Raw genomic sequence first — 51,370 nt, 5'->3', positions numbered from 1 at the left:
AGATGTATGGGAATGTATGCAATTATATGATATATGCATGCTAAATGGATAATGTGCAAAGTGAGACCTTAATAGTAAATAGAATGACCATAAAATCTTCCAAACAAATGATTAAGTTGGAAATGCTATAATTAAAGTAATTATAACATAGGCCCTCCATTGGGGCAATTATTTTAAGAAATTTTAAATAGTTGCATAAGATGCAATTTATTTAAGAGATTTTCTTAAGAATAATTGTTAAGCATGAGATGTTGTAAATATGTAAATGGTTTAGTGGCCAATATTGGATGTACCTGAGGACATTAAAATTATTTGCATAATTCTCGGCTCAATGGGATCAACTTAACTAATGCAAGATAAGTCAATAATGGATGAACATGAGATTTTGAGCATTAGGGGCTAGGTAAAGGATTGAACCTCATATGAGATGTGATGGGCAAGGAGTTGCTCACTTATAGTTTATTGTAATTCCAATAATGGATGTACCTGAGGATGATCAATAGAATTATAAGAATTCAATCACCCACTAGAAATCCATCCAACTAGGATTTCCGTTTTCTACTTTGGAAGTGTAGGATTCGCTAAGTTAGTGGGAGGACCAATTTGATTAAAAGACCATAATCATTTTGGTTAATTACATGATACATTTACTAATTAATCTGGTTATTTTCTGCAGTTAATTTTCTGATAAAAATGAGCACAAAACAACCACCACCATCCAATATCCTTGCAAGCATACTTGATCACAACAGGTTGACAGGACCTAATCTGTCTGATTGGCTAAGAAATTTGAAACTTGTCTTGAACCTTGAACATATAGGATATGTTCTAGATTCAAATGTTCCTGGTCCCTTACCTCCAGAGGCCACTTAAGAGGAACATGAAACTTTGGACAAGTGGAAGGAGCATGATATGAGAGCTAAGTGTTAAATGTTTGCTTCCATGAGTAATGAGTTACAGAAGCAACATGAAAACTTGCAGAGTGCAAGTGAGATCCTCCTTCACCTACAAGAGTTGTATGGTGAGCACAGCAGGAATGCTAGGTATGAGATATCTAGACAGCTATTCCGTATGAGGATGTCTGAGGGACAGAATGTTGGGGATCATGTCCACAAGATGATTCGGCTGATTGAGCAGTTGGAACATCTTGACTTCAACATGGGTTTCCAACTACAAACGGATTTAATCCTTCAGTCCCTTCCTTAGTCTTTTGGGAATTTTGTAACAAATTTCCATATGACTAAACAGGAATGCACTTTAGCTGAATTACTCAACATGCTGGTTATTGCCCAAAAGAATATGCCAGGCAATAAAGGGAAAGAGGTAGCTTTGGTTGCATCTTCTTCTGCTGGAAAGTCCAACAAGAAGAAGGGTAATAAGAAAAAGAAACCTCATATTCCTGGTCCTTCCAAGAAAATAGCTAAACAGAAAAGGAAGATTAAAGCTGATAAAGGCAAAGGAAAGTGTCTCCACTGCCAACAGGAAAGTGTTTCCATTGCCAACAGGAAAGTGTTTCCATTGTCAGTAAGAAAGTGTTTCCACTGGCCAGAGTATAGTAATCTAAATGAATGCAATGCCATGATGAAAACCAACTCAAGTTCAAAATATATTTGGCACTTAAGGTTATGTCATGTTGCAGAAGATAGGATTGCAAAATTGGAGAAAATGGGGATTCTATCCTCATTGGGCTCTGAGCCTACTCCAACTTGTGAATCTTGCCTTCAAGGCAAAATGACTAGATCACCCTTTGTTGGACAAGGGCTAAGAGCTGAAAATATTTTAGAACTAATACATAGTGATGTATGTGGTCCATTTAAAGAAATGGCTAGAGGGGGCTTTCATTATTTTATTACCTTTACTGATGATAAATCAAGGTTTGGGTATTTGTATTTGATAAAATACAAACATGAATCCTTTGAAAAGTTCAAAGAATTTAAATCTGAAGTAGAAAATCAAACAGGAAAGAGTATTAAAGCTCTTCGATCAGATCGTGGAGGTGAATATTTGAGTACTGAATTTGATGAATACTTGAGAGAGCATGGCATTGTTTCTCAGCTGACTCCTCCAGGAACGCCACAGCTGAATGGTATATCTGAAAGGAGAAATCGTACCCTATTGGATATGGTACGTAGTATGATGAGCTATACTGATATGCCAATCTCCTTTTGGGGATTTGCATTAGAATTAGCTTTGTATATTCTGAATAGGATTCCATCAAAATCAGTTTCTTCCACACCGTATGAGATATGGCATGGAAGAAAACCAAGTCTTAACCATGTTAAGATTTGGGGTTGTCCAGCTTATATCAAAAAGTCAACACCGATAAATTGGAGACGGATCGTAAAAGGTCGATTTGTTGGATATCCAAAAGATAGTTTTGGATATTATTTTTATTTGCCTACTTCACAAAAGGTTGTGATAAGTAGAGATGCCACATTTCTTGAACAACAGTTTGTTCAAGAAGGAGGCAAAGGAAGGCAAATAGAGTTAGAATTGGAGAATTCGACCAACCAATGCATCGATGGATATAGATCCATCTAGTCAACCTATACCCGTTGATGAAACATCTACGATTGTTCCTCGTAGAACAACCGGGTATCTCACCCACCGATGAGATATGGTTTTCTTCATGAAGAAGAACAAGAGTTGTCTACTCATGAAGAAGTAGATCATGGGGATGATCCACTTACCTATGAAGAAGCTATATCGATATAGACTCTTCAAAATGGATTGATGCTATGAAATCCGAGATTGATTCCATGTATAAGAATCAAGTTTGGGATCTTGTTGACCCACCTGAAGGTATTGTACCTATAGGAAACAAATGGGTTTTCAAGAAGAAAATTGGTTCTGATGGAAAGGTAGAGACCTATAAGGCAAGGCTAGTAGCGAAAGGGTTTCGCCAAAGGCAAGGACTAGATTATGAGGAGACTTTCTACTTTGTTGCCATGCTTAAATCAATTAGGATTTTATTAGCAATAGTGCATACTATGATTATGAGATTTGGCAGATGGATGTCAAAACAGCTTTTCTCAATGGATACATTGAAGAAAACATTTTCATGGAACAACCTAAGGGATTTGAATCCCAAGATGGTTCCAAGGTATGCAAGCTAAAGCGATCCATTTATGGGTTGAAACAAGCTTCGAGGAGTTGGAACATTCGTTTTGATGAAGCCATTAAATCTTTTGGTTTTATAAAAAATGAGGATGAGCCATGTGTATATAAGAAGGTTAGTGACAGTGCTATCACTTTCCTTGTCTTATATGTGGATGACATACTGTTGATGGGTAATGATAGAGGTATGTTGACGACTATATAAAGGTATGGTTGTCAAATACATTCTCCATGAAAGACTTAGGGGAGGCAACCTATATTCTTGGGATTCGCATCTATAGAGATAGAGCGAAAAGAATAATTGGTTTATTCCAAAGTCTATACTTGGAAAAGGTGTTAAAGAGGTTTAACATGCTTGATTCCAAGAGAGGATTGTTACCAGTGAGACATGGGTATCCACCTTTCTAAAGAGATGTCTCCAAAGACACTGAAGAAAGAGATAAGATGGCCAGGATTCCATATGCTTCGGCTATTGGAAGTTTAATGTATGCAATGTTGTGTACTAGGCCGGATATCGCATATCTCGTTAGTTTGACTAGCGGTATCAATCCAATCCAGTTTGGAACATCGATAGTCACAAGAATATTCTTAAGTACTTGAGAAGAACTAAGGATTTATTCTTGATTTATGGAGGTGGAGACTTACAATTGGATGGTTATACTGATTCTGATTTCCAATCAGATATCGATGATAGAAAGTCTACCTCTGGATATGTGTTCATTTGTAATGGAGGTGCAGTCAGTTGGAAGAGTTCCAAACAGAGCACGACTGCAGATTCCACTATCGAGGTCGAGTATATTGCTTGCATCGATGCCGCAAAAGAAGTCGCTTTGGATGAAGAAGTTCGTGATGTAACTTACAGAGTTCCTTCCATTGAGTCGCCAGTTCCATTACACTGTGACAACAATGGAGCAGTCATATAGGCTAAGGAACTAAGGTCTCACCAAAATCCAAACACATAGAAAGGCACTACCATATTATCAGAGATATAGTTGGGCAAGGCAATATAGCCATGCAGTAAATAACATCAGCTGAAAAATTCAGCTGATCCATTCACTAAGCCTTTGTCATAAGCTCAGTTAGACTGACATCTTGAGAAGATGGGTCTAAGATATTATAATGAATGGCTCTAGTGCTAGTGGGAGATTGTTAGTAGTATGCCCTAGAGCATATCATTTAGTATGTATCTTGTATATATTTTATTAATAAAAGGTATTTCCACTTTTCCGTTTACATAATATATTTATGTGTAATAGAAAAGGTCCATTGATATTTTGTTAGAAATATTATTCTTAAGTTGTTAAGAATATGAATGACAATATTTCTAGCACAAAGTATCATAAATAGGTTCACAATCGAGGATACTTCATAATAAGGACATGACTTATCCAGAAAGATTGTATTCATGTTTGTTCCCAAATTATTTATATGAGATATAAATAAGATGGAATGGTGAGTCTCATGCCATATAACAAACATGATAGGCACTTATAAATGATAAGTAGGCCAAACCAGTGACACTTATGACAAGCACATGGAGTTTACTCTTGTCAATGTTTTGTCATAAATCATATCAGTGCATATAATCTTTAGACACGAGATAGCACAGCTTATCTTGTATATAGGTAGTTTGAGTTTGATCTCGCTTTCATACTTGTACTATGTATGGGTATATGGGCATGTGTTGGCTCTGCTAGTTATATATGGAGGTAGGTGTTGATCAAGAAGGAATCTGTTCTCTAAGTAAATAGAGATAAAATCCTATGTTCATTTAATTGTTCTTGATGTTTCAAGTTCTGGCCAGACAGATAGATTTATTGAGAAAAGAGTTTCGATGAGAAAAATCTTTTAATCAAGAACTGGAATTAAAAGAGAACATAATATTCATAGCAAATGGAGTTTGACATAAACCATGACTCAGCTTGAGTTGGGATTTTGTAACAGAGAGATTCTAGTGCATGGTAACATATGATTATAGGTTCATTTAAGGTAAATCTTATTACTAATTGGGTGGCCATGGCATGCTATGCTAGGTGTTAACCATGGTCTATGAGGTTCATAAAATGATTTAGAGAAATCATTTATGGTAAGAAAGAGTTCGATGATATTAAGAGTTGATATCATGTCTCATTGCCAATTAGTGATGAGCCTAGTAAGTCACACACATACACAAGTTATCACCTATTTAAATATGATTTAATTAATTAATTAAAGAGTTTAATTGATTAATTAAATAGATTTGGTTTGCAATTAAATTGCAAAGTCCCTAGCATGACTTGAAACCAAATCTAGATTATTGGATGTGTAGTATAAATTAAATTTATATTTAAAGTGTTTAAATATGAATTTAATTGATGAGAAATTAATTAATAGAGATTAATTAATTAATTTATATTTGATATAAATTAATTAGAAGAAGAAAATAATTATTTTGGGTTAAGAACTCAAAATTAAGACACGAGGCATTTTGGTCATTTCACGATGGTGACACGTGGCACCATGAGATGGTGACACATGGCTTAACACATAAGCTTGCCAAATATTTTTAATCATGTAAGATGATTAAAATCAAGATTAAATATAGGTTTGACACTTGGCACAATGTGATTGGGTCACTTAAACCTAGAGCTAATCAAAAGGTGACATGTGGCTAGGGTTTAATGTGTTAACCTAGCTATTTAAGTGTGGTTATGAAAAGAAAACATAACCAGCAGCCTCTCCTCTCAATTGTCACGCCACTTTGAGCCTCCAGCTATTTCTCTTCATCTCTCATCAATTCAAAGAGATTAGCCATCAATCTCTTGAATTAAGAACACTAGAAATTGTTTCTAGTGTCTGTTTGCATCTCTAATCTCTTAAAAGGCGTAACTTGAATTTCTAATTAATAGAAAAGGCTTTAGAAGCTGTTCAAGGGCTGCCATAGGTGTTCTTGGTGTGGACAAGCTAGAGGGACAACATCCGGTGTCCTCAAGACGAATCTCAAAGGCGCGACACGCTGCAAAGACATCAAGAGGTTAGTGTAATCGTTCTTGATTTAATCTAGGGTTCTAAAATTAATCTGATTAATTTTAAAATCTTAAATGGCAAATACAGATCCAAAAACATATTAAAAGAGTTTTAATATGTTGTTTATCATTGAAATTAAATAGATAAAAATAAATCTTGCATGGTGCATGTGACCCTAGGTGAAAATTTTTGAATTCAATGGTATAATCTTGTGTTTTTCACGCTTCCGTTCCTTCAAAGAGTATGTCTGCCTTAAGGTGGGCAAAGGATCCTTACTAAGCACTTAGACTCGAATCTAATCATACTCCACATTTAGCCCAGCAAGAAAATCATATATGCGCTCATTTTCAATCAATTTCTGGAACTTAACTGCATCAACCGAACATTAAGCCTGAAAGTCCTGATAGAAATCCAACTCTTGCCATAGACCACTCAGTTTCGCATAATACTGAGCAACAGTCAACTCACCTTGTTTCATTCCATGAACCTTATTCCTAAGCTCATAAACTTTATTCTAAGCTCATAAACTTGTGCATAATTCCCAACTTGAGAATAAGTCTGAGAAACAGCACTCCAAATGGTAGCGGCACTGTCCAACAGTAAATACCCACGAGTTATATGAGGTTACATAGAATTGATGAGCCATGACATAACAAGAGAGTTCTCTGACTCCCATTGGCTGTAGGTAGAATTAGCACTTTCTGGCTTTTTTCTATCTCCAGTGATATACCCCTGCAGTCCTCTAGCCTGAATGAACAGTAGACAAGATCTAGACCATGCTAAATATTTAGTTCCATCCAACTTTACAGGACTAATTTGTAAAAAGGGATTATCACCAATAAATCCAGCCTTTGTTTCAGAGGCTTTCTTCTTTTCATCAGTCATTTTTCCATTAAAGAAATAGGTACTGAGACAGAAAGCAAGAAACTGGGCAATGGAAGGTACCCAAAAAAATAAATGTGCAAACCAGGTTTGGAAACACGTTGGTCAGGGGCACGCTGGACAGGGAAGGTCATCGATAACAGGCACGATCGAAGAAATCACCGAAAAAAAGGGTGCACGTGTCGGCGCATGAAGAATGACGCGAGACTTCTGGAGGCACGTGAGCTCACACGCTTCACCGGACGGCGGCGGGACTCTGGGCGTAGGCTGATCGACTGGTGTCCTTCCTCCTCAAGTGGGTGGTGACAATCACCTCCCTTCCTAGAACGACGTAGAAGTTTGACCCAAATAAAAAATTACCCAGAACTATACTGTTCATGCTAATAAATTTTTACACTGCTCTGATACCAGGTAGAAAACAGAGAATTTAAAAAATATTCTTTTATATTTCTTCATACTAAAATGATTTACAAGCATTCTAATTTATATACAAAGGTTAGGACTAACTAGAAAACTAATAATGACCAATAAATACAAGGAATTTACACTAATTGAGGGATTTTAACAGATAGTTTCCTCAAGTATTTTAATTCTGGTTAGGGTTGAACCAGAGGAAAGAGCGAAGAGTGATGCTTTAGGAGTTCTTGCATTAATTCTTACTCTAATAGTCATCTTCCGGCCAGCGTTCCGGTGGGTGATTAGACAGACGCCTGAAAGGATGCCTGTCAATAACTTCTACACTAGCACCATTTTGGTACTAGCCTTGGCCGCTGGACATCTTTTGGACAGGATGGATCTGGGTCTATTTCTGGGTCAATTCATCTTTGGTTTAGCTATACCAGCTGGGCCACCATTAGCATCTGCATTGATTGACAAGTTCTAATCTCTTACATTAGGAGTTCTTTTGCCCATTCAAGTTGCAACATCAATGATAAGGGTAGATTTGCTCGTCATCGTATCTCGATTTAGCTACCTAAAATACTACATTGGCTTAACATGTGTGCTTTTTGTAGTCAAATTGTCAGCTTGTTTGGTTCCTTCATTGTACAGTAAGATGCCATTAATTGATTCTGTAGTTCTCGCTTTCATTTTGAGCTCCAAAGGCATCATCGAGTTGGCAACATACTCTGTTAGGAAAGACAATGGGGTAAGATCTTCGGAACCTTTTATTTATTATTCTTTTTTTCCCTGCATTGATCAAGAGGGACGCTAGCTAATACATTTTGTTTTCCTCTCAATTGAATTGCAGCTCATCAGCGAAAAGAATTTCACCCTTTTCTCTGTAATGGTTTTGCCGAGTTCAATCATTGTTCCAATCTTCGTTAAATACCTTTACGACCCTTCAAGGAAATATGCAGGCTATCAAGCAAGGAACATCGTGAGTTTAAAGCCTGAATCTGAGCTCCGAATTCTTGCATGTATTCACAGAACTGATAATATAGCTTCTGTAATAAAGCTGCTTGATGCCTCACATCCAACAGTTGAAAGCCCCATCAATGTTTATGTCCTTCACCTCATCAAGTTAATTGCCCAAGCCACCCCAATCTTCATATCCCACCAAAAGACTGGACCAATATCAACCTCCTGCTCTCAAAATGTCATCCTTTCTTTCAAAAAATATGAACAGGATAATCCAAACGCTGTATCAATCCATGCCTTTACATCAATATCTTCAACAAAGTTTATGTATGAGGACATAGGCACACTTGCTCTTGACAAAGTCACATCCCTAATTCTATTGCCCCTCCATCGAAAGTGGCCTATCCATGGACTTATCAAATGTGAAAACCATAGTTTAAGGACTCTAAACTGCAGGGTTCTTGAAAAAGCCCCTTGCTCTGTGGGGATCTTTTTTGAGCGTTTCAAACTCAACAAAGAAAATTTTAAGAAACATGGACCAAAGCGTTCACATCTTTCCTTGTGCATGATCTTCTTGGGTGGTAGGGATGATCGCGAGGCCTTGATTTTAGCCAAACGCATGGCCAATAACTCAAATGCAAATCTAACAGTTATCAATTTTATTGCTGATCATGATGATGATGATACTGAGTTCGTATCGGATGAGAAAGTGCCCGACTTTACAGCCATTGAGAAAGTCCAGCAAATCTCTGTTATAGATGAATCTATACCATACAAGGAGCAGCCGGTGAAAGATGGACCACAGACTGCATTACATGTTCATTCCATAGCGGATGATTATGATCTTTTTATAATGGGAAGAAGCTATGGTGTGAAGTCTCCTCAAACGAGTGGTTTATCAGAATGGAGTGAACTTCCTGAGCTTGGGATCATCGGAGACCTGCTTGGCTCCAAAGATCTTGATACTGAAGTTTCTGTTTTGGTAGTGCAACAACAAAGGCAGATGATATATCTAGACTAGAGAAACATTGATTATCATTAGATGGCAAATTGTTCTTTTTTGGTTGTTTTTAGTGGCAATCTTTATTCCGACAAATTATATTGAAGATAATGAATTTAATATCGAATTCCATAACTGAAAAAATAATTTCAATATTTTCTATAAGATATATTAGTAAAGCATAGCCATCTTGTTATGTACTAAGCTCATTAGGCATTAACTGGAAGTGAGAAATGGAAGGAAAATAAAGAAATGAGAGGACATTCAGTTATATTTTCTCAAAGCGTATAGCTAAAATAATTTAATGGCCAGTAGCTAGCTAATATCACTTCTGCGACAAAATTATAAAGAAACAAAAATCAGTTAATGAATCTTTTATATAGTTAATTCTGCTACAACTATAACTATGACAAAGATCATATCCATTAGATGAAAATTTAGTTAACTTGTGTAGTTCCCTTGGACTCAAGTGCATGCTTAACAGTCATTAATTTCATTCCAGAGGACGATGAAATGATCAACTCTGAAGGCAGAAGCTCAACTCTCAGGCATTGGAGGATATCAAGCAAAACATTGCAAGCAATGGATCTGTATCGAATGCAACATACAAAGAATATGTGGTGATAAATGGAGCCCATACAGCATTGATTATACATTCCATAACACATAAATATGATATTTTTGTAGTCGGAAGACGTTATTGCATAGAGTCCCCTCAAACAGAAGGTTTATCAGAGTGGACTGAGCTTCCAGAGCTGGGGATCATTGGTGGTGCAACAGCAAAAAAAGATGAAGACAGATGAAAGATGTGTCTGCTTCGGTAGCTAACCTAGCAATCTGATATAGTTTACTTGGAACAACAATTCAAGAATAAATGCTTGTATATTGAGGATCAAATGTTTGCTAATACAGACTCCCTTCTCTTAATCACTTTAATTGACTAATTACAAATAAGAACAGTAATGGAGCAGATAATGCTTTTGGAGATTGAATGAAGGCACTAACAAAAAGCTCGCAGTTGAATGCCATCATAAAGAAACACTGTATCTTCAGTGCCCAAGATTAATTTCACCAAGCTCGATAGGATGGGGACTTATTTCACTAGGCTCTTTTAAGAACATGAAGTCACCATTTCAAAGATCAAATTGCTTACATATTCATTTCCACTTCTACAGGTGCCATCAATTCTACTTCATCATCACAGACAGGCCTCTCATTCATTCCTGAGCATCCTGGACTAGTCATTATCATTTCATAGATTGTCCTAAAAACACATTTGCCCGATGTTTGGTGTGTCACATGAAGTTCTCATGATCTGCGCTGATTAACTGGTCCAACCATGCTTGGTAGCCAGCCGTATGCTGTTTGCATTTACTGGTTTCCCATATAGAGTTTAATGTTAATTTTCCAAGCCAATGGTGTAAAATGTACAATTTTCAAGACAGTAACAGCAAAGTAATAAGTCACTGTTTGCAGATGTGTATCATGTTTCTTGGTTTGTCTGCTAAATAAAGTTGATTCTTGTCTATGAATGTGATGATCTACCAAATATGCCGTTGGGGTATTGGTCTCCGTAACCACTCAATTAGGCATACAAACATGGAAGGCCTGTGCTGGTCTGGAGACCAATTTGGGTTTGGTGATGATGATAGTGGTCTAGGCCAACCATATTGGACTTTCAAGGGCTCTAAACTTGGCATCTCTTTGAATTAAGTTAAACATCACTTTGGCATTAATTAGACAGTATTTAAATTGTTGATGAGAAAAATATCAATGTCCCTTTAAATTATAAAAATTTCATAACAATAAGGGAATGGGTTCTTGATAAGTAATGACAAGAGGTTAACTCAAAACAGTTTCACTGGTATGGTGGTGGAGAGTTCCTTGATGAACAAATAGTTAAAGAGATAATAAGAATTCTAATACTACACTGAATTATTATGACCATGATGAGTTTGGCAGATGGGCTGCTCAAGCAAATTGCTTGAGGTAATAGTTTATACACATGTTTAACTTTCAACTGCATTACAATAACTTTGTCCAAGTCTCAAGTTGACTTGTACAACAAACATGAAGAACTTGAAATTAGTTTGTGTTGGCTTATATTGACCGAAATTCCTCTAAAAGATCATAACGAGGAAAATGTGAAATTAATGAATATAAAATTAATCGTTTTAATAACTTTAAAAATTTTCATTTAAAATAAATGAAAATTATGTTAAAAATAATATAATTATATAAAAATTAAATTAAATTTTTTTATAAATATTTTCTCTTTTCAAATGAAGCGTATAAGATATATATTCAATCACGTAATGAGATATTAGTCTAATGATAAAAATATCAATATTTTTAAAAATAAAAAAAATTTAAATAAGTCCTTTTACTTTTAGTAAATGATTAAATAAGTTTAAAATTAAGTTTTAAACCAGATAAATCATTATACTTTTTAATAAGATAAAATAGGTTCATACTAAATAAAATATTTTTTTAATTATAAAATATTATTTTTTCCATTTTTTAATTAATAAAATATTTAAAATAATAATTCAATATTAAACAATTTTTTTCACCATGTTTTTCAATTTCTTTTTTTAAAATTTTATGTTAATTAAAATTAATAAATAATTTTTAATATTTAAAATTAAGAAAAAATATCTTATTATTAAAAAAATAATATTTTATTAAATGTGAATTTATTTAACCTTAGTCCAACCATTAATGAAATATTTTTAAAAATATTTTTAATGAAATCGTGGGCAGTGCCAACCATTAGCCATACCATCGTTCTAATTAACTAGAAAGCAACCAAACCGTACTTAATTCAACATATCTAATTAGGTATTATATTTAGGATAAATACTTGACAAATTATTGTAAATACATAATTAAAAATAATTAAATTAATGAATTTTAATTTAATAGTACTAAATATATCTTTAAAATTACAAAATCTCAAATTTAAATTAAAAAAAAAATCAATTCATAAAATTTTGACACAAATCTCAATTATATATGAATATATAATTGAGCTGGGCACCCCAATAGAGGATTGGAGTTGGCATGAAAGTCACTTTCATTGAAAGATGAGGGTTCGATGGCCACCTTTGTCTTCAATTTTCTTGTGCATTAGTTACTACTTCTAAAGTGGTTCTCCAACACATCACTGCACTACTAAACATTTCCCCTGGTACCACTACTGCCAGTAATACATCTCCAACCACCTGCACCACTAGTGTATAGAACAATTCATCTTCTACGTGAGGCAGGAACTCCCTTTCATGTTCCAGTAACTCCAACTATTATCTACTTTGAATTAGGAATAGAAGCGACCACGTGGTTCGACTTAAAATTAAAGCGATCCAATTTTGATTTGAAATTGATTAAATTTAAACATAAGATTACAACAAATTTAGACTTCAATAGAGTGCATTAAATGTTGTTGAAATTTTAAAATATAGTATTAATAAAAATATATAGTAAGTTTAGAGTAACGTACGTTAACCCCATAATCTAAATTTTTAATATTTTCACTCTAATTTATAGTACTATTATATTATGCGTGATGATGAATATATTATTTACTAATTTTTATGCTATCTCGATATTTGAATATATTATTTTAATGTTATTTAGTACTTTAACATTATGTATAAAATGATATTAAAAAAATGTTTTTGAAGTCTATATTTATTGTAGTGGGATCAGAATCCTTCAATCTAATTTCTAGTCAAGACTGATTTTTTTTTCCTTTAAAAAAATTTAAAAATTTTGACAGTTTAATTTGATCAAAATCAAATTGAATCAAAATTAAAATTGAAATCGAAATCGAATAAAATCAAACTATGACCTAATCTAATTAGGCAAGAATTCTATTAACACTGCAACATATCTAGGCTTTATTAACAATATTTTTTTAATACCATTTTATACATAATATTAAAATAATAAATATCATTAAGGTAACATATTAAATAATAAATAATATATATAATATTATGCGTAATAAAAAATAATATTTTTCTTTAAAAAAAAAGTAAAAATATAGGAGATTATATCACAAGAATAGCTTATAACTAGAGTCCTTTCAATATTTTAGAATAGCAATTCTATTTTCTCAACTTGGGAGAGAATTAAAGACAATATCCAAAATCGCTTTCAAAACTGACAACCAAGAAAAAGAAAAATAAGCTATATTACATATAAAACAATAATAATAATAATAATAATAATAATAATAATAATAATAATAACTAGTTGATGAATCAAGAAAATATAGAAAAGAAAAGGAGTTGTTTGTTTGATAGTTAAATCGTAAAATGAGGTGAGCTTAGTTGCAACTAAGAAAGCAATGGCTTGTAAAACTGAGCAGAATTTGATTCAAATAAAAAAATTGAATCGAATTGAGTTAATTCAGTTTAATCGGTTTGATTTTAAAATTCAATCAGTTAGGTTTGATTTTACATTATAAAAATTTCAGTTATTTTGATTTGGTTCGATTTTAAAGGAGAAAAAATCAATTAAACCGAACCGAATCGAATAGTAATTTATATATTCAAATCAAACTAAATCGAATCGAATCTATTTTTGAATTGATTTATTTTTATGAAAAATTTATGAATTATATTTAATTATATATATATTAATTGTTTAATTTCATTGATTAATAATTATTAGGTTCAAACCAAAGTCAAAATTAGACCAAAAATTGAAAATTAAGTCTAAATTAAAAAATCAATTAAAAATTAAAACCGATCAGTTTAAACCGAATCAAGCCAAATATAACGATTTAGTTCGATTCAATTTTTCATCCATTTCGATTCGATTCGATTCTAAAATTTAAAATTTAATTTTTATAATTTAATTCGATTCGATTCGATTCAAACCGAATGCTCACCCCTGATGGCTTGTAGCGAAGCCAAGAATTCTGTGGCTAAATCTCAAAGTAGTGACGTGTGCGTGTGAAGAGTGGATTGAGTTTTAAGTTCACTAGTGGCTCAGTTCAGTGTAGTGTAGTGCAAAAATCAAATGAGGTGAGCAAAGAGAGAAAGAGACCCCACTTGGATTGGCCCTTTCCTTTTTTTTTCTTCCAGGAAAATTTTTGTATGCAGTCGATTATCTGTACACCTAATCAATAAAAATTCAATAAATCATAATTTTGATTATGTCTTATCATAATAAAATTCATCATAATTTCGAATAGAGTTAAGATTTAGAGGGTGTTTATCTTGAATCAGCTTATAAGCTCTAAAAATAAATTAATATGTTTATTTATAATATTTTTGAGTTTATAGGTTAAAAAAAATTAACTGGGATGACTCAATTTTTTATTTTAATACGTATAAATTAATTTAATCAAGTATTTTACTATATTATTTTTATTTAATTTTTAAAATTTTATAATAAATCTTATTTAATATTTTTTTTAATTATTTAATAATAAATATATTTATAAATTATTTTTTATCGATACATTAACTGTTTATAAATATTTTAATCAAATATATAACTACTTAAAATTTTAAATACATATAAACTCAAATTAATAAGCCAAACACTCCCCGACTCCTTTCTTCGTTTCACCCAATTGCTAATGGATTGGCGTGGGGATTAAATAAACATGGCTGACTTTGAGGGGTGGTTAAGTGGGTTTTGGTAAGCAAAACCACCTTTGATGGGTTTGGTCATTGGTATGCCTCCGACGCATAGGGGTGCCCACTGGCTTGGAATCCATAGTATACCTTTAATTGCGATAGTACCTAACCTAACTAGAAACAAAGTTCGCGGCAAATTAATAGAGGCATCACAAATTGATTTTTTCCCTCTTTTTTTTCCTTAATTACTTCTTAATTAATTATATTTTAGATTAATTAATTCTAGCCAGAAATCCAAATAAAATTATACCACTTGTTTTCAGTCAAATTGATATAACTTCTGGCCTTGCATTTAGGAATTAGGCATTGTTTGGTAAAAGCAAATTAATTAACCAATTTCTCAAAATATAAATTAAGTTTCTAAACAAATTTTTTCCCAGTACCTACCAGATAATTGAGAGAGTAGAAACTCAAATCAGGTATTTATTAAGTAATTAACGATATATCTTTAATCACTTGACCAAATTAGGCTATTAATCACCTATTTAAATTAAATAAAATAAGTTTTTTGAAATTAATATTTTCGGTACATTTACTAATAATTGTTGGTATTTTTTTTTATTATTAAACAGATTAAACTAATTATTGTGGATCAAATAATTATGGATTAATGTTCAAGAATTAAATCAAATGTCTTTAATGAAATTTTCTTGTAGATATAATTAGAAGTGAAGATCTTGTATAAATAATACGATGCATATTGTATGCTTTAAGTAATCAAGGCTAGCTTGGCTTTTCTTCTATTTTGTATTATTAGCAAGAGTCGGATCTGGAATGGGTTAATCAAATCATTTGGCTGATTCACTTTATGTAGAGGACCATTAATTGGTTTGAATCAGATTATCGAATTAACTGTTATAATTTCAAAAATCAATAAAGAAATTTGATTTGATTTAATTTTATAATTACAAAACTATATTAATTGAACCGAAACACAATAGAATAATCAATCAATTTAGTAGTTATTTTGTTTCACTGAGAGAACTCAAAATCAAATGATCAAATTAATTAAATTGAATTGAATATTTCAATTTAATTTATTTTATTTCTTAGTTTGATTTTATTTTTAATAAAGTTTTTAATTCAATTTAATTTAGAACCAAATCCATGAAATGCAGCTCAAACTTAATCAATCTACCCATATTCAATTATTCGCGGTGGGAATATGAGAGACACTTTAATTAATATGCGAAAAGATTTTAATAGACTAAATTGGCTAAAATTTATCAAATTTAATTTTAAATTATTTTTTAATATTCTCTAACTAATGTATTTAAAAAAATAATTTTTTTAATAGCAGTCTCAATAACAGGTTCAATAGTAATGCCAAATAGGTCCTTAGACATTAGAAAAGAGCCCATCAAAATTAAGAGAAATAGTAACTACAAGTTTAGCTCCGTTAATTTTGTTAAAAATATTTTTCATATTTAAAATACTTAAAAAATATATTAATGAAAAATATTTTTCTCTTTAAAATAAAATTAAGTCATTTTAAAAAAAAATATTTATAAATTTTGATAATTTTATTAAAATATAAAAACACTTGCACATACATGATATAAATATAAATTATTATTTAATATGAGAATTAAATAATAAAAATATTTTCATGAAAAATATATTTTTAAAAAATAATTTTTATAAAAAATATTTTTCATATTATTTTTTATAAAACAAATAGAGATTACAAGTTAATAATTAAAAAAAAAAAGCCATATTTCTCCTTTTTTTTTAAATTATTTTGTGTGAATTACATAAAATACTGCTATTCAACATGGGAATTCGTGCACAAATTTAGTACATAAATATTGTAAACCATTTTTTGACTAAATTTGAGAATTTTTTTATTTAGTAAATCTTATTGAAATTAAAATTTAAAATTTTAATAATATTAAATTAAAATTTATTGATAATCATGCAGACACGACTTTCATGTATAATAACTTTTTCTAAAAAATAATTATTATCTTTAAGATTTAAATTTCTATCTAATAGTATTATGAGATAAGAAATTAATTAGTTATTTAAATTGAAGATATAAACATTTGATTTTTGTTAAAAAAAAAAAAAATTCAATAGAGACACAATAAGTCGGTATAATTGATGGTTATCCTTTTGATCATAAAAATAAATAATTTTAAAATAAATATATTAAAAAATTTGAATTCGAAATCTTTTTATTCCTCGCGTCTTAAAGGCAAAGAAATACCGATTATACCTAATTAACAGCTAACATTTACTTAAAGTCCCCAAGTATTCCATGAATCAAAATGAGTAGATAAATGTTAGTTTGAGTCCAATGTATCGAACCTTGAATTTGCATTTTACTATTGGAAAGAGACGTAGCCAACTTTGATTAATAGGCAGAAATACATCAAATTAATCTTTTAAAAACAGATGAAATGATCCAAAGAGGTCAATGGTATATGAACCATTTGGTTATGTAATACTTATAATGGTTATGTGCTTCTTACTCCATATCCAAATTCCCACAAGCTTTACATGAGAAAGAATGGTATAATTTTTTTGTCTTCACAAAAAAAAAAAGAGATAATAATAATAAATGGGTTTGCTTAAAAGCTACCGGAATCTCAGAAAATACTAGCTAAGCTACTAATCAAGTAATGGGGTGTGGAGTGGGGAGTGGGATTGGGGGGGATTTTTGATGCTTTACTTTAGCAAGACATGGAGTGAATGAGGGCTTGCATTTTTTAACGTGCAATTCTAGATTTTGCTTTTAATGGGTTTGTGTTTATTGGTGATGACTTGGTTGGCATTATGTGTCTCTAAAACCTGACTTCTAACTCGAGTTTATATAAAAATAAATTTTATAAATATTAAATTAAATATTTATATTTAAATTTATATTATTATTATATTTATTTTAATTAATTTTATTTAAATTTTAATATAAATATTTAATTTAATGATTATTAAATTTATTTTGATAGGAGATTAAACATAAAATGTATTCATATTTAATTATATCTATTTAACTTTTTTTTTCCTTGAACCTTTTACTATATATCGGTCTGCCTACCTAACCATATTCTCACCTCAAATTTTCATCAATTATTATAAAATAGGAATATCTTAATTTTTATTCTTCAAATTGGTAATGAAAATTTTTATTCTTCAAAAATATTTTATAATTTTTCACTATGGTAAATTATAGAATACACCCGAAAACATATACTCTTTCACTCATAGAGGCATGGGATTTATTTTTTATAATTTATGAAAACGTCCATAACTATGTGAAATGCCATCTATTGATAATGGTATAGGTTTTGTTCATGTGATCAGAGAAGAGATAATTTTGATTGAAAAATCAAATCGACGTGGATTTAAACCGCATGAAAGGCAAAACTTTTCTTGTTGCTAACACTTTGCAGGTTTGAACGCAAGGAAATTAAAGAATGTTTTTTTAATTTCTTGTACAACCAACTAATTTTCATGGCATTATTCACGGGGCGGCTTTTGACTAAGAAAAAAAATATAATTTTCTTGGTATTGTTGATTAAAAAATATTATTTTAACAATTTTTAATTTTAATTTAATATATTTTATTCATAAAAATTTCAAATAATTTTATTTAAAATAATATTTTTTTAAAAAAAATTTAAATCAATAATATTATCTCACATTAATTTAAAATAAGATATTTAAGTTAAATATAAAATTTAGACAAAATTTTCCCTCTATCGAGTGAGTTAACTTTTAAGATAGAATCATAGCTGATCTATTTTCTTTATATGATTTCAAAATTTATTTTATTTTAATATTAAATTACTCATAAATATATATTCATGTCTAAATATAAAAAATATATTATCTCATACTAATTTAAATTAATTTTTAAAATAGAGTTAAACCGATTAATTTTCTCTGCAAACAATAGTCTTAATAACTAGTTTTTTTTTTTTAACTTCTATTTTAATTTATATTTTGTTCCTTGCTTTCACACTGATATTTGAGAAAGGAATCTCCTCTCTAACAAAGTAAAGATCCTTTATTTGATGGCTTCTTATGTAAATTGTGTAATGACAATTTTATCCTTGATCTTTGTATATATTGGCAACCAGAATATTTTTTTTAGGATTTTTTTTATTTTGTAAATTTTTACTTCTTGTATTTTTTTTAATTTAAAATAATCTTATATAATATTATTTTTATTTTCTTGTATTTCTTAGGGTTTCCAAATTTTCATATATATTGTATTAGTTATAAATCTCAAAAGATTAATTTTCATTAATTTTCTAATGAATTTCTTTTAGTTCAATAATAATATTAATAGAAATAAGTGCTTTAATTAATTAATTTTGGTTAAAAAATAATTTTAATATAGCTTTCACCCTTCTTCAATTTAATGATTAATTATATTTTAATTTCACTTTAAACAAGACCATGAAATATATAATTCATAGAGTTTAGTAAGGGAAAAACATATTTTATTTCTTTTGAAAGTAGAATAATTAATATTCTTGTAATTATTTAATTTAAATAAATTAATTAAACATTACTATGAAAATTTTCTAATATAATATTATTAAAATAATTTAAAAAAGAATTAGTGCATGCTTTTACACGTGTTACCTTCCACAGATATCTAATTAGAAAAAATCAAATTTTAAGTGTTTATTTAGTTGTGCATTGAAAATAATATTTCAATTTTTAAATTTTCAATTATTTAAAAATATAGTTTTTAATAATATTTTAAAAATCAAAAAGTATATTTATATTTATTATTTTAATCATGCATTTAATTATTAATTATTGATCATTAATATTTAATCTCTGATAACAATATTTCGTTTGTTTTAATATTTTTAGCGTTTAAAATGTTCAGAAAAATGGAAAATACTTTTTTTATCAAAAGAAAAATTAAATTATTTTTAAGAAAATTGACTTTTTTTTATAAAAATTATTTTTTAAATTTTAATAATTTTATTAAAATATAAAAATAATAAATAATATTTTTACAAAAAATATGTAAAATAAATTATTTTTGATTAAATAAACAGAACTAAATATTAAATTAAGCTGCCTTAAATACATGATTTTTTAAATAATAAGATAAATATTTAATAATTGAATAATTAATTTGGTGATAATTTTTATTTTTTTAATTTTCAATAATTATATAACAATAACAGCAGCGACCGCCAATGGTTACCCTTCACTATATATAACAAACCCACCATCCCCACCTTTGCTTCCCTCATTGCTCTCTCATTGCCCCTTTTTTTTAAAGAGCTCTCTCCCTTATATCACCCCTTCTTTGTTAGGTCACCCAATTCTCTGAGTTTCTTTCTGCTTACTCCTTAATTTCTCTCTCTCTCTCTCTCTCTCTCTGGATGGAGTACATGGAAGCTCAAGAAGAATTCATGGGCTCTAATGATCTTTCTCAGATCGTTAAAGGCAAGCGTACAAAGCGGCTGAGGTCATCATCCGCCATCACCTCTAGCTCATCCAGTGGTTTTGGTGGTTCAGGCGGGGGAGGAGAAACAGGATTTGTTGTAGAGGAACATGGTTCAATTTCCTCTCCTGCAAGTTGTAGTGAGATTTATGAGAGCACGGAAGAAGAAGAAGATATGGCTAATTGCCTGATTTTATTAGCTCAAGGTGACGGTCCCAGCAGGCAGGAGCAGGTGAGTGCAAGAAAATTCTCTGATGCTTCTGCTACAACAAACAAGGCTGATTTCTATGTTTATGAGTGCAAAACGTGTAACCGTACCTTCCCTTCCTTCCAAGCATTAGGTGGTCACAGAGCAAGTCACAAAAAGCCTAAGTCCATAGTCGAAGAGAAGAAGGGTCTTCTGGCTTCACCATTGTTGGACGATCTTGAAGATTGCCAATTGAATAAAAGTAGCAGTACTACTTCTAGTTCTGATCATCTTCATCATCTTCAACCTCAACCTCCTCGTTCTCTTCAGATATCTAACAAGGGTTTTAATTTTCTTGGTAATAATAAGGCCAAGATTCATGAGTGTTCAATTTGTGGCTCTGAGTTCACTTCTGGTCAAGCCCTTGGAGGTCACATGAGGAGACACAGAGCTAACACAGGCAGTAATAATCAAGTGGCTATCACCACCACTGATTCTAATCATATTAATAGTGATGATCAGATCAAGCCAAGAAACATTTTGTCTTTAGATCTTAACCTTCCGGCGCCGGAGGAAGACCATCACCACCGTGAATCCAAGTTCCAATTTGCATCCACAAAACAAGCTCTAGTGTTCTCCTCCCCAGCCTTGGTGGATTGCCATTACTGAGGGGAAAAAGATATATTTTCATATAGGATATCAATGTGAATTGTTATTTTCAATTAGAATTATATATTCTAATTCACAATAATTACCAATTCGTTGAATTCTTAATTTTTGTTTAATTTTTATATTATATTAACTCATTTTTTGATCATATATCTACTTGTTGAAGTTGAATACTTTGAGTAAGTAAGTGGTTAGTGTTCATGGTTGCCTTTCATTCACGAAAAGTGAGTGATGGGGGCATCTCTTTATTTTTTTTATTTAAGTGGGAAAGGGACGTGTGACACTGAAGAAAGGAAGAGAGCAAGAAGTGGAAATGGCATGGCTAGGGTTTGGCATCACCACCACCACAACTACAAGTCGTGGATTAGGTTCTTTCTCAATAAACTTCAAAACAGAAAAATACTTTTATTAGGTAGCTGGGATTTTAAGTTTAGAACATTTTTTTGGTTGATTTAACTCGAATCAAAGATTTTATAGCCATGAAGGCATCCTAATATTAGTTCAAATCCTGCTTATATTAAAAAGGTTTGTTATGAGATAAAATGTTTTCAACAAATATTTTATCTATTTATAAGAATCAAACACTTAACCTTACTTAAGAGATACGAAATTTTTTATTATTCATATCAAATCTGTTTATTTCGCAGATTGTTCTTCTATAATGGTCCAAGTTAATTTTACTTGTAGTTCATGTGGCTTGGCATGCTTGGTTACACCTAATTAACCAACTGATAGATCATCTCTTACTTTGCAAGTCATTTAATTAAATTTAAATAAATATATTGAGATATAATCCCATGGGGGGTCCATGGCATTGGCTATGGTGGTACTCCCAAGAAAGATACAACTAACTCTTTGTACCACAAACATGTGGACAAATATATCCCTTTGAACAATGTCCACTAGCATATTTAGCCATTCACAGTATCCTTCAATTTTGTCAATATATGCCAAAACCTTCCAAAATCACATACCCATTTTACCCTCTTGAAAAATAATACCCACCAATCAACTATAGTGATATTTATATATTACGTTTTAATTTTTAAATTTTAAAAAATTAATTATTTAGTCTTTAAATTTTATAGTCTTAAATTTTAAAAAATAAATTAATTTATCCCTTTAATTTTAATATTTGTAATAATTTTATTCATTGATAAAATAATTAAATTATTATATATATTAAAATTATAAAAATTAAATTAAGATATCGTGTAAAATTTAAGAATTAAATAATTAATTTTTAAAAATTTAAAAACTAAACTGTAATATAATGTAAAATTTAAAAATTAAGTAATTAATTTTTTAAAATTCAGAAATTATACAAAAAAATAGAGATCAAATTATAAATTTCTCTTAATTATTATATAAGTTGGGATACTATATGGGGATAGATTCACCAAACACTAAACTCCATGGAGTTAGTTATGTGCACATTTTGGTGAATGTTGGCAAGCGAAGCATGCATGTGGGTGTGAGCAATGCATATATATATATATATATACATACATACATTGCGTGAGATGTCCAAATTCATCATAAACAATGGCAGATGTAGTGGGAAGCTCACCTTCTCTTCACTTGTTATATTCTCCTCTATATATGCTCAAAAAAGTGAGAGTCACATCTAGGCTATGTTGGATGTAAAAAACTCTATTGATTTAGGTTTATACTGATGTGCTTGTGTTAATGTTAATCAACCTTTGCAATTACATATTTATTTTATAATATAAAAAATTATGATTAAAATTTTCATTTCTCTTTATAACTTAAAAACCCCAAAAAAAATTATTTTATAAAAAAAAAAAGAAAGAAATAGTGTTGCAGGATGAGCAGCCTGTGACTTGTCATGTCTCTTGCCAGATGAGCCCATGATTGGTATTATTATATTAATAGAGGTGGCCATCAATTCTTCTTTGTCACCTCTAAAGTAATGCATGCATTATCCCTAATTGAATAAGCAAGTTAGCTGTGTTTGGCATTCAAAGGAAAATTATTATTTAATTTATTTATTTTAATAAAATAATTTTTTATTTTGAAAAGTATATTAATTAAACTTTATATTTTATTTTGTTTACTCATTAATCTTTTCAATCACTTCAAGCATTAGTGTGAATTTCATTCAATTTTTATATTTTAAAAATATAATTATATAGTTTATTTATATTTTAAGTCTTTAAATATTTAGTCTTTATAAAGTAATTTATCTTCTATTAGAATATATTGACTCATAAAAAGCTTAAATTAAATAAACTGAATAGAGAGAGTAAAAAGTAAGTGAAATTAAAATATATTGACTAATTAATATATTTTTTTCAGAATAAAATGATAAAATAGTTAACTTTATTAAAATCGACCAACTAAATAATAAATTTTCATTAATGACACCCACTATAAAAATAGTCCTAACCCATCCCCATCCAGGCTCCAATCCTTCTCCTCCTTTTTTATCCCTAGTTGATCTGGTGCGATATTGGTCACCTAATAGTATGGCTGACAGATCAGGGTTAGGTCAGGTTCCTTAATGATGATGGAACTTGGAAGTTACACAATGAAAAGGGTGTGTGCAAGTTCATAGCTTTATGATAAATTATTACTATATAAATTAAAATTATCAATTTTTACTACAATTGTCAAATTGAAATATATTGAAAATTGCAGTGGCCAAAAAAAATTGCACAAAGGGAAACAAAAAGAAAAGGGAAAGAAATATAAGATAGATGCAAGTACAATTGCCAGCATGTATATAACTAAAGATGCTAAACTAGTGGTGGTATTTAAATCCAAAATTCAAATATAAATTAAAAAAGCTTAAATGGGTTGTACATGGAATTGGAAAGGAACTTCTATAATTGTGGCTTTCAATGCAAGAGTATGATATGGATATGAAGTTCCAAACTTGTGTTCAATGGCAACAGACATAAAGCTGAGATATGATGTTAATGTACATTATCATATTATTTAATATTAGCAGTTATGTGTTGTTGCTACTGTGGTGTTGTGGTTGTCATATTAGCCCTGCACCCCAAAGGTCCCCAGTTCTATCCTGTGAAGTAACATTTTTTCCTTTTAATTTTTTCAGAATTCATTAAGCAGCAGCAACAAATTGCAAATATCTGAGCAGCAAATTCAACAATTACGGGGATAAATAGGAATATAGAAAATTCTAAAAATTGTTGTAGTAGAGATGTATAGCAACAGAGAGTTTAAAGACAACATTCTACAATCTACAGGAGAAGAATGAACATGAAACAGCAAATCACAACTTTGAAGAGAAACAAGATTTGTACATCTCCATGGTCCAGGCAATTAACACACACCATCATTCTCCAGGAGATGTCTCTTTCTATTTCATATTACATTTGATGTCCTCCTGCAGTAAAGGCAATATTTAGCATCAAGAAACCGATCAATTTTATTGATAGATAAAAACATGCATGATAAATTGCAGGTTAACTTTGAACTGCTATGATCCAATGACTAACACTAGTGCTCAGGATAAGGAAATTCAATTCTTTAATACAATATTATTTTATGCAAGCATGGCTTATTCATTTGAAAGAAGGCAAACTTCCCACATTAATGTTTTTTAAAATAAAAATCAATTGTTGACAAATTAATTCTGTATCCTAATTAAAAAAACTAAACAGCAGAACAAAATTCATCCAGACACAGCTTTAAAGCAGCTCTATTGGGGCCAAAATAGCATTTCGAGACTCTGTAAGCCTCATAAAGACCTCTCCTACTCACTATGGTATGTGGCTTGAACATCCAGACTGCCAAAAGTTAGTGACCCGTATCTTTTTCTTCTCTTTATCAGCTAAATTATAGTGGCATAATATTACTCATCAATTGATTTCTGAAATAGACCTATATTACAGAAAATCAAATGAAATATATATTTTAGGATAGAAATTGGAACTGTGGAATACGCATATTTGATAAGTTTGAGCTGAAAGTTGAATCTGTTGAAATGAAATTCTGCATTTTGAGATAATCAATAATTACATTATTTCATATATAAGAAATTAGAAATAGCAAAATTGTTTCTTTGTCCTCAATACTCTGGCAACTCCCAGCCCATTATAAGGAACCCTCAGGATACCGTTACGCCTCTCAAAATAATTTTGATAAGCTAATATACCTGACAATGATGCAAGTTGCTCACACCAATCATTCATTCAGAGAGTGTGCTTCCAAAAGATCCTATTCCTTAGTTAGCATAAACATTCAACCTCACCCGAGCAGTAACTTCAGGATGAAGCTTAAGCTCAGCAATATATTCTCCTGTTTCCCTGATTTCTGGAAGAGAAACAATTCGTTTGTCCACATCCCTAGCATCAATAAAAATCATAGAGCAACCAAATAGATAAGCACAGGCATGAAAGATACATGCATATGTGCATAATTGTGCTTGTGAAAACAATTTACTTGTCCACATCCATTAGAATCAAAGCAATTAGATAAGTACATATATCGAAGACAAAATATGCAAAGGCACAGTTGTGTCTCTTACCTGTCAACATATTTAGGGCTAAGAAGCCTATATTTGTATTTTCCAACCGATAAACTATAATCCGTATCCCACTAGAGGTTCACAAAGTTATAGACTGCTCAATGCATGGCCTAAAACATGAAAAGTAGGTGAAAAGAAAACATCCTATAACTCATCTCTATATTACTAATAGATGAGGTCAGATGGCATACATTTGAAGGTTCCTAGAAAGAGGCCAACGAGTCTGTTAGAGTGATACACATACATGTGCAACAGTCCAATCACACAATGAAAAAAAAATAGGCCAGAGTGGTTTAGAATATAAATACCTAATTAGGCTATACATTACATAGGTTAAACTTTTGGGTCAGGTGAACTTTTTTGGGTTGGGTGGAGCAATCTATTAGCAGTGCCAGTGAACTTCAAATACACATAGAGTTGCCACTTGCCCATCAAAAAAGATACTATGAAGGCTTCAGCATCGAGGTATCATTAGCTGAAAAAGACCCTGTTAGGCCTACTCCAACTTGGGGGTTTGGACCCAGGGCAAGGGGGAGTAAAATGTGAAACATTAGGCTTATAGTTTGTGTTTGTATCCACAATAGCCATCTGATAAGTAAATTGCAAGTAATTAGAGGTTCTTTGGAATTACATAGAGAATTTAGAATAACATGGAGTACAAGGAATGAAGGAGTAAAGGTGGAAAATTACTTCTAGCTAAGGTAAGGGTTTCTAGAGTTATGTAATAAAATTCCAGAGCATACTAGCATACTTCACAGTACTAAGATAATGAAAGGTACTGCATGGTAAGCCTAAATATATAGGAGAACGGTACCTCTGAAGCTGTGCCTTGATGACGTCAACAAGATCTTGAGGAGTTACACTGCCAAAATACGTACATGTTAGACACGAATCCAAAAAATGAATTTTTAATCAATAACAGCTTAAAGTTGCACTTGCTTCACTTACCTTCCAAATATTTGTTTGCCCTTTCCACTTTTGCGCTTCACCTTGAAAGCTCCAACAGTTTCAAAAATAAGAGCAAGCTGCTGTGCCTCTTCTTTTACCTGCAGAAGATGAGATTCTCAAACAAGATTATAATAATTAAAAGAAGAGGAAAACAGGATGGAGAACTAATGGTGATGCATACTGCAATACAAAATTACCCGCTTTTTCTCAGCTTCAATTCTTTCCTCTTCCATCCGCATTTCCCTGTAAAGTAAGCCAGAGAAAGCAATTAAACCATGACATTAGCATTTAACATGACAAATATCTACCATAAAATCAGAATTGCCTTATGAGTTTTAGGCTTATAGCATATACTTCAGCTGACAAAGAACAAAAACCAGACAACAAATTCCAAAGCTCTGTTATAAATACTTCTGCATTTTGACGGCATAATAGCAGTGAGGCTCAAACAACATCATTTTAAAAAGCACCCTCTTAGTGTCAAGTTTTCTATGCCTCCTCTTTGTATCAGTAACATCGTAAGCTTCTTGGTAATCACCGTCTGCTTAGCATGTCTAGAAGCAAAGACAGATAGCTTCTTGTTTAGTCTATCCCCATGGATTAGCTCCATCCATTTTCGGTAGCAAATTCAAGCTTAAAATATTGCTTACAATTTGCATTGACATTCTGAGTTTCTGACATATGCATAAACCAACTAATGTATTACATCTTCATTCTATTTTGCATACCTCAACATGCATACATCTTTTTAACCCAACATCAATTATTCCAAGCGAGAAAGTGAGAACTTTTGTACGTGAAAAAGGAAATCCTTGAAGTTAAAATATGCATCACCTTGTTTTTTTTTTTTTCCTTAAAGTAGATATAAAAATGAAATTTTTAAATAAACTCTTCCAACCTCCCACATCTGTGTTAATCTATTTTGTTCGCTTATATATGGCAGCAGTTCAATTTTGATATATTTCCTGAGCAAATGTATGCCGAACTGCTTCTAAAACACTTAACTTGTAAAACAATTCGAACTCTATTCTCACAACAATGTTAAGATAGCTCAACACAAAATTAAGGACAGCCAAAATAAGCAGAGAGATTAAATAACACACTTGAGTAGACCAGGAGTAATAATCTGGGCCTTGCCCATAGGCAGAAGATAATTCCTGTAATACCCAGGCTTCACATCGAGCAGCTGCCCCTTTTTCCCCAAATCTGTCACATCCTCTTTCAATAATATCTAGCACAAAGACAAAAATTAAAAACACCCATTAAAAAGCTGTCTTTGCTAGCTATGAAATGGAGCAACAAAAGAGAAAACCGAATCTTATCTTGCAACTAAACATAGTCTATGGGTGAAAAAATGAGTAACCCAAATGAGAAAAGGCGAGAACTAAAACATCCCATGTCAGGTTATCAAGTAATATGCTAACCTTTCTGGTCTTTTTGGCTTTCTTTTGAGCCCAAATCACCATGGGCATTCTTTTGTCTGGACACTTCGAGATTTCATTAGAGCGTCCAACAAAGCTGTGAAGCCAAGAGGAAGAACTCCATGAGAGAGTTGCCGCTGTAGATGGTGACGCCATTATCAGTTTGCCACTTGCAGAATTGCCGCACCCCAAAAACTTTATTTTCTATTTCAATGGCCTTATCCGCTGTGTGCTTGAGCTCTGTGCGAATCTGTGCACGTTGTCGTTTTGGCCTTCAAACTATATAAGTTATAAATAAATAATTTTTTTCTTTATTTTTTAGAGTTTCATCTAAAAATTCTCAGATTATACATTTTAATAAGATTAAATTTGAATGATTATGAATGGCTAAATTTTCATTTACAAAATTAAATTAAAAATTTTTGTAGAATTTTAATATTTACAGATTTTGATATTCTAAAATAAAATGTAAATTTATGTTTAATTATAAAACTTTCTAGGGCTTAAATTGGTTTAATATTAAAAAAATACAAATCAATATTGATTTGAAAATTTAAATAATTAAAAATACAGTATTATTATCAGGCTTTTAAATTCGTTAGGAAAAAATATTTAATTTCAATTCATATGTAAATAAATTGAAAATACTAATTTCTTGTAATGTTTATACTTTATTCATCAACTTTGTTTCGTATTTTATTTATATATTTTAACTTTAATTTGTTATTAAAAAAATTTTAATTTTATTTTATAAAAAATCTTTCTGACTTTTTGAATGATAGATTTTTAAATTAAAAATTTTCGATACTTATAATGCAGTTTTAACACTTTATGATAAAGGGTAAATTATTTTTTTTTAGGTAATTTTTTAATTATAAAAAAATGAGATAAAAAGATAATTATATTATTTTTTTATAACTTGAAAATTTGCTATAAAATTAAAGGATTTTTTTTTTTTTAGAAAAATCAATATTGATGATACCCGAGAGAGATGAAAACGTAAGGTGGGACTTGGAATGATGTAAGATACAACAAATCCAAGATTAAGCGAAATATATATATATATATATATATATATAGAGAGAGAGAGAGAGAGAGAGAGAGAGAGAGAGAGAGAGGCTCTCTTTTTAAACCTAAGAGACTAAGTAAAGTATCTTGATGATGATAGTGATTGTATTTAAATCAGCTTAATTAAGCTTTTTCAATCATTAATTAAGCTTATTAAAAACTAAAATTAAGAGAATAATTTGCATGAAATTCTCTCTTCAATTTTCATAAATAGATATATAAAAATCACACCCATATTTACAAAAAATTATTTCATACAATAGTTTATCCATTAAGTATAACAAATGAAATCAATTATAATTAATGATTATAACAAAATTATTATAAATACAGCAATTATACTCTAAAATTTCTTTCTTCAATTTTACTATATTCTACATTGTAATTAAGAGTGTAATTTTTTTAAAATATTATTATCATTTTGAGCTATATATAAATATATCTTATATTGCCTTGGTTAGATTCTTTACATGGCACGCATGCAAATGTAACAAATACATATATACCTACACCACATGTAGATGGATCGATCAAGCAAACACAAAATACAAAATCCTTCGAATATACAAGGGCAGGCTTCTTTGGATCTAATAATTAAGAGTACAATGACCATACCCTGGAAAATAATCCTTAAAGAGCTTCCTTGTTGAACAAGAATATTTCTAAATATTATATATAAAACCTCATAATTCTTATGATATATAGTCGCAGAACAATATTATTATTGTTGTCACACATTAATTTAGAATAAAATATTTAAATTATATATAAGACTTAGATAAATTTCTTCTCTTTAAATTAACTTTTTAAAGTGATGTTAGACTCGATTTATTTTTTTTTTATAATTATTATAATTATATATAATGGTTGCATGAAGGGTATTGTTGTTTAATTCAAGTTTTTTTTTTAAATAAATTGGTTATTAATATATATTGAAATTATGCAGAGAATAATTTTTGGGGAAAAGAAGTTCCATATATGCTCATAATGTGAACATCCTAATTAATCGACAAATCCAACGATGATTATTGCACTGCTTATTTTTGTATTAACATAATTAAGAATTGGTTAAATAATATAAAATAAAAGGAAATTAACAAAGCAAAACAGATTTTACTGAAAAGATAAAGTACAACAGATATATATATATATATATACATTTTCACATTAATAAGAAGTTTAGAAATTTACGTTAAAATGATTTATCGCATCGATCACCTCATTTGAAAATTTCAACTACAGCATGCGTGATGATTGACGCGAGATGATGACTTTCATTTTTTTTTTCTTTCTTTTTAATCTAAAAAAAAAAAAAGCCCCAGCTAGGGCTTACTACGAAATTAAAATTAATTAAAATTGATTGATTTAATTTCAAATTAAATTAAATTTTAAAAATTAAAAATTTTAAATATTAAATTTAATGAAAATAAATTTAAAATGAAAAATATTGAAACCAGTTCCCATCCTTTAAATTACCAATTTAGACATATAAAGGATGAGGAGTATTTTCATCAAAGCATGGGAAGAGTCTGCATTATTTGAATTTCCAGTTTTAACAGTGAAATTCGACTGTTAAGCAATTTTTTTGCGGTTAGATATTAATATCATCCAATGTATAGCATGTAAGGAAAATATTAATAGAAAATTCATGCAAGTAAATGGATTTGCTTGTAAATTATTCTATTACATGCCAACTTTTCTGGAACTCTTCCCTTCCTCAGGGTTGTTGCCATGCAGGATTGGCAACATTTGAGGGTGGTCTTAACTGGGGATGAATCGAAAGTTATAGCTCCAAGTTGACTTCCATCTCTCTCTCTCTCTCTCTCTCTCTCTCAATGTCTATGTTGCACGTACGTCAGGGGGGAAGCTAGGCTTTTTCTTGTGTTTTGCTCTCTATATATATAAAAAACAAGCTTTTTACGAAAGAGATCCAGAACTCATCTGGGAAAAGTTAGATGCTAAAAGGATTTTGATGAAAATGATTTCGGAGGCAGCTTCTTGTTTTCCTAACGTATCTCAAGGTTGTTTGCAGATGTATCCTGGCAGCGAAGATGATGTTGCGACCACTCTTGAAGCAAGTTCGATCTCAGAAACTCACTCAAATTCTCTGCTTTATAGTCTATCCCTTCTCAAAGACAAGGTTCATCAGGTTCAGTCTTTGGTTAGCCTCCTCATCTCACCAAATCACCAAACTCAGCCTGAGTCAACTTCTCTAGCCATGGCCAAGATGGGGACCATGATTCAAGAAATCATTGTTACTGCATCTTCAATGTTTTTCACTTGCCAGCAGATGGCGATTGGCTCAAACTCAGCAGCAGCCAACAATAATAACACCGAAGAATTGCACCAGGCCGCTCAAGCTAATAAGGTTCAAGAAAATGGGTTACTGCAACCAAACTTCGGTGGCAATAACATAGGCGCAGATAGAGGGCAAAGCTTCTTCTCTAGCGAAACGTTCGAGCCCTGGTATGGTGAAAACTATAACAACAATAAGAATAGTAATCGAGGTATGCTTGTTCTTGGTAACGGTAGCAACCAGAAGGTGGAAAGAAAAGGATTTTCTCGAGTGCGTAGTGAGAATACTGCAGAAGGGAAATCATTAGTCAAGAATTACGATATAATAGAAGTGGATGCAGCGGATTTACTAGCTAAGTACACTCATTATTGTCAAGTTTGTGGGAAAGGATTCAAGCGTGATGCGAATTTGAGGATGCATATGAGAGCTCATGGAGATGAGTATAAGACTAGTGCTGCTTTGAGCAATCCAATGAAGAATAGCAATTCAAGTGGAATCTTGGGAGATAATAATGAATCATGGACGAAATTGCCAAGGAAATATTCATGTCCACAAGAAGGGTGTAGGTGGAATCAGAAGCATGCTAAGTTTCAGCCTTTGAAATCCATGATTTGTGTGAAGAATCATTACAAGAGAAGCCATTGTCCAAAGATGTATGTTTGTAAGAGGTGCAATAGAAAGCAATTCTCAGTGTTGTCTGATCTGAGAACTCATGAGAAGCACTGTGGAGATCTCAAGTGGCAGTGTTCCTGTGGCACCACATTTTCTAGGAAAGATAAGCTCATGGGTCATGTTGCTTTGTTCGTTGGACACACCCCAGCAATAACTTCCTTCACAAAGCCACCAGGATGAGTCATGCTCAGCTCTCATTGATCAAAATGGCTCCTCAATACAAAGTGGTATGCTAATTTAGATAATTTCCATAGTGATCGATGTTTTTTTTTTGGGAAGAAAGGTCTGTACATGATATCTCACACATTTCCTGTAATATATATATATATATATATATATATATATATATATATATATATATATATATATATATATATATATCAGTTCTAATTAACTTTTTCATACTTAATTAGGCCCTGGAACATATGTAATGGTTAGGGTGTATTGCTGTTTTCTCATGAAGAATTTATGCAAGTGTTTGTATTATATATCTTTTTGAAGAACTAATATATAATAGTTTGACGAAGTCTCAGATGGACTACTGATAAGCTACCTATTATGCATAATATATACAGGAAAAGTGTATTTAGCCTAAAAAATTATATATGCATACAATTAGTACATACAAATCATGCATGAACTTAGTACATAAAAATCATGAATTTTAATTTTTATAATGTGATCCATGGATATTTGCCTGGTATGACATGGTGTTTTTGGCTTTGAAGTACGTTTGGAGAATGGAGGAGTCATTCCTTTGAGCTGATGAAAATCATATTTCCAAAATTTTCTTCAATCAATTATCAATGCTTTGGTTGTTGTCTGCCTTGTTGGATTTGCCAAAGGAAAAAAATATAAAATTCTTATCTCCTTATCAACATTAACAACAATTAAACTTTAAATTTCAAACTAGTAAGATCAATTATACACATGAATGAATATCTTTTTATTCAGCTTTGTTATCAATCTAAAAATTTATAGATCCTTTCACGTCATTTAAGTATTTTCATTTTCTTCTTATTCATTGTAGTATCATTAACTTATCATAGTTTTATATTGGAAATTTGATGTTCTATATTGGATATGACCACACCCTTTTTCATTTTATCCCCAATAGGTGCTAAATGCACTCTCTAATGAATATGGTCATTCATATATTGTTGTGTTATTAGACATTCATCTTAAGTTCTTAACGCCTGCATTTTTGTCATACTCATCCTATGGATATATTGTACCTAAGATGCTCAATATTTACTCCCATAATATAGTTGGTCTAACCACAATTTTATAAAATTTAATTATCACTCATTTTGTTAAGAATCCTACGGTCACATGGCACACTCGTTGCATTCCTCCATTTCATCTATACTAATTTGATATTATTATAAAGTATATCCTTATCTATTACTCCATTCTTCTAGATAATGGAAACTATCTATTTAAATTGATTGCATTTTAGTTTCAAAATTTCATCCGATTGAAACTCCAATCCTTCAACGAGAACTAAATTTGTAACACATATTTTACCTTGTTATATTTAGCCTAAAACTTTTACTCTCAAGAGTCTTTCTCTAACTTTTAATTAACTTTTTCACTAATTTCATCCACTAAGACAGTATTATCCACAAATAGCATACATTATGAGACGCCATATTAAATATAACGAGTTAGCTTATCTAGGGAACTCATCCGTATCCTATCTCAGTATTCACACACTTATAATCGCCCCCTTATGCATGTCCTTCATAACATTTATATATCTAATATGGACTTCTTTATTCTCGAACACCCAATAAAAATTTCCCTCATTGCGCTATTATACGTATTTTATAAGTTAATTAATGAATAGTATATGAAAATTGTTCTTCCTCCCTTTACAAATTTTCATTTTTTTTTAACATAAAAATAGGCTTTATTATAGATCAAAATTGGATAGACATACGGCTGTATAACCAGTATACTCCCGTGTATCCAATCTTATAGTCTGTTATAGGTTATTTGGGCATTGATATAATTTTAAAGGACTGAGAATGAAATAAATGAATAGATAAGATACTGACAATTAATTTATTTCCAAAGTGCAATAAAAATACAGTTGACATAGAGTTATGAAATTCCACCTAGAATTATTATTTTTAATTATCCAGTTATTTTACTTTAAAGTTATGCACCACCAAGCGATTCACTTAGCGCGTTGGTTTTTCAATCGCGTAGGTACTGGAGACTAGACACAACCACAGCGGCAACCACATTGCATAAGTGACCATTGACTCCAAAATAGTCCAGGCCAGTTATTAGGTTATAAATGGTTCTACAAAACTTAAAAAAGTGCAAATAAAAATTTTGAGTGACCATAAGACATAGGGCAACAAATCATATGGAGAACACTAGGCCTAAATATTGCTATAACCTGTTCAAATAAATTGGTAAAATATGATACCAAAACTGCCTAGTTAAGGAATCAGAAATTGGAATCGAAGTAGTTATGGTTATTTGACCATAACTTGAGTTCCAAAAATCCAAATAACATGATTCAAAAAAGGAAAAAAAAAAAGACAAGATATTGAGGGACAACTTCCATGAAGGAAGTATGGCCAAACAGTAGCCACAAGGTGATCAAATTGATAGGTAAAATTGGACATTAAAGCTAAACCTAAAGAAAGGTTCACAAAACAAGCTATTTTATGATAGGGTTTTAACCCTAATATATTGCTAAACAGTGAATTACATGAAATAGGTATGTGGAACCCACTTTTCCACTATAAAGTAACATGAAATATCTAATGAGAAACTAATAATGCTTAATTGCCCAAGGTAAACCTAGGCTTATGTATACAGTTTGGATCAATTGGTATACCAATTAGGGACTACAAATAGCAGTATTACCTACATGGATAATCATTTATTAACAAAATATGTATGATATGATTGATCTACAGGCTCTATGCATGTCCGTTGGCTATTGTGCCTAATTTTATTTATGGCTTTAAAAGCCTACTCACTGGCCTTGTAATATTTTAGGAGTATCTCTAAGATTGCATTTAAGCACTCTTTTACATAATTAATGTATCACTAATTTATCAGTTTAATATCATAAAGTTCGAGCAATTCTAGATAACTTTTTTTCTTTATTATCACTTAAGTCTTACCCTTACTTACCATTAAGTGTCTATGATTTCCACTATCACATGCAACAAGTTATTGTTACCCTTTGTTGTTGCTACTAATTAAGCTCAATTCATTTATGAGAGAGCTCTTAGATGAACCAATAAGGATTTGATATGTCGATAAGATTAGTTGATTTTGAGCTTTTTAAATTTTTGGTGGTTTATGATGTATCTAATGTTTGATCTAATCAATGCATTTTTATAGGGTTTTGTTATAAAAACATGTGCTTAGTTTTTATTTATATTGTGAAGTAGTTCTTTGATTTTCCAAAAATTAGAATATTTGATTTTTTTAGGATTAATTTAAAACGTTACACTGTAATTTAAAGAAATATTTTTAAAATAAAATTAAAATTTATATATTTTTTAATAATAAATTAAAATTAAAATTAAAAAATAAAAGTAAAATACGAGAGAAACATTATGACCAAGTTATAAAAATTATAAAAAAAAAACTGATAAACAGACAACAATAAGTAGTTATTATTTAATTATTTTTGTGATTTTTTTTCCAGTTAACTAAATGGGATTTTTTGCACTTTTAAGATTAGCCTTTAAAATTTGGGTGGACCTTCACCTCCCCAATGCAACAGTCCGTGACATTAACAACTCCCGCGCTAAACTCCTGCGAAACTCAAATTTTGGTCAACTCAAAAACGAAGACGCAACACAGCACAAATATCCTAAAAATCAATCCTCTCCGTCCACTCACCATTCCTTTAAATCCACCTGTACACGTCATCAATCCTTACCTCACACAGATCCACCCGCGAAAAATCCCAACAGATTCCCAATAACTAAAAAACAATCCTGCCCGTCCACTCCAACGCCCGTGAAATCCGGCGATCTCTTGTCCACGTCACGGATCCGTGCCGGTCTAATCCAACCAATCAAAGAACATTCCTCTCCCTCTATATAAGGAGTCTAAAACCCAGATTCAATTCCAATATACTTGAAATCGCAGTGTCTCTCTCTTGTAAATCAGAGCATCAATCTTTTTCCATTGTCAGATGGCACCAAAGGCAGAGAAGAAACCGGCGGAGAAGAAGCCAGCGGAAGAAAAGAAGGCTGAGAAGGCACCGGCGGAGAAGAAGCCGAGAGCAGAGAAGAAGTTGCCCAAGGATGGCGGCTCCGCTGCTGACAAGAAGAAGAAGCGTACAAAGAAGAGTGTGGAGACCTACAAAATCTACATCTTCAAGGTCTTGAAACAGGTTCACCCAGATATTGGGATCTCCAGCAAGGCTATGGGGATTATGAACAGCTTCATCAACGACATCTTTGAGAAGCTTGCTCAGGAATCCTCTCGGCTTGCTAGGTATAACAAGAAGCCCACCATTACTTCTAGGGAGATCCAGACTGCAGTGAGACTTGTTTTGCCAGGAGAGCTTGCTAAGCACGCCGTTTCGGAGGGTACTAAGGCGGTCACGAAGTTCACTAGCTCTTAGGTTAGGGTTTCCTTTTTTAGGGATAAAAATTTGGTCTTTCTGATTGTAAAGGCTGAGTTCTATGTTGTAACTAATCTAGTGTCATGAACTGAAATGGAAATGAAAGCTATCATATTTTGGTAATTTCAATCTGAATTGAGTACAAATTTCTCTATAAAATTTTACAAAAATGATTGAATTCTACAATTGTGTTCTATCTCTCATTCAATTTCAGCATGTACGTAATCAACATATACAAAGTTTCTCTCAAGTTGATTCAAGATGTAAGCCAAACCAGCACTTAAAATTGCAAGTCCAGCCAGGAAAACTCTAAACTGCAAATCTGAGGGAATCCCAGCTGTTGCAGAGAAGAAAACAGTTGCTCCAATTAGAAATTTTTCTAAAGCCTGGAATGCTGTATAAGCCCTTTTACATGATGAGCACTGCTGGGTGTGCTGCTCAAATCTATCCAACATCTGTGAGAAGTGTGGAAAATAGGAATGGTATCAGAATTCAGAATATCAACTTCATAGTTAAATTTCAAACTTTATGCAGATTTCTGTTGGATGTTCTTTTTACCTGGCGTTTGGACAGGACTGTTGAAGGCAAAGGCTGTTGATTACTGAAGCCAAACCACTCAGGTTGGCTGTTGCCATGCCGCCTCAGCCAATTTCGAAATGCTAATACAAAGCGATCTGCTTGAGTGGGTGTGAATGTGAGCTTTGTGTAATCTTGATTCACATCAGTGGAACCTTCCTTTGATTTGGAAAGAAAGATCTTCTCCTGACCCTGAAGAACAATCATGTCTCCATCATATACCTTATTTGAGGTCCAGTGCTCGTGCCACCTTGGAACCACCTAACATAAACAAAACTAAGTTTAGTTTCATCGAAATTCACAAGGACAACAGACATTACAGAATCAAGCTAGCTTAATGGGAAAGATAGCTCGATTTTGACAATTCACTTTCCAAGCAGAAGGAAACTAATTATGGTGAGAAACATGATGAAGCTGGGAATGCATATCTAGGCAGGTAAAAAATTATGAATACTGATGCTGGAATGTTTTCCTTACAAAAATATCAAAGTTCATGCAAACCAACCTGCTTAATTTCCAGAGTGGACTAAAACCTGCCTTGTTGATATGATGGATTAAATGCTTGGGACTTCTTATAGATGTCAACACTATTTTCATGAATAGACTAATCATTGTAATTATCAGAACCATATTTTCAATGAAGAATAAAAGGAAAGATTTGTCATCTAAACCCTCAACACCTGAGTGCTTTTTGGAATGATTTCTCAGATGTTTTAAGTCGTGCTATAATAAATGAAGATCAAATGGAGGGCAGGTGATATAACATCAAAAAATTTGTCAACTATTGGAATACCATGTAATTGCTACTGGAAAAGGAAAAGAACTGGAAGGTACACACCTGCCACCAGGCAGGCCCTGGCATTGTGAATTGGAAGAAGTTTCGAGCACTACAAACAATAGAACGTGTCTTTCCAGGTGCCATTGGCACATTGAAGGAACAAATCCATATTGTCCATTTCTGATCGCCGACTATAGGAAGTTTTGTATCTATCTCTACTCTGGAAAAAAATAAGACAAGTATACAATTTTAAAATCAACAATGCCTCAAAGAGTGAAAACGATAAGAACAGTTTAAGAGAATTCAAAACAAGAAATTGTAGTTCATTACTGGACTTGAACTAAAATTGGTGTCAAAGTAACCTAGTCCTCTTCACTGACTTGCATTAGAGTAATAAAAATCCTATTGTATCACTATCAACTTCCAAGTTCCAATTCCAAACTCTGAAATATAAGCATCTACAGATAGCCTTTCACCATTAATTCCACAGAGAATTCAACCCCAAACCTTAATAGGTGGAGTTGAACACACCACATTAAAGGTCATGCCAAATTTATACACAACCAAGGTGGGATCTCCTTACCAAACATCAAGTACTGGAACAACGAGATTCACGGAGCATCAAAACCCACATTTTCCTTTTACTGACCATTGCAACAGGATGCTTAAACTTTTATGTTAAACAAAATAACTAGTAAAAGGTCCCAAATAACAACCAAGAAATCATAGAAGTGATATTTGTCAAAAACAAATGATAAATGTGAGTGCAACAAGATTTTATTAAACAAATACACAGTTCTTACTTCTAGGCACGAGGCTACTACTTACTTATTCATGTAGTAACAAGGTGCAACAAACTTAGTACTGATACGTGGATTTCCATCATTAGCTCCAGCAAAGCCCCAAGGGCCAATAGTTTCCAACTTAAATGTTAAAGGCTTGGCTCTATCTCTCCTTCCTGTAACCTGTAGATTCATTTCTCAAAGTAAGCAACAGAATGAGTGAATAGTTGTCGAAGTTCGAATCTATGCTGATGAATCACGGCAAGGATGCTTTCCAAATTACAGCATTTATTAGAATGTAAAACAGCCGAATATGCAGTAAATCCTTTTGACTTTCAGAACCCATGTTACCAAGTAACAAGAAATGCAGATGGTTGAGTAGCAAAAGAAACTTTGCCAAAAAAAATGCACAACTTTCTTTCTGGCTATTTGCATTAGAATGTTTGACAAGGGGTTACTCACACAGACACACAAAAGTAAATTTCTTTGTGAAGAGGTAAAATACCTGCTTCTAGATTTTTAACGGGAAAACAAAATAAAGAACTGATTTTCAAGAGAGAGAGAGAGAGAGAGAGAGAGAGAGAGACAACACCTTCCTATTATCACCTATCCAAAACCCAGTCAAATTCTAATGAATGTTTCACATTCACTGTTCTGGAAACATAAGAAATTGGTTGGGTCATTGCAATCCATGCATAGTTATTAAAGGCGCGCAGGCTCCAGGCTCACAAGGCTCCAGTCCTAACGCCTCTACAGGAGAAAGGCGGGCAACATTCAACAGGCTCTTGCCTTATGCACCTAAGTGTGCGCCTTGTTCCAGACGCAAGACTAGAAAGACGCGCATTTTTTATTTCTACACTCAGCGAGTACTTCCATTGACAAAAAGCACTACCACCCAACTTGAAATTTGTTGATCTAGAAATTTTCAAAATTAGTATCGTTGGTGATAACTAGTCACCAAAATCTCATCAAACTAACATACTCAGGATTACAAACCTCTCATATTTTCATTATCAACACTACCACTCATTATCTTTTAAAAAAAAAAAAAAGTTAATACTCCTTTAGTTCTTAAAGGCGAGAGAAATGATGAAGATATTGATTTTGAAAATGAATATTAAGAGTATAAAGCTGTAGAAAAAGATGAATAAGATATAATTACTTTATAATTTCTTAACTTTAGTTATGAAATATTAAAAGACTATTAAAGTTTTAATAATTTAGTACTTGAATGCTTATTGGTTATTATTATTTTTAGTTTTATGTTATTTGAAGTTAGATGGAATATTCATATATATTTTACTTTTATTGTTTTTTTTTTTTGCGCCTCATCTCGCTTCGCCTTGTGCCTAGGCTCCAGGACCCCTTAGTGCCTTAGTGCGCCTTGAGCCTTTAATAACTATGAATGCATGTGTAGCATGATAATCCACATTCATCATATTTGTAGCAATCTCTTAGAATTCATATTGCCAAATTCTCATTGATGTCCAGCAGATAATTGAAGACACTATGCTGATCTCCATCAAGACCTTCATCTTCATGTTATTAACAAATTTCAAGTTTATAGCCTCCTACATCAACTCCCTCGTGAATTTCAAGTAAACTTGTTTTTCCAAAATGACAGGGCTGACAACATTTCATTTCATTTCTTCATATATTGGAATCTCACAACTTTTTGCAAAGTACTATCTTTTGTAATGTATGCATAATAGTCTTAACTCTTTAAGTAACCCAGCAAGATGCTGTATAAATGATTCCAATACCTGAAATTAAATGGAACACTTGATTCAACTGAGCAATATTGAAGCTCAGCAGCACTACTTAAACTATGTAGTAAATTCCTCAAACCCCATGCAAGCTATAAACCTTCTGATACAGATAGGGGTAATCAGCAAATGGGCCAAGTACCAGTTGGGCCAGGGAAGCTGAAGGTATATTCAAGAAAGAAATTTAGAGGCACCAACAGCAAAGGAATTCTAAAAGCCTCAGGGTTGCTGAGGCAAGGACATGCGGTTGTTACTGCTATGGGAATATAGAAGCTAGTTGGCAGGCTAGAATAACAAATTAGTACATGAGGTTTTTATTTAAAGAAAGAAGAGCATGTAATGAGGGGTATTGAGTATTCTGATTTTACTTTTTTTTTTTTTTTCCGGCTGTTGCTGGGCTTAGAGAATTCCTAGAGGATTCCTTAGAGTTATTTGTTGTTAAGTCATTTCTAATTTGTAAGAGTCGCTTGAGTTGTAATATGTTCTGTTGCTAAGTAACACAAAAGTACTTTCAATTTATTTCTCTTGCTCCTAATCTCTATCAGATACTAAATGAACAAATCTCTAATGATGATTCTTAGATTCATAATTCTACCTTGTGATGAGCAAAATCAATGTGGGAAGGATCAGAGACATTCTCCATGAGTGTATCATAGCCGTAGAACAAATCACGCTGAATTGTGACTGCTGAGAACTCAGGTTTATCAAAGTCATCCGGTAACCTAAACAATTAAAATAAGAACATACATGATTATATAAGCATAGCATAATCAAATTCAATAATCAAATCAACTATAAAACATTGCAAACTAACAAGAAATAAGGAAGGATCAATCACATTGGAGGCTTGGTTGCCTTAGCTCTTTCCCATCCATTTTCGTCTGGCCAAACAAAGAGAAGACCTTGGGACACCATTGAAGGAAATCTGGTAGCACAAGCTCTGGGGGACTTAACTGCACGAGCTTCAGGACCCTCAGGCAAGGCCTGCGGTATACTTGTGCAAGATCCACACCCATCAAATGACCATCCATGGTATGAACATTGCAAATGCCCATTCTCATCAATCCGCCCTTCCTACAATACAAAGGGCACCTATCAAGATCATCAGCTCCAACTAGTAAGTTCCTAAGTTTGGTTGCCTAGACAACATGCAAAATCAGAAGACAAATAAAATATTCAGGAAATGAAATCCATTCTTATTTAGCACCCAATTATACAAACTGGCCACCAATACTAGCTTTGCACAAATTATAAGGCACGATGAGCTTAGAAATCAAGTTTACTAAATTAAGATATATATATATATATATATATATATATATAACCAAACCAATCAACCAGACAAAGAAGCCAGTTCAATTATGGTGAACAACATATAAATTTACTAACTTACAGATAAAGGAGCGAGCCTGTGGGGACACTTATCATCAAAAGCAACCCATTCTTGATTGGCCTTATCAAACCAAAGAACTAAGTCTCGACCCAGAAGCTGAAATGGGGTTGGCAAACAAGGGTCCAAATCCTCAACCAAGGAAACCGGGTACCAGTGATCCCTCCAAGAGAACTTAGAGTCAGAACTCTCTTCTCCACTCTCATCATCAATTCTAAAGTCCCCTTCTTTATCTTCTTCTTCCTCTTCTTTCTCAACAGATGGTGATGGGGGTGCTGCCACTTTAAGGGGAGAGAAGTTCAGAGATCTCGTTGGCAGTTTTTCACTAGTAAACAAAGGGGCTGGGGCTTTGAGGGAGATTTGTTTTAGTGATGTTGGTGATAGTAAAGATTTGGGCATGCAAGAGGCAGAGACAAGTAGAGCCATGTTTCAGTTGCTTAATGATTTTTTCTTTTCTTGGATTGGCTTATGAGAAATTTTTGTGCTTTCCTTATTGAGAGTTTGAGACTGGGGACTTGTCTTAGAGAGAGAAAAAACATGGGCCTCAGAGAGAAAATGTGAGAGAAGTACTTGCGTGCAAGCTCCTCTTCCAGTTTCTAGACGTGAAAGCGAAGGCTTGTAGATATGTTTTTCTGGTGCATTAAACCTCATTACTTCTGATGGGTCGGATCCTACCAAAGTTAGACGCGTCAGTACTTGTCTCGGTCAGTGCTTTTGATACATGACGTGTAAATTGTCAGACCATGGACTACGGAGAGCAGGAATGGGTCCACCGCTAATGCCTTGTAACCACAATTTCGGAATTTAACACGGTTATAATTTAGAGTAAATGAGGTGTTTTTCCTTAAATTAAAAAAAAAAACCTTATCAGATTATTTTAAAAGTCCCGTTTTGTTCGAATTTCGGAAATTGAAATTGAGAAAGAATTGAAGCAAAATAAAAAATGAAATGAACTTTTTTTCTTCTTTTTTTTAGTTTTCTTTTCTTTTTGAATAAATGGTTTTTTCTTTTTTTTTTAGATTTTATTTAGAATAAATAATTTACAAGAAAAAAAAATCTTATACAATTATATTTATTTATATTTTTTAAAATAATTTTTTAGGTCAAATATTTAAAATAAAAATATTTAATTATTTTTAACTGAAAAAATTTAACTTAAAAGAAATTTAAATCAAATTTAAATCAAGCAATGTATAATTGTGTGACAATTAAATAAAAATTTTTTTCACGCAAATAATTTATTTTACTATCTCCATCCATTATATATCGCATTTAAAAAATTAAGAAATATTATTTTTTTTTAAATTCTATTCTTTATCTTTATTAATATAATAAATATATATATATATAATTTTTTAAGTAAAATAAAAAATAATTTAATTTTATAAAAATGAGATTATTTAATTATTTTTTTAATTATAATATAAAATCAAAGTGTTTCAAATAAAAATAACAAAAATGAAACCATGTTTTCATGGTGGATTGGGTTTTGATAATTGAGATACCTAAAGCCAATATACAATCAAGTACAAAGAATATTATATAAAATTTCAATCCAGAAAATTAATAATAAATAATTTCGGATAAACAATAAGATTTACTTTACTTAAAACTATCTAACAAAAAGACAGAACAATAAAATTGATGGGATATATTTATAATAAAAATTATTATTTAATCTTATATTTTAACAAAAATAATTTTTTATTCTTTAAATTTTAATAAAATATACAGTTTAATTTATTTATTTTATTTCTTTTAAACTATTTAATTTATATGTCAAATTTTCTGCTAATTAATATTTGTCAAACTACTATTTAGTTTCATATTTTAGTGAACCTAATTAATTGATCTATGTATTTTGCTCTAAAATACAAGTGAGAATACCCTTCTTGTCTCCATTTGGGAATTAAAGGAGAAGGGATTTCTAGGGTAACATATTGTTCAGCAGAGGAGCTCTAAAGAGAACATTGGTCGATGCCGAGAGCCCTTACCATACGTATAAATTACTCATGCTATGCCTCTTCCCTCCTGTAGGAACTCTCTGGCTGTGTAGGTACTTTCTGGCTGTGCCCTTTTGTAACTTTATACGTATGATATTTTTCCTTGTAATTCCCTGTACATATTTTGAGCAAACACAATGAAAGAATCCACCTTTTGATCAATGTGATGAGTTCACAGGCTTCAATGTTCATTGGATCTTGGAAATCCTGCTAGATTGGATTAGACCAATTTATTGGTTCATTTTCAAGGGATTGGATGGATCCTAGGGACTTAGAAGAGGGAGAAGAGGTTTCCCAACCTGAGCATCTTCAGGTAAGGTGGCTATTTCTACAAGGTTATCAATCCGAGAAGAAAGAGTTCTTCTTAAGGGTCGATGCTGGGAGCCCTTACCATACGTATAAATTACTCATGCTATGCCTCTTTCCTCTTATAGGTACTCTCTAGCTGTGCTCTTTTTGTAACTTTATAGGTATGATAATGGGACCATCATGTCTAATATCATAACAAAGACATTTTTGATACACAGGATCCTCTGACGAGACAAGTGTAGAGCATACGTGTCTCTAATTGCACAAGTATAATACACATTCTAGGGTTTTTAGGAGAAGAAAGAAAGAATTAGAATGCCATAAATGAAAACAGAGAGGTTTATTTCTGAGAGGAAAGCTTAATTATAACTGAACTGAGAGTCTCCTACTGAGAGACTCTAACTTTTACAGGCAACCGGGTAGCAACCTGCTACCGACACTCTTAAAGTAAAACATACACACTTGTTACATAACAACATGGCCGACAAACTTTAATTACGGAGTTGTTGACAGATTGAGAGTCTGGTAGTCAGAATCATCCGAGTCATCAATTCCAAAAAAGTCCTTGGGCCATTGTCCATATTCTGTGGGAGAAAGGTGGGTCAGCATTCTCGATAGCTTCACGGGCTTCAATGTCCATTGGATTAGACTAATTTATTGGTTCATTTTCAAGGGATTGGATGAGTCTTGGGGACATGCAGTTCACATGAGGAAGAGTCAGGGGCTGGTAATTATTTATCTCACAGAGATGTTCAGCCAGTTGTCTTCTTAGGGTTCCCATTGCATCCTTTTCCAGGATTGATCCATTATAAGTTCTCCACTCAGATTCAGAATTTTGAGACCAGAGGAGTCCATCAGCCCTTCTTAAAAAGGGTCTGTGCATGATAAACAGGGTCTTAATAGTAGGTTGAGTCCTGATGGGCATTTCTTCAACTCCATGGACCTCTATGAGCCGTTTGAGACTGTTTTCGCCATGCAGAGATGGCTTGAACCATTTAAGGAACCTGAACAAGAGAGTCTTGTTTGTGTTGTTGAGTGTATATTGATAAAGTGTTAAGAGAGGAAACTCTATACTCGTAGAATATAAGGTGATCATACACCATAGGAGCCATAGTTCTTCGAGAATGAGATCTCTGTCAGGGTGAATGCTGAAACAGGTTAAAAATGGATTGTTAGGGATGAAAAGAGTAATCCCCTCAGAGTATTTCTGACACTTAAGTAGTGGAATAAATAGTCTTTTGCAAATTGGGCTATTTTTGGAATGAGTTGATTAGGAGAGCAACCTGGAGGGAAGCTGTCTGGTGTGGGGATAAGGAAACCAGGGGTATTTGGAGAGGAGGAAGAAGCCATTAAGATTAAAGGAAATGTAAAACGGGAATTAATGAGGTGAAGGTCTCTGGGTCTAGACAGGGAGTCTGGGATTAAATTGTGTTTTCCCTTTATGTGCTGGACTGTAAATTTATACTTGGCGAACCAGTCCTTTAACCTTAACAGTTGTGGTTCAGGAAGGGATTTGTTCTTGAAATCCAGAATCTTTGGGAAAGATGAGTTGTCCATGATTACAGTGAAATGATGTCCAATGAAATGAAACTCAAACTTCTTGATTCTATTTTTAACAACTAAGATTTCTTTGTACACAGAGTGATAATGCTTTTGGGATTCACCGCTGGCATGGCCACAGATGTATTTTTCTCCTTGGATTTCTTCGATAAGGACAGCACCCAAGTGGGTGTCACTGGCATCAGTTTGGAGGGTGCAATGTCCTGTACTGGGAATCTTCAGAGGTGGCAGATTCGAAGCCACTGCTTTAAGGGCCTTGACTGCCTCTGGTTGTTCCTTTCCCCAAGGAGGTGCAGTCTTCTTGAGCATATTTGAAAGTTTGCAGGTGTGTGTAGCGACATGAGGTATTAACTTTCTAATGTAATTGACAATGCCTAAGAATTGTTGTATTTGTTTTGTTGATAAGTCTTTGTCAGGGAACTTTAGCAATTCTTCTGCAATATGTGGCCCCAGCTGGTGCCTTTCATTTTTAAATCGCGTTCCAAGGAAATCGATATCAGATTTGTGCCAAAGAATTCTTCTTTTCAGACAGCATTATGCCATAAGATTCCAATATGGATTGAAAAGTAGTCAAAAGTGCTTTATAAGCCGTGACGTTTTTTGAGAACAGTAGGATGTCATCGATGTAAATGAGAACACTATGGAGTATATGCTCAAATATCTTTATCATGGCTTTTTGGAAAATAGAAGATGCTGTCTTTAGGCCAAAAAGGAGAACGGTCCATTGGTATTGGGCTGTGGGAATACAGAATGCAGTTTTGGGCCTATCCGTGGGTTGGATACTCAGTTACCAAAATCCAGCTTTGAGGTCAAACTTGGAAAATATGTGGGCTTCATGAAGCTGGGTAAACAGGGCTTCAAGCTTGGACAGTGGAAATTTGTCATCTTGTAAAAAATGATTAAGAGGCTTATAGTCGATTACGAGCCTCTTTTTGCCCCTTAGTTTTTCAGAACGTTTTTCCATATAAAAGGCTTGACAAGCCCATGGAGAGGATGTGGGTTCTATTAGGCCTTGTTGGAGTAACTGCTTACATTCTTCTTGAGCCAAAACCAGATCTGCTGGATTCATTCCCGGGTGTGAGGCCTTAGTGGGGTTTATGTCTTCATTCAATTTGAATGGTAGATGGACAAAGAACTCTGGATTTTTCCACAGAGGGTGATGGTGATGAAACTGTGCATGAGAATCTGCACAGGACTTCAAGAGAAGTTCTTTGTGTTCTTGGAACTCCATTGAGGCATCTGCTAATGAATACAGTTTAGGAACAGAGGTGAAAGGTTGAAAGTGTCTTTTGTATTTCAAATTCTTTGGCAGAATCTTTAAATGTTTTGCTTATTGATATAAATCAAACCCAATCAACAAGTTTTTATCAGGGAGGTCAAATCCAATGATTCTGGTCCAGAGGATGCAGGTTGGAAAGAACTGGATACCAATGGGATGTTTGGTAATCAGGTTGGTTTTAAAAATGTTCTCATCTACTGCTTTGAAATACTCCATGTGTGGGACCTAATATTCTCGAGGGAGTATGGCTGGGTTCATCATACTCTTATGGGCTCCAGTGTCAAGAAACCCAATAACATTAATTGGCCATTCATATTTACTGGGTAGGATATGTAATGGGACCAGAGGAACAAAGATAGTGTTTAGGCTGTAGGTCGGGCGAGAGGACTGGATATTTTGGGCCAGGTAAAATGGATAATGGGCTTCAAAGTTGGACTCTGAACTATCTGAGGATGGAGATTGGGTCTAGTCAAAGTCAGCATTATCTTCCCTAAGGGCAAAGATAGTTTCTGCATCAGGTTCATCTTGTTCTGAAAATAGGGACTCAATGTCATCATGTTCCAGGGAGATATGAGACACTTGTTGAATGTGCTGTAGAAGCATGACAGCTTTGTTTGGATTCTTGGGACAATTTTTTGCATAATGTCCACGATTTCCACAAATGTAACAGCGATCAAATTTCTTCGTGCCCATTCTCCTTTTTCTGAAGTACTGAACCAATTTCTTGTTCTTTAGATGTTTGAAAGGAGTCTTTGTTCCTGAGGAACCAGAATACCTTTTGTAATGGCTCTTTTTCTTGGGCTTACATTCACAGTTCTTTTCTTTACATTTGATGGCAAGGTGGGACTTCTGACAGACATTTTTCAGTGTCTTACTGTTGTCAACAATATCTTTGAACAGTCTCTGTTGCTTACACATCTTCTCCAGACAAACTAATGTCATTTGGTGTATTTCTCCAATGGTAATAGTATTCATGGCCCTACAGGTGGCAACAATGCTACGGTGTAACTCTGGTTGCAATGCTTCAGGAAGAGAAGCGATATAGGTATGCCGCAAGTTTATAGCATTGTAACCATTTAGCAAGTAGTACCGCTTGACCACACGCTGGTAATGCTTTTCTATATCTGCTCTCTTCAAGGAACAACAATACATGTCAAAGAATTCTTGGCATAGTTGCTTGTTGTACATAGAGGCATCTCCAAGAAATTCTGCAAAGATAGCATTGATAGCTGGCATGATGGTTAAATGGCAGAATTGAGCTTGGTGATATTCTCCAAGCAAAGCGAACCAATCTTGAAGTGTACCAATAGCCCGAGAAATTAATTCCCTAAGGACAACATGAAAATCAGCACCTTCTCGAAGCATCTGGACGTCTAGCTAGGTTTTAAATTCTGCGAGACGGTCTCTCCACTTTGATGGAGGTATGTCATCCAAAGTGAATTTAAAGCCTGGCTAGACGTCCAGATACTTCGAAAAGGCGCTGATTCCCATGTTGTCCTTAGGGAATTCATTTCTCGGGCTATTGGTACTCTTCAAGATTGGTTCGCCTTGCTTGGAGAATATCACTAAGCTGAATTCTGCCATTTAACCATTCGGCAAGCTATCAATGCTATCTTCGTAGAATTTCTTGGAGATGCCTCTTTGTACAACAAGCAACTACGCCAAGAATTCTTTGACATGCGTTGTTGTTCCTTGAAGAGAGCAAATATAGAAAAGCATTACCAGCGTATGGTCCAACGATACTACTTCCTGAATGGCTACAATGATATAAACCTGAGGCATACCTATATCGCTTCTCTTCCTGAAGCATTGCAAGCAGAGCTACACCATAGCATTGCTACCACCCCCAGGGCCATGAATGCCATTAATGTTGGAGAAATACACCAAATGACATTAGCTTATCTGGAGAAGATGTGTGAGCAACAGAGACTGTTCAAAGACATTGTTAACAACAGTTAGACACTGAAAAATGTCTGTCAGAAGTCCCACCTTGCCATCAAATATAAAGAAAAGAACTGTGAATGTAAGCCCAAGAAGAAGAGCCATTACAAAAAGTATTCCGGTTCCAAAAGTATTCCAGTTCTTCATGAACAAAGACTCCTTTCAATCATCGAAAGAACAAGAAACCGGTTCTGTACTTCATAAAAAGGAGAATGGGCACAAAGAAATCTGATCGTTGTTACATTTGTGGAAACCGTGGACATTATGCAAAAAATTGTCCCAAGAATCCAAACAAAGCTATCAAGCTTCTATAGCACATTCAACAAGTCTCTCATATCTCCCTGGAACATGATGACATTGAGTCCCTGTTTTCATAACAAGATGAACCTGATGCAGATGTGTGAGCAACAGAGACTATTCAAAGACATTGTTGACAATAGTAAGACACTGAAAAATATCTGTCAGAAGTCCCACCTTGCCATCAAATGTAAAGAAAAGAACTGTGAATGTAAGCCCAAGAAGAAGAGCCATTACAAAAAGTATTCCAATTCCTCATGAACCAAGACTCCTTTCAAACATCGAAAGAACAAGAAACTGGTTCTGTACTTCAGAAAAAGGATAATGGGCACGAAGAAATCTGATCGTTGTTACATTTGTGGAAACCGTGGACATTATGCAAAAAATTGTCCCAAGAATCCAAACAAAGCTGTCAAGCTTCTACAGCACGTTCAACAAGTCTCTCATATCTCCCTGGAACATGATGAAATTGAGTCCCTATTTTCAGAACAAGATGAACCTGATGCAGAAACTATCTTTGCCCTTAGAGAAGATGATGCTGACTTTGACCAGACCCAATCTCCATCCTCAGATAGTTCAGAGTCCGACTCTGAAGCCCATTATCCATTTTACCTGGCCCAAAATATCCAATCCGCTCGCCCTACCTACAGCCCAAACACTATCCATATTCCTCTGGTTCCGTTACATATCCTACCTAGTAAATATGAACGGCCCATAAATGTTATTGGGTTTCTCGACACTAGAGCCCATAAGAGTATGATGAACCCAGCCATACTCCCTCCAGAATATTGGGTCCCACACACGAGTATTTCAAAGCAGCAGATGGAAACATTTTTAAAACCAACCTGATTACCAAACATCCCATTGGTATCCAGTTCTTTCCAACCTGCATCATCTGGACCAGAATCATTGGATCTAACCTCCCTGATAAAGACTTGTTGATTGCATAAGTATAAAATAGCACCTTCTGTTTTCCAGAAAGCCATGATAAAGATATTTGAGCATATACTTCACAGTGCTCTCATTTACATCGATGACATCCTACTGTTCTAAAAAAATGTCAAGGCTCATAAAGCACTTTTGACCACTTTTTAATCCATAGTGGAATCTTATGGCATAATGCTGTCTGAAAAGAATAGTTCTTTGGCACAATTTGATATTGATTTCCTTGGAACGCGGTTTAAAAATGGAAGGTACCAGCCAAGGCCACATATTACAGAAGAATTGCTAAAGTTCCCTGACAAAGATTTATCAACAAAACAAATACAGCAATTCTTAGGCATTGTCAATTACATCAGAAAGTTTATTCCTCATGTCGCTACACACACCTGCAAACTTTCAAAGATGCTCAAGAAGACTGCACCTCTTTGGGGAAAGGAACAGACAGAAGCAGTCAAGGCCCTTAAAGCAGTAGCTTTAAATCCACCACCTCTGAAGATTCTCAGTACAAGACATCGCACGCTTCAAACTGATGCTAGTGACACCCATTGGGGTGCTGTCCTTATCGAAGAAATCCAAGGAGGAAAATACATTTGTGGCCATGCCATCGGTGAATTTCCAGAATCCCAAAAGCATTATCACTCTGTGTACAAAAAAATCTTAACTGTCAAAAATGGAATCAAGAAGTTCGAGTTTCATCTCATTGGACATCATTTCACTGTGATCATGGACAACTCATCTTTCCCAAAGATTCTGGATTTCAAGAACAAACCCCTTCCTGAACCACAACTGTTAAGGTTAAAGGACTGGTTCGCCAAGTATAAATTTACAGTCCAGCACATAAAGGGAAAACACAATTTGATCCCAAACCTCTTGTCTAGACCGAGAGACCTTCACCTCATTAATTCTTGTTTTACATTTCCC

General features: G+C 32.8%; 6 protein-coding genes across 8 annotated transcripts; 4 read left to right on the top strand and 2 right to left on the bottom strand.

Annotated features, from left to right (window-relative positions):
* The first annotated feature begins 7,080 nt into the window (after positions 1-7,080).
* LOC110659051 (cation/H(+) antiporter 4-like) lies at positions 7,081-9,502 on the top strand. Its single transcript, XM_058149246.1, has 4 exons — positions 7,081-7,283; positions 7,606-7,805; positions 7,902-8,152; positions 8,255-9,502. The coding sequence occupies exons 1-4, from the start codon at positions 7,081-7,083 to the stop codon at positions 9,383-9,385; spliced, it is 1,785 nt and encodes a 594-aa protein (XP_058005229.1). The 3' UTR covers positions 9,386-9,502.
* Positions 9,503-20,231: 10,729 nt separating this feature from the next.
* Positions 20,232-21,443, top strand: LOC110660529 (zinc finger protein ZAT5). Its single transcript, XM_021818872.2, has one exon. It carries the CDS (start codon positions 20,376-20,378, stop codon positions 21,291-21,293), a length of 918 nt encoding a protein of 305 aa, XP_021674564.2. The 5' UTR covers positions 20,232-20,375; the 3' UTR covers positions 21,294-21,443.
* Positions 21,444-24,410: 2,967 nt separating this feature from the next.
* On the bottom strand, positions 24,411-28,431 carry LOC110660528 (50S ribosomal protein L9, chloroplastic). Of its 3 annotated transcripts, none has more exons than XR_009149355.1 (7): positions 28,182-28,431; positions 27,861-27,988; positions 26,955-27,000; positions 26,758-26,855; positions 26,624-26,671; positions 25,438-25,627; positions 24,411-24,666 (listed from the first exon to the last, which is right to left on the bottom strand). XR_009149355.1 is itself a non-coding variant. In XM_058148204.1 (6 exons), the coding sequence occupies exons 1-6, from the start codon at positions 28,332-28,334 to the stop codon at positions 25,507-25,509; spliced, it is 594 nt and encodes a 197-aa protein (XP_058004187.1). In that variant the 5' UTR covers positions 28,335-28,431; the 3' UTR covers positions 24,411-25,506. The 3 variants fall into 3 exon arrangements, 1 of the variants encoding a protein (XP_058004187.1); XR_009149356.1 differs by lacking the exon at positions 24,411-24,666 and adding an exon at positions 24,696-25,274; XM_058148204.1 differs by having other exon boundaries at positions 24,411-25,627.
* Positions 28,432-31,114: 2,683 nt separating this feature from the next.
* LOC110660446 (protein SENSITIVE TO PROTON RHIZOTOXICITY 2) lies at positions 31,115-32,511 on the top strand. Its single transcript, XM_021818772.2, has one exon. It carries the CDS (start codon positions 31,219-31,221, stop codon positions 32,392-32,394), a length of 1,176 nt encoding a protein of 391 aa, XP_021674464.2. The 5' UTR covers positions 31,115-31,218; the 3' UTR covers positions 32,395-32,511.
* Positions 32,512-36,314: 3,803 nt separating this feature from the next.
* LOC110660527 (histone H2B) lies at positions 36,315-36,949 on the top strand. Its single transcript, XM_021818866.2, has one exon. It carries the CDS (start codon positions 36,392-36,394, stop codon positions 36,824-36,826), a length of 435 nt encoding a protein of 144 aa, XP_021674558.1. The 5' UTR covers positions 36,315-36,391; the 3' UTR covers positions 36,827-36,949.
* A 12-nt stretch (positions 36,950-36,961) lies between these two features.
* LOC110660525 (pheophorbide a oxygenase, chloroplastic) lies at positions 36,962-42,718 on the bottom strand. Its single transcript, XM_021818865.2, has 7 exons — positions 42,122-42,718; positions 41,567-41,802; positions 41,324-41,450; positions 39,009-39,145; positions 38,241-38,400; positions 37,385-37,663; positions 36,962-37,281 (listed from the first exon to the last, which is right to left on the bottom strand). The coding sequence occupies exons 1-7, from the start codon at positions 42,542-42,544 to the stop codon at positions 37,027-37,029; spliced, it is 1,617 nt and encodes a 538-aa protein (XP_021674557.2). The 5' UTR covers positions 42,545-42,718; the 3' UTR covers positions 36,962-37,026.
* Positions 42,719-51,370: the final 8,652 nt, after the last annotated feature.

The sequence above is a fragment of the Hevea brasiliensis genome, chromosome 6 (genome assembly GCF_030052815.1).
Source record: "Hevea brasiliensis isolate MT/VB/25A 57/8 chromosome 6, ASM3005281v1, whole genome shotgun sequence".
NCBI lineage: Eukaryota > Viridiplantae > Streptophyta > Magnoliopsida > Malpighiales > Euphorbiaceae > Hevea > Hevea brasiliensis.
This window is presented reverse-complemented; position numbering and strand designations above follow the sequence as displayed.

Coding starts and splice junctions, on each gene's coding strand:
- LOC110660528 (XM_058148204.1), bottom strand. CDS start 28,334: ATGGCGTCACCATCTACAGCGGCAACTCTCTCATGGAGTTCTTCCTCT. Junction 26,856..26,954: donor TTGAAGCTGAGAAAAAGCGG/GTAATTTTGTAT, acceptor CATCTTCTGCAG/GTAAAAGAAGAGGCACAGCA. Junction 26,672..26,757: donor GGCAAACAAATATTTGGAAG/GTAAGTGAAGCA, acceptor GTATTTTGGCAG/TGTAACTCCTCAAGATCTTG.
- LOC110660529 (XM_021818872.2), top strand. CDS start 20,376: ATGGAGTACATGGAAGCTCAAGAAGAATTCATGGGCTCTAATGATCTT.
- LOC110660525 (XM_021818865.2), bottom strand. CDS start 42,544: ATGGCTCTACTTGTCTCTGCCTCTTGCATGCCCAAATCTTTACTATCA. Junction 41,451..41,566: donor AAGGCAACCAAGCCTCCAAT/GTGATTGATCCT, acceptor TTAATTGTTTAG/GTTACCGGATGACTTTGATA. Junction 37,282..37,384: donor CAGTCCTGTCCAAACGCCAG/GTAAAAAGAACA, acceptor CACTTCTCACAG/ATGTTGGATAGATTTGAGCA.
- LOC110659051 (XM_058149246.1), top strand. CDS start 7,081: ATGTGCAAACCAGGTTTGGAAACACGTTGGTCAGGGGCACGCTGGACA. Junction 7,806..7,901: donor TTTGGACAGGATGGATCTGG/GTCTATTTCTGG, acceptor CTCTTACATTAG/GAGTTCTTTTGCCCATTCAA. Junction 8,153..8,254: donor CTGTTAGGAAAGACAATGGG/GTAAGATCTTCG, acceptor ATTGAATTGCAG/CTCATCAGCGAAAAGAATTT.
- LOC110660446 (XM_021818772.2), top strand. CDS start 31,219: ATGAAAATGATTTCGGAGGCAGCTTCTTGTTTTCCTAACGTATCTCAA.
- LOC110660527 (XM_021818866.2), top strand. CDS start 36,392: ATGGCACCAAAGGCAGAGAAGAAACCGGCGGAGAAGAAGCCAGCGGAA.